The 71821-nt window shown below is 50.5% G+C and overlaps 1 long non-coding RNA gene across 1 annotated transcript; it reads right to left on the reverse strand.

Annotated features, from left to right (window-relative positions):
* Positions 1-2911: 2911 nt before the first annotated feature.
* Positions 2912-11243, reverse strand: LOC309834149. Its single transcript, XR_014297840.1, has 4 exons — positions 11223-11243; positions 9211-9336; positions 7982-8056; positions 2912-3149 (listed from the first exon to the last, which is right to left on the reverse strand). It is a non-coding gene; the product is annotated as an uncharacterized lncRNA (long non-coding RNA).
* Positions 11244-71821: the final 60578 nt, after the last annotated feature.

The raw sequence follows: 71821 nt of genomic DNA on the forward strand, positions 1-71821 counted from the left end.
ACCTTAGGTGACCCTTTAATGACTGTCCAAGCCAGGACATTTGAGAGAGCAAGGGGATACCGTTATGAATCACACCCAGACAACAGGCATAAACTGGGACTGTCCCAGGCCAAGTGGGATTTGTGGCTGCCCTACCCTTATCACAGACTCTGATGCCTCTGCTCCCTCCCTCTCATCTCCGTGGGGAAGGGCAGGGTGGGGATGTGGATAGGAAGGCCCCATGCCCATCCGCAGAGCACAAGCTGCGTCCTGGCCCTGGTGGGTGAGTCCCTGTGAAACGGGAGGGAAGGGGGCAGGGCACAACCTCTAAAAGAATGACATAGCCCGAGGACATGACATAAACTGATTAGAACCAAATGGGTCCAAGATGGCGGACAAGTCAACTTCCACTCACTGTGACACATCAGGAGGCTAAATGACACACCCACAGGCACCATGACAGTTCCAAGGCCGACCACAGGATCAAAAAGTGGGCGGTGGCCCAATTCCTGGAAATCCCCGCCCCTTTCTGAAATAGCTGGAATACTCCTCCCACTCATTAGCCTATGAAATCACCCACCCCTATAAAAACTGACAACCCCATACCCTGGTGCCTTTCTCACCTTCTGAGATGGCCCACACTCTGTCTGTGTTTCTCTCTAAATAAATCCACTTTAAAAAATTATTTATTTATTTATTTATTTATTTATTTTGTGGCCGCACTGGGTCTTCGTTGCCGCACACGGGCTTTCTCCAGTTGCAGTGAGCAGGTGCTACTCTTTGTTGCGGTGCACAGGCTTCTCATTGTGGTGGCTTCTCTCATTGTGGAGCACAGGTTCTAGGCACACAGGCTTCAGTAGTTGTGGTATGTGGGCTCAGTAGTTGTGGCTTGTGGGCTCTAGAGCGCAGGCTCAGTAGTTGTGGTGCACGGGCCTGGTTGCTCCACGGCTCGTGGGATCTTCCCGGACTAGGGCTCAAACCTGTGTCCATTGGCAGACTCTTAACCACTGTGCCACCAGGGAAGTCCCAATAAATCCACTTCTTACCTATTGCTTTGCCTCTCACTGAATTCTTTCTGCGATGAGACATCAAGAACCTGAGCTTCATTAAGTCCTGAAACCAGGTGTGTGATCTCAGTTGGAAGACTCAGGGTTTTGGTGGGTTTGAGTCCCGGCCACGTGGGTTCAAGTCCCAATCTGAGGTGGACGGTTTCACGTGGGGTGGGCAGGGGCTGTGGAAACCAGCCAGGACTCAGATTCTGACAGACCATGCAACCTTGCCTTCTGCCTCTCCAGGTAAGTGTGCACTCAGGGACGGAACATGGGCATACACCTGCTGGACCCCAGCCTTCCACCCCTCCACCATGAGCTGATCCTGAAAGCTGCTGTTCTTGGCCCTTTGCAACAGAAGTAAAAATGCCCTTGGGAGAGGTCTGTGCCCCCCAGGGCTCCACCTGCAGACCCTCCTGCCCCCTCACGGTGCACAGCAGCTGACTACTCCAGGCCTCTGCAGAGAAGGGACCCGACTTCCCTGGATGAACTGGGCTGACTGTGGGCAGCCCTTGGTCAGACCTGGCTCAGATCATGGCTCTGCCACTGTGTGACTTAGAGCAGGTCACCCCACCTCCCTGAGCCTCTGTTCCCTCATCTGCAGAGTGAGTATAATTGCACCTTTCTCCCAGGACTGTTAGGAAAACCTAGTGGGTCCCTTGAAATCAGAATCTCATTTCTGCCCCCACAAGGTCAATCCCACCAGCCTCTGAGCAAACACATATGCACGCACATGTGCACACACACCAGGCATGTATGTATGCAGCCACAGAATGCATCTAGAATGCATTCCCCCCTTTGGTTCCCCAATCCTCCCCATCCTCCAGGAGCCCAGCTCAGATCCTCCTTCTTCAGGGTGTCTCAAGACTAGCTAGAGCACTGGCTTTTCTGGAGGATCCTACTCACAGCCCACCCTCTCCCCATTCTGCACTCTCAAACCTTGAATGGGCCTCCACGATCCATGTGTCACCTTATCCCTTCATTAGTTATACTTATATACATAATTTATCCAGTCATACAAGAAACATGTAATAAGACCCTACAGTGTGCCAGCACTGTACTAAGTCATGGGGATCCAACACGAATGAGATTTGATTCCTGCCCTTAGGAGCTCTTGGTGTAGAAGGAGAGACATCTGTTTCACCTTGACCTCTAACCCTCAACCGCCGAGCAAAGATCAATCTAGAAGGGCCTTTTGGTGGTGGATTCTGGGCTGTCACAGGAAGATGATCCCACAGCACCTGGGGGCCTCCCCTCCTTTGCACTGGTTCCAGCAACTTCCAGGCTGGTGTCTTAGGGAACTGGCGGAGGCACGGCCACCTCTCTCTCTCCCTGGGAGCGCTAATCACAACTCATCTGCTGCTCTGGGGCATGATTACCTGTCAAGGTTCATTTGAGTCTGTGGTCTCCCAGAGACTCTCCCATCCCCCACCAGGCGGTCCGAGGAGCTGCTCCGGATGTTAAGGGAGTGAAATTACTTCTCTCCCACCTCCTTGTTTGATGTAGCAGGGGGGCACTGGGACACCTCAGTCCTGTCAGATCTGACAGTGGAACTGCCACGGTCAGACCAGCCGTGGGAGGTGAACAGTGAGGAGTCCAGGAAATCATGGAGATTGTCTGCCACGCAGCCCTTCTCAAATCAGACTGGCTCAGTGAGTGATTTCAGACTCTGCAAATTGCATCTTGAGCTCTTCTTGCCCTGACTCGCAGCAGGCCTGTCACTGTGCTTCTCTCAGACTTCAGCTCCTACAGCTCTCTCCAAGACCATCACCACTAGAGACTGGTCTGGGCTTGAATATCCAGGTGGTAACTGGTGTGCCACTGCCAGCAGGTTAATGGTGGTGCAGGAAAATGGGAATAATAATTGTTTTAATTGGGTCCATTCCATTTCTGTTACAAGAAACACACATCCAAACTGGTTTAAACTTAAAGTTCAAAAAAAAAAAAAAAGGAATTTATAAGCTCATGCAACTGAGCAGTTTAAGGGAATTCAGGTATAGCTGGATCAAGGTGCTCAGCTAAGGTTGTCAGGCATCCATTACATCCAATCTTTTGGCTCTGCTTTCCTCTGAGTAGGCTTCATTCCCAGATAGCCCCTCTCCTCCTGGAGGTTCCCAGCAGCTTCAGGAGAAAAGAGCACTCTGCTTACTCAGTATTCCCACAGAGTCCCCGGATGGAGTCTCATTAGTCAAAGCTGAGTCATGTGTCTACCCTTGAACCAATTACTGTGGCCTGGTTCCCATGTTGACCATGACTCTGCACTCTGCACATTTGCACGTGCTGTTGCTGTCACCTGGAGTGCCCTTCTCCTTCATCTTCCCATCTGCATCTCCTAATCACCAAAACCAAGGTCAGCCCCCCTCCTCATGGATGCTTGCCCCACCCCATCCCCCAATCTGCTTCGGGCTCCCCTGCTCTGAGTCCCTGTTGCGTTCTCTCTTGGCATGTATCATGTGATCATTATGGATTTATGTGCTGATTCTCATTTCACTGTAAATGTGATGAAATCGAAGGTAGGAGCTCAGTGTTGCCCACCACTGGCCCTCAGCACAGGCTCAGGTACACAGTAGGTGCTCAATAAATGTTTGCTGAAGGAGGAAATGGTTAGTGGGGTGTGCAGAGGTTCTGGCACATGTTCAGAAGGCAGAGGATTAGGGCTTGAACTGGTTAGTGGCTGGGGGGAGGGAGACTGAAACAAGACACATCCAGCGAGAAAGGTGAGGTCATCCCAGCCACTCCCTCCCTCTGCGAGCTCAGGCTCTGCTCCAGGAATCTGAGGACTGACTGACCGGTGAGGTGGCCCCACCTTGCTCAGCCTTGAACTCTCAGTCACCCACCTGCTATCCACACTTGAGTAGTCCATGAGATGTCAGCCTCAAAACTGGGTTACAATTCTCTTTTGCATCTGGAAGGGGAAAACAGAGCCACTCCTCACAGTGAAGAGAACTCTGGCAAGGACAAAATCTCTCCTGGGCACTTGGAGGAGGCCATGGTTTTGCTGAGCAGCCCTGGAGGGAGGGCGGCCAGAGCCCGGCTTCCTCAGCCTGCTCTTCCGCTTACGGCCGTGTGATCTTAGGCGAGGCATTGCCCTGTCTGTGGCTCAGTTTTCCCTTCTGACAAGTGGGGGTGACAACCTGCTGTATTAGTTTCCTAGCGTTGCTGTAACAAAGTGCCACAAACTGGGTGACTAAAAGCAACAGAAACTTATTGTCTCACAGTTCTGGAGGCTAGAGGTCCAAAATCAAGGTGTCAGCAAAGCCATGCTCCCCCCGAAGCCTCTGGGGAGCAGCCATCCTTGCCTCTTCCAGCTTCTGTAGCCTGGGCGTTCCTCAGCTTGTAGATGCCTCACTCCAGTCTATGCCTCCATCTTTACACGGCATTCACCCTGGGCATCTCTGTGTCCAAATTTCCCTCTTCTTACAAGGACATCAGTCCTGTTGGATTAAGCCTACCCTAATGACCTCATCTTAATCTGATTACGTCTGTAAAGACCCTATTTCCAAATAAGTCTCATTCATAGGTACTGGGCTTAGGGCTTCCCTCTACCTTTTTGAGGGACACAAACCCATAATACCACTTATCTGGATTTTTGAGATAATTAGGAAATGAATGTGAGAGCATAGCACAATTGTGGGCCACTGATAAGATGAGGAGCCTGGACTGGCGACTGTTCTGGGGTCCCTGCCGGGCCCATGACTCTGTGCCCTTTGATTTCCTGCTTCCTGCAGCCTCCTGAGAAGGGGGCCCTGGTCACTCAGAAACGTTAGCACTGCTCAGGTGAGGAGATGTGATACATTGGCCGTGTCTCCTGATTCTCCTGCTGTCACGCTTAATGCATGCTCCAAGCCTGGCCACTCAGTCACTGTCATGGAACATTCCAGAGCTAGCACCTGGGTCCTTCCCGCTAATGAGGCTCTTCTCGGAGACTCAGTCCTCACCCCAATCTTGTTTCTCTTTGCCCTTTCTGTCACATCCAGGAAAAAGGTGGTGTTCGTCTGTCAGCCAGAGGAAAACTGGTGCCTTGCTGAGGTGACATTCTCTAGGGGCTGTCTTTCTGGTGTGGCTCTTTCTGAGGGAATCATAACCGTGGTCATCGTGTGGTGCCTTCCCCATCCATGTGGCTGTGTGTGGCATGAGCTGCAGCAGCTTCTTGATTCATAGATTTAGGAAATGCATTGAATTCCTTGAGAAAGATGAAGTCAAGTCAGCCTCTGAGATGAAAACTATAGGTGATTGATCATATGGGTAATTCAGTGTAATAAGCTTTGAAAAATAATGGAGCTTGTGCTCAAGATAGGAGACTCTAAGTATTCCTGTATTTCCCAGGATCCTCTGCAGTTAGGTTGTCACCATGTGACAAGTTCTGGCCAATGGACTGAGAGCAGAAGTAATATACTTGTTCCCGGATTGAGGTAGTTAAGAGTGGGTGTGATGCCTACATTCCTCTCTTCCTTTGCAGTGGTGACCACAGGGTCCCAGATGGGAGAGACAGACCTTGTCTACATTGTCCATTTCTGGTCCCAGTACATAGAAAAGTAGGAGGTACATAGAAGGTATTCAATAAATCCAGGATGCATGAGCAGATGAAGGAATGCATGAAATACTGAAGTTTCTACATAAATTTCCAATTTCTCTTCATTAAGCAATTGAAAGAAAAACCTTCATCCAGGTGTGGCTTGAAAACATCTTCTGCCTTTCTCTGTCTTGCCTGGTCCAAGTTCCATGGACACTTTCCTGGAGAGTCCTGCTCCCCTGCTCCCACTCTTATGTCTCCTGAGTTTGTTTCCTTGAATCCTCCTCACGTGGGCTTTCACAAAAGCAAAGTTTTTAAATTCCAGTGAGGTTCAACTTAATCAATGTTTTCTTTTGATGGTTCACACTTTTGGTGTCAAGTCTAAGAATTCTTTGCCTAGCCTTAGATCATGAAGACTTTCTCCTAAAAGTTCTTCTAAAAGTTTTATGTCTTACTTTTATGTATATGATCCATTTTGAGTTCTGTATGAAATGTATCAAGGTTAATTTTGTTGTTTATAGATGTGCAATTGCTGCAGGTCTGCTTGTTGAGTGGGCTATCCTTCCTCCATGGAATTGCTTTTGTACTTTTGTCAAAAATCAATTGAGCACATTTGGGTGGGTCTATTTCTGGGTTCTCTTTTCTGTTCCATTGATCTATGTGTCTATCCCTCTACCACAACCTAAGTGCCTTGATTAATGTAGCTGTGTAGTACACCTTAATGTTACGTAGAGTGATTCCTCCCATTTTCTTCCTTGTCAAGATTGTTTTAGCTGTTCTAGGGTCTGTGTTTTTCTATATAAATTTTAGAATAAGCTTTCTATGTTTACAAAAAGCCTTGCTAGGATTTTGATAACAACTGTGGTAAACCTGTGTATCAGTTTGGTGAGAACTGATATCTTTACTATGTTGAGTATTCAAATCCATGAGCACAGTCCGTTTCTCCATTTATGTATTTAGGTCTTCTAAAATTTCTTTTATCAGTAATTTATAATTTTCAGGATACAGATTCAGGACACGTTTTGTTAAGTGCATAGCTAAATGTTTCACTTTCTTTGATACAACGGTAAATAGTATTGTATTTTTAATTTTTGTGTCTGCGTGTTTTGTTAGCTCATAGAAATATAATTGGTTTTTGTGCATTGATTTTGTATCCCAAGACCTTGCTGAACACACTTAGTTCTGGGAGGTATTTTGCAGATTCCTTCGAATTTTCTACACAGGAAACTTGTCATATGCAAATAGAGATAGTTTTATTTCTTCTTCTCCAAACTGTATGTCTTTTATTTCTTTTTCTTACCTTATTGCAGTGGATATAAATTTCAGTACTTTGTTAAATAGGAGAGAGAAGAGCAGACATCCTTGCCTTGTTCCTAATCTTGGTCAGAAAGCATTCAGTGTTTCACCATTAAGTAAGTTAGATGTAGGTGTTGCACAGATATTCTTTATTTTCTTAAAGAGACTGCATATCCCTGATGTGGTGGTAAAATTAACTCAGCATTATTTACTGAACACCTCCTATGTGCTGGGCACTGTGCTGGGGCTGGACTTAGTGATAAAGACATGTGTCATGGTTCCTGCCTTTGGGGAGTGGAAGTTCTAGAAACAGAGTTCTCAGCTGCTTTGTCAGTGGCGTCTTAAGCTCTCAGCCCTTCTGATAATAATGCTGGGGCTTTAGGGGGCCTCATAGAGGCATCTGCTGCCCTGATTCTAAAGCCACCAGAGGATCCAGGGCATGGTGGATGGAGAAGTGGTCTCCCCTTTATCACTGATAAAGCTGCTGCTGGAGGATGGGGCTCATACCTGCGAGCCTGTGGACCCCTACTGCAAGCTCCAGGATTACACGGTGTTCACCCCACACCATCAGAGGCACCACTGGACCCCCAAAGGCTTCCTCAAGGTCCAGGTTTTGGGGCCCATTGCTATAAAACCTCCGGCAGTGGGAAAGCAGGGCAGATGGCAAACTCCCCGAAGACAGCCAGGCTCCCAAAGAGACAGCAAGAAGGGTTGGGCCCTGTGAATTGGTCCTGCTCCTCCTCAGACTCCCCAGCTCTGTGGGAAGGGGAGGCCAGAGCGTCTGTGGGACACCCCTCCCGGAGGACACTAGGAGTGGGAGGAAGCCTCCTCCCAGCTCTAAATAATGAAATAATAGGAGGACCACTCATGGAACATCGCTCTGTGCTAAGCAGGGTGGTCATCATCTTACAGAGGAAGAAATAGGAGAACAGAGGTTTAGAAAAATCAACTCACTTCCCAGGGGTTTGGAGGTGAGAATTGGAAAGTGGACCCAGGTATGACCCTCAGTCCTCGATCTTCACTGCCCCCCACAGTGACCACACCAGGTTCCGGACCCTGCTGGCCTCTCTCCCAGCCTCCTGGGGCTCATTTGATGCTGACCAGCTCTGAGAGCAGAAAGTGCTTCTTCCTTTTGAATTCCTACCTGACTCCTGGAAGATTCTGTCAGTTGGTCCTTGTTTTGCCTTCCAGAGCCTCACAGTGAGTTTAATCTCAGTAACTGCAGAATACATTTAATAAACTCCATTAAAGTGTGTAATCTCATAGACAGGATGCAGAATTTCTGTGCTTCAGACTTTTTTTTTTCATAATTACTAGCACCATGTAAATTGCGGGGATTACAGACTCCACTGGAGACAGAGATGAACTGTGTCACCAAGAAAGTACAAATGAACTGTAACTCCCGCACAATAAGGTGGGCTTCAATTTGCATTGAATTAGGAGGCAGGTTCGTGCCCATTAACTCATGGGGACCAACAGTGACCTTTGAGGGTTTGTTTAGGAAATGGGGAAGGTGGGGAGGTGGAGGGGGTGGGGTGGTGATTTGGTGGCAGCTCATTCAAAAAAATGATCTGTTAAATCTGAAAGGAACAATGGAGAGCTAGGCTAATCCCAGTTTCCAGGTGGGACAACATTCCTCTACCACAGTCACCCTTCCCCCCACCTCCCACCCCCAGGGAGGAGGGGACCTGCCCTACAACCGTAGCTGGTCCACGGGAGACCTAGGACTAGGACACGGGCCTCCAGTACGCCGCCCAGTGGCCCCAACACACCAAGGAATCCTGGTTCCCCTCAACTTTGGTGATAAAAATGGCCACCAGATGGTCATCAGGTGATCAAGAAACACCCGTGTTGGCCAAAGAAGAGCCTGTCTTCAGTTTGGATCCTATCATCTTCAGTTTGGATCCTATCATTAAACATCTGCCCTGTGCTATGTGCTGGGTCAGGGGTTTTCTCATGTGATCCCCTCAACAGCCCTATGGGATACCGATCTCCATTTTACAGATGGGAAAACTGAGGCTCAGAGTGATAAAGATGCTTGTCCAAGGCCACCCTGTTAGTCATTCATAAGACTGGAATTCAAACTCAGGACTCTCTGACTCCACTACCAACATTTTATGTAGCTGGAGTTTCTCGTGCTGGTCAGGCAAACAGGTTCATCTCACAAAACAATGCCAGTTGGTTGGTTGTATCTGCTTGATATGTTGCCTTGGAAAGGAGTTTGGGGCTGAATTCAAGGTCAGAAAGAAAGAGTGCTGGGATGGATGCCACGGCAGTACAGAGGTAGGACGTGAGTGCCTGCATTTGCCATTCATGCTGAAACCTCACACATGCCAAAACCTACTGGGTCACATGTCAGGTGGGACAGGGTACCTGTGAGTGCTGCCTGCTCTTGCCTGTGATGGCCGTGCAGTCCTCTTCTACTCTCAGGCTCTGGGTCCCCCCGTTCTCTGCTCCATGGGGACACCGCCTTGCCATGTCCCTGGGTTAGCACTGGGACTGAAAGAGATCAGGGGTGAGAAAGCACTTCATATCTAGATGAAAATGATGGAGGAGTGTCACAACTCCCCTCTCTCTAAACAGATGGAAGACAGCACGTAAAGAAACACAGGGAGGGGAGGGTTTGTTTTCATTATTGTTTCCACCAGTCATCAGCCACAACTCCATCCATAAACTGAAGCATTTCTGCCAGGTATTGTGAAATCTAGACCCGAGCAAATGAGGAAACTGAGAACCCACATAAACTTCCTCAAACCAGTTTCCTTAACGTTCAATATCCCAGACGTGAATGGCTTATCCCAAAACCCTTTGCTTGAAGTTCTGACACCCAGAAAGACCCCCCAGCGAAGTGGCGAGCACCTCCAAGGGGAGTCATCCCACCTTGGGGGGCAAGTAAGCTGGGTATGTATCCTCCAACCCGTCGTGGCTGAAGGCTGCTCCCAGCTCATGAATGCCCTGGCACTCCCAGCCGGCCCTCGTGTGGAGGCTACCACCCATGCTCACAGCCACGCCCACCAGCATGCTCTGCAGTGTGAGAGCCAAGGGGATGTGGGCGAGGCACCAACCACATCTGCACAAAGTGGGATGATGGAGGGGGAGGGGGCCTCTCTCTCCTTCCCAGTCCAGACTCATCTCTCTCACCCCCTTCCTAGCCATCCACGCCCCACAGTAGAGGACACATTGCTAATCGGGTTCATTGTCAGCTCTGAGTGGGCATGGGCGCTGGCGTCAAGGTCACACATCCCCTCCCTCACAGCCTTCTCTTCCACTTCCTGTCCCTGCCTGTGATGCATCATGAGCAGAGCAGGGCCACCGTCCGGGCAGGAGGGGGTCCCTCAAGTCAAGACACAGAGCAACCCAGACACAGAGATAACAAGGCTGTGTGACAACAGAGGCACAGATTGGAGTGATGCAGCGACAGCCAAGAAATGCCGAGGATCAACAGACACCACCAGAAGTCAGCAGGACTCAAGGATCAACAGACACCACCAGAAGTCAGCAAGAGTCAAGGACCAAGGATCAACAGACACCACCAGAAGTCAGCAGGAGTCGAGGATCAACAGACACCACCAGAAGTCAGCAGGAGTCAAGGATCAACAGACACCACCAGAAGTCAGCAAGAGTCAAGGACCAAGGATCAACAGACACCACCAGAAGTCAGCAGAAGTCAAGGATCAACAGACACCACCAGAAGTCAGCAAGAGCCAAGGAAGGGTTCTTCCTGAAATCTCAGAGGGAGCGTGGTCCTGCTAACACCTTGATCTTGGACTTCCGGGCTCCAGAACTGTGAGACAATAAATTTCTATTGTTTTAAGTTAAAAAAAAAGAAAAAGAAAAAACACAGAGCAGAGGGTAACACGCTTACAAGAGACTGGTCTCTTTGGTGGACGTGGCAAAACATGGTGGCACTGTCAATGATGTCACCAGCATAGCCCTGGCGTGGGGAAGACTTGGTGGCCTTTGAGGCTCTGGATACTTTCAAGTGGACTCTTGTAAATTCCACAGTGACGCAAGCCCCAGCGCATGAAGAAGCAGCGCTCGGAGCCCGTGACCTTGGCAGGTGGGCAGCCGCCCCTTCACTGCGGAGCTCATGGCTGCACGGCCGTCCCACCCAGCTGGAGGGCCTGGGGGTCCTCAGGGCGAGGTGACCCTGCGCGTGCCCCTCCCTACACTGGGCGCCCCCCAACACCACGCCCTCGTTTCCTCTCCACCCGCAGGTCAGGTCGGGGCTCTGGGTCCGCGGCCGTCAGCGCAAACCTGGAGGAGCCTCGGGGAGGGAACTGCGGCCGCGCCTTTCTTCCTCTTCCTTCTGCCGCCTCAGCCACCTTGTCCCCGGCCACACATCAGGCGAGCTCTCCGGGCTCAAAATTTCAAAGGCCTTTTACCTTTTCTAGGTCAGGATTTTCTTGCTTTTAGCCAAAGGCCACTGCAGAATTTACAGAACGAGGAGCCAGCGCAACACGGTCTTCGGAGGACGGAGCTCGCGGGGCTGACGGGCGGCTCCCCCCCGCCCCGGTCTCTGCCCGCTCCTCCCGCAGCGGCGCCCCCGGCGGCGGACACAGCCGCATCGGGCGGGGCTGTGATTCCTCTCTCCCGCGCGGGCTGAGCCCGGGGCACCGTCACCGCGCAGGGGCTGCTGGGGGCCGCGGGCGGAGCCGGAGGTGCTGGACGGAGGGCAGCGCCGCGGGCGGGGGCTCGGGGTCCACCGCCTGCTCTGTCCCCTGAGTGGCCGCGTGCCTTGTGGCCGGGAGGCACACCGCTCCGGGCCTCACGTCCCAGCCAGGACAGGGGGCAGAAGCACACCCCGTGCGGCTGTGGCCAGGGTTCAGTGAGGCGATGCAGATGAGGTCCGTGTGCCTGGCTTCCAGAACTTTCCATGAGACCCCAATCGCCTGGTGACGGAAAGTTAGGAAGCCGATAGTAATTTTGTCTCTCTCTCACTGAACCGCGAACCTGGACCCTGAGGTGAGGTCCGGGAACTGTACCGGGAGAAAGGAGAGCCGCGGCTCCGCCCTGACTGACCGGGGCTCCCGCGGGTCGGCGGGGCTCCCGTGGCCGGATCGAGGCCCGGCCTGGCCAGCGGGGGCTGCGGCCGCCGCAGCGGAGCACTGCTGGGTCGGCTGAGTCACAAACGCCCGAGCGCTTCCCGATTTCTTCCTGGGGCCGCAGGACTCTGAAGCTGAGGCCGGGGCCCCTCAGTCCTCCTGGGGGGCCGGTGTGAGCGAGTCAGCAGGGCCCTCCCCACCCAGGAAGCTGCCCCTATCAGGGTCCTCAGCCCAAGGATGGGGTCCAGGGGGAGGAGCGGGGCGGGGGTGGAGCCGGGGGCAGAGACTGGACGAGTCATTCCTCCCTGAGCCTCGCCTGACACCCCGGAGAAGGGCGGTGGTGGTTTGGGCCGCAGGGCTGCTGGGGGGCGGCCTGAGTCACGTGGGCAGAGGTCAGCGGGGGGCTGGCACCACCGGGAGAGCCTGGGCGTGGTGGGAAAGGGGTGCGCTAACTGGGACAGCCGTTCCCAGAGGTTGGAGCGCGCAGACTCACCCCCGGAGGTGTTTAAATACAGACTCCCTGACCCCACCCCATCCCAGAGGTCCTGGTGCCTGGGTCTGGGGAGGGTCCGGGGAATCTGCATGTTCACAAGCCCCTCCTCCATTCGGGAGGCTACCGAACACACTTTGGGGACTCTGAGGTGTCTTCTCGGGGCTTGGGCAGGAACTGGAGGACACTGAGTGGGCCAGGCGTCCGGCAGGTGACGGATGAAGGTGGCAGGGGGCAGGGGTGACCCAGGGCAAATCACTGCCCCTCTGAATCTCGGTTTCCTGATTTAAGAAATCAGAGGGGGGCTTCCCTGGTGGCGCAGTGGTTGAGAGTCCGCCTGCCGATGCAGGGGACACGGGTTTGTGCCCCGGTCCGGGAGGATCCCACATGCCGCAGAGCGGCTGGGCCCGTGAGCCATGGCCGCTGAGCCTGCGCATCCGGAGCCTGTGCTCCACAACGGGAGAGGCCACAACAGTGAAAGGCCCGCGTACAGCAAAAAAAAAAAAAAAAAAAGAAATCAGAGGTAATGCTAACCGTCCCTCAGGGGATGGCGTGAGGATTGCACTTAGACCCACCCCTGAGTCTGTGCTCAGTAAACGTCTCTGTTGCCGCTCTCTGTAAATGCCCTCCCTGTCAGCTGGGCACAGGCCGCCTGCCCAGAGGTCAGCCCCAGGGACAACATGGCCATTGCCTAGGTCTGGCACCCTCTGAGACCCCCAGGATGGGAATAAGTAGGCCCAAGTGCCAGCCAACCCTCCTGGAAAATAAACCCCATTTCCTGGTGACCCAGATGAAAAACATATTGCTTGGAAAGTGCTGTTCAAACAGAATCACCCAAACCATTCATCATCAGAGCCGGCATCTCACGGCGGACATCTGGCGAAGGTGTCAATTGTCATAATTAGTTAGACCTTCCCCAGATTCCTGGCACTGCAGTCTGTCAGCAGGAGCCACCTGCCTTGTCTGCAAGGATGGGGGATGGGAAGGATAGACCCCGTACCTGGGTGCATCCCCTACCCATGGGTGCTCAGGGTGCTCTGTGGCTCCCGGCAGCCCCTGTGTGTGTGTGTGTGGGGGGGCAGCTTCATCCAGGGGAAGCAGTGTTCACCCCACACCCCTCGTTGGTGGCTTCTGAGACCTCAGAACAGGCCGTGTCTTCAAACAATAATAACCAAAGTATAACAGTAACAGTGATCACGATCTCATGGCTCTTGTGTGCTGAGCGCCTACTGTATGCCAGGCCCAGGAGATTGTTTAACCCTATTGACCAAGACTACCGCATGATTTATTATCCCAATGGGACACTTCCCAGGGTGAAAGGGTGCCTGGACAGGGAGGCTCCTCCACTTCAGGTCTCAGCTGGGATGTTGCCTCCCCTGACCCCCTCCTGATCACTGTCTGAAGTCCAGGCCCCACCTTCAATCCCACACCCCTGCGCCTCCACGCTGTTCTGGGTCCCCGTCCTGTCCACCGGTCTCCTTTCCTGTCATGACCACCCACCCGTCATGAAGTGGGTCAGTCGGTATGTCTGTCACCTCTCCCCATGACCATGTGGGCCTGTGAGGGAGGGACTGGGTGTCTTTTGCCCACTGCTGCACCCCAGTGCCAAGCCCATAGTAGCTGCTCATTAAATGCCAGTGGGATGGGAGGACAGGTGGATGGGTGAGTGAGTCAATTAATGAAAAATTGTGACATAAAAGGATTGGACTGTGAGTTCACGTGTCTTCTTTGAGGGCTTTGCCAGGCTCTCCTGGGGGAATTTTCTGCAGTCTCGCAGGCCTCTGGGAGAGGGTGCAGCTGGAGCCTGGGGAGTCAGAGGAGTCCCCTGATGTGACAAAGTCTGCAGAGAATGCGATTGTCTTCGCAGAATGACACCCTGGCCCCTGCGTTGAAGGCATCGTGCCCACTGGCTCTGAGGAGCTGGGAGTAACAAGTGCTTTAGATGCCCTAGTGACACGTGCCAGACAAACTAGATTCGGGGGCCCACCACCTCAGTGTCTGCCAGTTTGGAGCGGAAACCAGAGCACGAGAAGGTTCTGCAGCACGTCCAGCCTGCAGTGCAGGCTGCTCTGCTGTGAGGGGCTGTGACCCAGCAGATCTAATGGCATTTGAAGTGTCTGTGGCCAAGAGGGGGCAGTACAGAGCCTCTGGGGGTATGGGCAGGGAAATCACCACACAGATTTTTGTTGGATTTTGGAGCTGGTCTCTGCCTTCTGCTACAGATGACTGCACTCCTTTTGAAAAATGGCTCCTGGCTTGCTACAGTGCCTTGGTAGAAACTAAACATTTAACCAGGGGACATCAGATGACTGTATAGCCTGAGCTTTCCATCACGACCTTGGTATTTTCTAGCCCTAAGGTTGGGAGTATGTAATCTATCAAATGGAAGAGCCATGGAAGATGAGCTCAAGCAGGTCTGGAAGGCGCCAGCAAGTCGTGTGGGCAGGCAGCTCGGACTCCTTCAAAACCAGCTGCTGCCACATCACGTCCTCCCCTCGGTCCCTACGTATGGCCTCCTGGGGCTTCACTATGACCAGCCGACTGAAGAAGAGAGGACTTGAGCCTGGTTTACAGATGTGTCTGCACAGTAGGCTGGTATCTCCTGAAAGTAGACAGCTGCTCCACAACGGCACCCATGCAGGGGTGACCCTGAAGGACAGTGGTGGACAGAAATCCTCCTAGGGGGCAGAATTTCGAGTGGCACGTTTAGAAGTCCACCATGTCTAGAGTAAGAGAAAGCGGTAGGTTCACATGCATGGCCAGTGGTTTGGCAGATGATCAGGGAGGTGGAAGGAACAGGACTGAAGGCCAGTGATGAGAAGGTCTGGGGAAGAGGTTTGTGGCTGGATCTCTCACATGGCTACACAAAGGGAATCCACTGTGGATGAGACCCCAAATAATCAGGTGGAGAAAATGACACTTTCCACACAGCCTCTTTTCCCATGGCCCCCCAGTGCTTGTTCCATGGGCATGTGAACAAAGTAGCCATTGTGACAGAGTGGAGGCTATGCATGGGCTCATCAGCCGGGGCTGTCCCTCATCAAGGCAGACCTGGCTAAGGCTACTGATAAGAACCTGATCTACCAACAGCAGAGACCAACGCCGAGGCCCCGACATAGTACCCCTTCCCAGCGGGAGCTGCCAGCCACCTGGTGGAAGTTGATTACATTGGACCTCTTCATCATGAAGGGGGCAGAGATTCACCGTCATTGGAATAGACACATATTCTGGATCTGGGTTTGCCTTTCCTGCCCGTAATTCCTCTTCCAGCGTCATCACCCATGAACTCCAGAATGCCTTATCTGCCATCACGGCATTCCTCACAGCACGGCTTCTGATCAGGGAACTCATGTCACAGCAAGGGAAGCACAGCCATCGGCTCGTGTCCGTGGAATTAATTGGTCTTACCACACACCCGGGAGTGGCTGGTCTAATTGAAAGGTGGAATGGCTACAGAAGGCTCAGTTGTGGAGCCAATCAGGAGACAATGCCCTGAAAAGATGGGGTTTTCTCTCATAGGATGCAGAGTATGTTTTGAATCTAAGACCATTATCGGGTGCTGGCTCCCCTGCAGCCAGGACACCTGGGTTCAGGAGACCAGGGGTGGAGGTGGGAGTGGCTCCCATCACTATTACGCCTAATGACTCAGAGTTTGGTCCCATCCTGGCAACTTCGTATGCTGCTGCTTTGGAGGGCTTCTTTCCTAAGGGAATAAGGCTTCCACCGGGGGACGCAGCAACGGTTCCACTGAATTGGAAGATAAGACTGCCACCTGGCCATTTTGGACTTGAACCAGCAGTCAAGAAAGAGGCTACTCGATTATCTGGAATGATTGATCTCAATTGCCAAAGGAAACTGGAGTGCTGCTACATGTGAGGGGAGAGGGAAGGAGAATCTGGGTCAGGAGATTCTGCAAGGCGCCTCTTAGTGCCTTCATGTTCCATAGTGAAGGTTAAAGGGAAAGTACAGACTACCCCACACCCCCAGGTAAAGGCAAGATGACTGAGGACTCAAGACTCTTTAACAATGAAGGTTTGGTCACTCCATCAGGTAAAGAGCCCTGATCATCTGAGCATTTGGCTGAGGAAAGGGGTGAGTAGGGAGCCATGGAGTGAGCCCTGGAAGAAGGAAGCCATAGCTGCCAATTATGGCCTCGTGATCAGCTGGGAAAATCACTATGGTAAGTAGCTTTGCATATTTTCAGTTTGCTTACTACATGTCTGTGGTTACCTACGGATGCTAGCCACTTTCTTCCCTCTCTTTTTTCTCATTTTTATTTTATATACAAGGGGTTGCAAGTTAATTTAGAAATTTAGTCTTCGGTGACAGAACAGTCAGCGAAGCGTGTCTTAAACAAAGGAGTAAGTTATAGCTACCAATGGACACAGTGCGTCTGGGGACTGTGGGTCTCCTTGTTTTAGAGAAAAAGCTCGTTCACTTATAAGATACATCGCTGCCTCTTGTTGGGTGGAGATATAGAGAGTTCTTTTGCTGTTGAATGGAAATTAAAAGATGTGTACACGTGTGCTTATGGAAGATGAGTAGCTGAGGCACCATGCGGGTTTCAGAGTTACTGCATCTCAGCTCCAATTCACTCTTTTTTTTTTAAAAAATCTTTGTTGGAGTATATAATTGCTTTACAGTGTTGTGTTAGTTTCTGTTGTACAACAAAGGGAATCAGCTATAAGTATACATATGTCCCCATCTCCCCTCCCATACTCCCTATCCCACCCCTCTAGGTCGTTTGCTGCTTGATTTGTGGGAATGGAAATGGGCATCACTCTGAAGATTTTCCCTTTTCCAGTTGGCGTGGTGTTAAACTTTGTCAGTAGGGGGCAGTGGAGACACATCCATTCCAGTTCTGGCGCACACCCTGGCTCAGCAGCCTATTTCAGGGCAGTGGCCTGCCCAGCACCCAGGTCCTACAGGGCACATGGGTGTTTTAGCAGCAAGCAGCCCCGGGGCACACGTGGCTTCCCCAGCGCTCACTCGCTGCAGCACAAGCGTCCCCAGCACCCTGCTCCTGCAGCGCAGGTGGCTTCCCCGGGGCCTGACCCTGTAGTGGACGGTGGTCGGCAGCACCCAGTGGCCGGAGGTTTCTCCCAGCAACCTCTGAAGGTGATTTCATAGCAGGTGCGCCCAGCGAGTCACCTCCCTAGAAACAGCTTTTCTTGGCATCCTAAAGAGTAGATTTCTGGCAAGCTCTGGAGGGCAAATTCCAGCATGTTCCACCTATGTGGCATCATCACAGGGACTTCCCTGCCACTTCCCAACAACTCTGCCCTCTCCAACAGGGTCTGGGCTCTTCCTTGGGTGCCCTCTCTCAGTCCTTGAGGTAGTAGCTGTCCTTATACTTGCATTTCTGGATTCCATAGACTGATAGCATTCTCTTCACTTCTTACTAGCTAAGCCCTTGTTACTCTGATCCACTGTTGCAATTAAAATTCTTTGTGTTAAACTTTCCCTGTTCACATTCCTGTGTGGTGTCTGTCTCCTGGAGGGTCCCTCACTGATGTCCCCGGGCTGGGGGGCAGGCAGAGTGTCCTGTCGGGTGGCCAGAGGGCAGGACATGCTCAGGGACTTTGAAAGCCAGAGCCTGGTATTCAACCACCCACAGAGCTGGGAAGGAGGAGGAAAGATGCCAGTGAATCAGAGGAGGGGCCGTTGGCCCCAGGTCCACCACCAATAGCTGTGTGACCCTTGGCCTTTCACCTCCCGACAGGGCCTCTTTTTCAGGAGTAAACCGTGTGCTCCAGCTCCAGGGCTGCTTTGAAGATGAAGGGAGGAGAGGGGAGGGATGTGGGGCTGCTTTGAACTGGTGCTCAGGTTCGGGAGGGGGAAGGGGCTGGCTTTGACTCTCCCCAGAGTGCACGGCCACGCCTCCGTCAGCAGCCCGCTCTCCCCGGTGCGGGGCTTAATCATGGGGCTCAGCCAACCAGGCAGGCCAGGAATCCCACCCCGAGACTCGGGCTGTTAACTCCTTCTGAGTCAGCCTGTCTCGGCAGCGCTAGGCGTGGGTACATGGGGCATGGCAGGCGGTGCCAACAGGAGCCAGGAGTCGGGGTCTGCCCGCTGCTGGGGGTCAGGGTGGGGGCACAATTCCTCTGGGAGACTTGGTTTTCCTAGGTTCTCACTTTACCGTTCTCTCACACATCTCTGTTGAGCCCCTCTTACATGCTGGGCACCTGCTGGGGTATTGTGGGGAGTGAAACAGACACGGAAGGCCCTGGACATCCTGGAGGTCAGAGGTGAGCAGGGAGGGCAGACGTGGATAAATAACCACCCACAGCATAGAAAACCCACTGGGGACCGAGCAGGGGTGGTGAGAGGGGCCGCCATGGGAGTGAAACCTCAGTTTCCTTGTCTGTAAAATGGGGCCAGCCATGCATCCACCCCAAGGGGAGGGTGTGAGGGTGAAATGCAGTCTCACCTGTAAAGCGCTCAGCACTGTTTATTATTATGGTTGTTATTGTATTTTAAGTTTCCTCATCAGAAGCACACACATCGGTGGGGACTAATCATCACTAATTTGCTGTGTGACCTGGGAAAGCTGCTTTCTTCTCTGTCCTCGGTTTTCCCATCTGAGCACAGAGGGATATGGGAGCTCCCTGCTCAGACATGGGGTCAGGCTCCAAGTCCATGTCAGGTCCCAGAGCTCCTTCCCAGCCCAGGGCTCCCAGAGGAGGGTGAGGTCACAGCAGCCACTGACCAGAGGTCACTGGGCTGAGCAGGAGGGGTGGGGTAGGAAGCATGTCTCGTCTTTTCTGGAAACTCTCATTGTCCTAGGGGTGAAACAGGCTCAGGAGCCATGTCCCCCCTCCTTGTCCCTCTGGACACTTTGCAGTCTGCAGCCTCTTCTCAACCCTCTGCCCAGGCTCTGGCTCTGCCAGCTGCACCCTCAGCCTGGCCTCAGGGACTAATTCTAGTTGAAAGGCTCGGGGCTGGCTGGAGACGCCCTTGGACCATCCAGGTGAGGCCCCATTTCACAGAGGAGGAAACTGAGGACCCGGGTCTGGCTCTGCTCACCATGGTGTCCTAACCTCCTCCACAAAGCATGGCACACAGTAGGTGCCTAATAAAAATCTGTAGGGTATACTGGTGAATTAATGAATGACTGAAGGGGGACCTGTCTGCAGCTGAGAGACAGAGGAGAGACAGAGCCAGGCCTGGGACTGGGACTCTCCCCTCCCACCCCTCAGGTATCACCAGTACTCTGACATGGGCAGGGCATTGCACTCGATTGTTTGCAAATCCTTTGGGGTCATCTTGTGGTTTTTAGTCTTCATTTTATCTCAACTCTCAGAACAAGCATCACCGAGCCCATCTTACAGATGAGGAAAGGGAAGCTCTGAGAGGGGAAGGGACTGACCCACTCATGGGGCGGTGGGCTGGGAAGGAGCCTCTGAGAGGGACACCCTCAAGCCTGGGAGGGACATCTGGGCCAGTTGCTTGCCCAGCCCTCACCCACCAGGTAGGGAGGGGGAGGGGGAAATTCCTGCAGGAGCCCCTGCAGCTTTCCTGGCTGCTGCACAGACGCTGACTCTGAAGCCTGCAGGAGGCCTCCATTAATTCCCAGCTCTAGCTTTTCCTCCTGCTGCCTGCGGGGCCTGCCCTGGGCGTGTGTGTGTGTGTGTGTGTGTGTGTGTGTGTGTGTGTGTGTGTGTGTGTGCATATGTATCTAGAGAGATGCAGCAGCAGGCATCTGGCCTCATGAGCTGCCAACTAGAGGGAAGCAATTCTGGGAGGTGTGTGTGGGTGCATTTAGTGGGGGTCCCAAGGGTCTGCTTACAGGGACTGAGACATATTCCTTGGAACAGGGTTGAGTCCCTCAAGCCTCCTGTCAGGGCAGAGAGAGAGTGAGGGGAGGCAATGGGAAGAGCGGGAACTTGGAGGGAGGGAGAACAAGATGACGAGGACACACACACACATGCAGTCACAGGAGTAAGCTGCAGGGAGCTCTGACTGGCTGCCTCGTCCAGGAAGCCTCCCCTGACCTTGCCTTGGCCTGGGCTCCTGGAGCCTTCACTCCACCTCCCTTCTGACACTGCCTGGACTTCCGGAGCTCCCATCCAGTTGACTGGCTGTGCCTGGACTTGCCCCCAACCTGGATGGGAGGCACCATGGCATGTCCACCTCCCTCATGGTGGATGGGACTTTGAACACCAATGAAGGGGTTGTCTGTTCACAGAGTGGATGGTGGAGGCTCAGAGAGTCTGAGTGACCTGCCCAAGGTCACACAGGGCCAAGAGCAGAATCAGGATTCAACCCAGGTTAGACTGACCCTGAGGTATGGGCTCTGACCTACTCATAGTAACACTCCCTGAACTGAACCACTAAATTAATCACGTGCAAAAGGGAAAGGGCTTCCTCTCAGGGTGGCTGGGAAGGGTCCATCCAGAAACAGGTGGGCTTCTTAGAACCCCAGCAAATCAACCCTGTCTTCAATGCCAGCAAACTCCTATTCATCCCTCAGAGTCCGGCTAGCATGTCTACTTCATCACTCTAGTTCCAGGGCCCAGCCTCAGCCTGGCACACAGTGGGCACATGAAGAGTTTGTTATTCCTTCACTCATTCACTCACTCATTCATTCATTCCAAAGTCTACACTGAGCACCCACTACTTTTGGGCCATGTTCTAAGGGCTGCAGCATCAAGCCAGTCAGATAATGTTCCTCCCCGGATAATTCTATTAAACAAACCCACAAATTAGTGTGTAATTATAACTTGTGTTAAGTGCTCTAAATGAGAGGAAATAGATTTGAGAGAGAATCTTAGGAGGAAGAAACTAATTTAGAATGGGGGATGGTAATCAGAGAAAGTTCCCTGAGGAGGGAGGTTTAGACAAAAAAACTTGTCGCAGGAGGAGTCAACCCAGCCAGGAAGGGGGTCAGAGGGCCTTTAGAAGCTGTGTCCCCCTAGTCCTCACAGCTGTGAAGGGCGGGGACCTGATCTGAGATCAGAGGGAAGCACTGAAGTGTTTCCAGCCAGGAAACGATGGGGCAGTATTTTGAGCCGATACCTCTGCAGATGGATGGGCGTGGAAGTGGGGAGACCAGTGGGACATGGGGAGGCCCTGGGGGTCACCCGGGAGGGAGGACCGGGTTGAGGCTGGGGGCGGTGGATGGAGAAGAGGGGAGACACGTCAAATGCAACTGTTGGTTGGATTGACAGGAGTCACCCACCCTCATCCCTCATGCCCGCAGGAGCCCAGGCTTGCAAAATGCCAAACCTCGGGATACTCCCCACATCTCTTCCTCTCTTGGCCATGGAACGCCTCCCTGCCTGAGTCCTCGAGGGGCTGGAGGCGGGTCAGGAAGGAGCTAGGTGGGGGGATGAGTGGCTGGTGTCCCTGACTCTGCCCTGATGTGGAGGGTGACTTTGGGCAAGACTCTCCTCCCAGACACGCCCCCTCCACAGGAGAACGGATGCAAGAGGACAAAGGGGACTGGGTCAGGTGACCCCAGCGAGGCCCCCCAGAGACCCCGCCCTCCCAGTAAGGCCTCAACTGGGACAAAGGGGTAATGCCTGAGATGCTCTGACAGTGCTGCTGGGGCCTGTCTGCCCCTTCTCTCCTGTGATTAATTCGGTTTGGTAAGGCGGTATTTATGCTGGAAATTTAATCGTCATTTCTGATGGTAAAGGAATTGAAAAATAAATTGAAAGTGTCAGAAGATGCATTAGGGTGGGTGATGGAGTGAAGCGGGGGCTGCCCACCTGCCTTCCCCACTGGGCGATTTACGGGCTCAAGAAATTAGCTGAGTTTCTGTTTCCATAATTGCAGGATCAGGAACCAGGGGTGATGGGGGGAGAGGGTTGGGGGCAAGGGCACGGGGAGGTGAGAGAGGGGAGAGTCCAGCCTGGAGGCGGATGCACTATTAGTGTCACCCGGCCCGGCCCAGAGAGGGGCAGGGGCACGTCCGCGATGACGCAGGATTCTGGGGGCACAGTGAGGCTGGGGTCCAGGCTCCCTCCTTGCACCACCAGACCAGAGGAGGATAATGATGGGGTCTGGCCTCTCAGGAGAGGGATGCCCTTGGCAGCTCTGACCCAGGGTCCACTTATCTGGGGAGGCTAGCCTCCACCTCCCCCCAGCTGCCCCTCTGCCTCAGGGAGGGGGGAACCCACCTATGAGAGGGGCCACCTCACCAATGGTCTCTGTCGGGACAGTGTGAGCTCATGTCTCAGTGAGTTTGCAGGGACCAGGTGTCCTCAGCAGTTCCCGGTTTCTCCCAGAGGGCTCCTGACCAGGGAGGATAGGTTCCCCCAGCTGCCGGCGGGCTTCTAAAGGCAGGGCTATCTCCTCCAGAGAGCTAACGTCTCCTTAGAACAAGCCCAGATGCCTCCACGAAAACTGGGGACTCCTTGGGGCAGCTTGTGGACAAGCCTCCCCCCTTGGACATTGCTCTCCAGCCCTCCCACCAGGTTGGTTGGGACCCAGGGTGGGCAGAGTCTGTGGAGGTCCCAGTGGTCAGGACAGCTGTGTCCAGGCTTGGGAGACCTCCAGGCCAGGTAAGAATGATGCGTGGGAAGTCCATGCCAGGAGGACCAGGACCCAAGGGGTTCCAGGAAGACAGGCCCCACAGTGTCCTCCCGCTTGGGAGGGACAAGGTAGGCACAGGACAAGCCCCTGACCCTGAGCCCCCTCCTTCTGCAACAACCTGGAACAGGGAGAGCACAGTGCTGGAGGCAGGAGCTCTGGGCTCGGGTCCAGCTCATTCATTCATTCCGCAAGTGTCTCCTGAACACCTACTATGTGCCTGGCACTATGCGGAGCACTGGGGATGCAGCAGGGCGCAAAACAGACAAGGGCCCTGCCCCATGGAGCTTGCATACCTGTGGGGAAGACTGTTAATAAACATACCAATAAACAAATAAGCAAGAACGTTTCCTAAAGTATTAAATGCCATGATGGATGATGTGGTGCAGAATGCCTGGGGTAGGGTTCTTTCTCCAGGGCTTCTAGGAAGATTTTTAAGACCTTAGGCTGGGATCTGTGGATGAGAAGGGCGTCCCAGGCATCATGAGGGTGAATACAATGACCTTGGCACCATCCAGGAGTCATCCGAAGGCCAGCGTGGCTGTGCCATGGTACATGAGAGGGTGTGGGGCAGGATGAGGCTATGGGAGTGGCTGGAGACAGCTGTCATTTCACACACAACCTCCGAAGCTTATTCCAGGAGCAGCAGAAGCCCCTGGAGGGTTTCAAGCAGGAAAGTGACACAGCCGTGTGTGCTTTTATAAGGCTGCACTTGCTGCAGTGGAGTGGAGTAGTGGAGTGTGGGTAGTGGGTAGTGGAGTGTGGGGGGGCACGAAGGAGCAGATGACCTGGCAGGAGCCACTGCAGGTGTCCAGGGGGTGCTGGGGGCCTGGACCAGGCGGACAGAAGCCCATGGAACTCAGACACATCCACAGCTCCCAGCCACCTTCACAGTACAGTCCAAACTCCTCATTCTCACATTTAGGACCTACAAGTTAGAGTTACCACTTCCCTTCCCCATCCTCTTGAATAGCAGGAAACATCAGCTTGTCCTCCCTTAAACAGACCTTTCCATCTCCCCACTCAGGCGGTCTAAAGAGCCCAGCTCTGCCACTGATTTGCGGTGTGAGGTGAGGGAGGCCCTTGCCCTCTTCAGGCCTCAGTTTTTGCAATGAATGAGATGGGGTGTGGGCTTGGCCATCTGAACGCTTCCTTCTGATGCAAACCCCCTGCATTCTGGGAGCTGGGCTGCTGCCCCACTTCCAGCCCGGCCTCGCTGGCTGCCTGTCTGCCTCCTCCCCACCCTCTCCTGCGACCTCTGCCCTGAGGAGGAGCAGCCAGCCCAGGTGGGGAAGAAGCTGCCTTGCAGCTGCTGGACTGGTGGACGGACGCAGGGTGGCTGCAGGGGCAGGTGAGAGCTAATGAGCGCTGGGGCTGGAAACGAGCTCAAAGTTGCCCCTTGTTTTGAGAATTTAGGGTGTGGGGCTAAGGAGGGGAGGGCAGGGCTCTGAACCCTGGGCGGAGGGATGTAGGGTCAGTGGGCAGCGCCCAGGCCTGGGGAGAGCTGGCATGGGGTGGGCAGGGAGTAACCAGCACAGCAGCCCTCCCTGAGCTTGTCTCGAATAAGCGCACACACGCTACACCTCGTGTCCAGTAACATGTAAGTGCAAGTGTCCTTATCAGGTTTACTTTCCATCAGAACCCCATCATCGTAATAAACCAGGACCATTCATTCTTGACCAGGCCCTAGTCCGTGTCTGCTAACAATGACCTTCATCACACCTCAGCATTGAGAGAGCTTCATCGCAATCCTCCTGTTGGAGAGATGAGGACATGGGGAAGGGAAGCAACCGGCTCCAGGTCATGCAGGGGTTGCTGAGGGCAGAATCTGAACCCAGTGCCCTGTGTGTAGCCACGGAGCTGCACTGTCTCCTTGTGGATGCCCCTGCCTCCTAGAGTGGGGGGTCCTTGTCCTTGTTTGACAGGTGAGGAGACGGAGGCTAAGAGGAGGGGAGGGACCCCTCCAAGGTCACACTGGAAAGTCCTGCGGTGGAATCTGCACCCTGATGGGGAGGGGTGCCTGCCCTCCTCGTGTTCTCTCCACCACCCTGACATTTAGAGAGAGGGGGGCTCACGGGCTCACCCCAGGACCCCCCAAGTGAGTGGTCAGTGGAGGGACTGTGGGAGAGAAGTGGGCCCTGTTCCCCGACAGACCCAGGCTCATGCCACTCGGGCTTATGGCCCTGGGCCAGTCACTCAGCTGCTGGGAGCCTCAGTTTCCTCCTCTGTAAAATGGGGCAGCGGCAGTTTGTTGGGAGGCTGGGAACTGAGGCAGGCACAGGTGTTTAGCACACAGTAGGTGCTCAGGAATGGCTGTGCCTTCCCATCCCCCTTGGGGCTGAGGCTCCTGCAGGCTGGGCTCTAGCACTGGGGCCTGATGGTCCCCTCTGTGGGGTCCTAAGCTCCCTCTGGGGGGCGCTGGGCGCGGGAGAAGAGGCTGGATTGAGTCTCCCTGCAGCCTCGGGGAAGCTCCACCACGGCCCACCCATCACACAAGAGGGAGGCCCCAAGGCCTGCTTAGGACTATTCAGGTGCCTGGGGTCCAAGCAGCCTTGTGAACCCTCCACAGTGAATTCTCACCCCACAGGGTCCCAAGATGGTACCACTGGGGCAGCCTGGTGCCACCCCTGGAGGATGGGCGGGTCTCTGTGGAGGGCCTAGTACCAGAGGCCCAACAGTGGGGCCTGCTGCCTGGAGCTCAGGACCTGAGTCCTCATCCCCCACGGTCCTGCCTTGTCACCCATGTGGTCACCATACGGTCCGCCATCCTGCTGCCCTGGGGTGGACGGATACTAACTAACCCTCCCTGAGCACTCACCCTGCGCTGCCCTAAGTACGCAGCCCATCACTCAATTCTCACAGCTAACCATCTTATGCCGGAGGAATAGTCACTGTGTGTAATTTGCTAGTGAAAAAAAAAGGCTCCCAGAAGGGAAATAAACAACCAGGAAGCAGGGACTTGCTGGGCCTCCAGGGCCCCTGCCATTATTCTCAGGGGCAGATCTGTACCTGTAGCCCATCACTCACTCCCCAGCACCCTCACTCCACCATCTGTCACCCCTCCCCACCTCCTGTGCCCTGCCCCTGATGCGGTCCTGCCTGCCTCCTGTCCCCTCTCTCCAACCGCTGCACATGCACACACGCCATTGTGCACACACAAACTCATGCAGCCTCATGTGCACACATGCACGCACGTGTGCCCCTCACCCCCAGGCATGTGTCTGCAGCCACATTTGCCCCACAGCCTCCTTTCTGTAAGAACGTCCCTGTTAGTAACTCTTGTTTCCAGGCGTGCTGTGAAATTCACCATCAGTTTTTTTGTGTGTGTGTGGTACACGGGCCTCTCACTGTCGTGGCCTCTCCTGTCGCGGGGCACAGGCTCCGGACGCGCAGGCTCAGCGGCCATAGCTCACAGGCCCAGCCGCTCCGCGGTATGTGGGATCTTCCTGGACCAGGGCACGAATCCTTGTCCCCTGCATCGGCAGGCGGACTCTCAACCACTGTGCCACCAGGGAAGCCCTCACCATCAGTTTTAAAGCTGAGAGAAGACATGGGCAAGCAGAAGCCAAATCTCATTTTAATTATCTGTGGCGGGTCCCAATTCTTCAGGTGATAATTATAATAATTAAAAATTCTGTTATCAGCTCTGGTGGGGGAAGTCACTGCCCGTGCAGCCGGCTTCGGGGCCATGAGAAGGCAGAGTGTTCTGATAACGAGACTCAGCTCCCAACCTCCCTGCTTCAACTCTGTTCCAAGGTGATTCTGCTGGATAAAGATTCTGGATCTGGAGGGGGATGACAGTGACCTCAGAAAGAGGAAGCCAAGGGCTACTCATCCGGGGGGATGCACATGACCAGCTGGCCTTCAGCTGTATAGCCTGTGAGCCCTTGGGTGGGCCTGAGGAGACAAGGGGACCCAGGAGGGCTCAGCCTCCCCCATGAGCTGAGGCTTGCCCTGGGAACTAACATCCTTGCACTAGGGGGTAACTTCACATGTGGGTCTGGAAATCCACGTGGTGGGTCCCCTTACAGGGGTGTGTCACGTGCCTGCTCTGTGGCCAGCCTGGCCTGGGCTCTGCTGATGACCCAGCCGTGACTTTGGGTGTGTCGCCCACGCACTCTGATTGCCGCGGCTCTTGGCCACCTGCAAACACCTTCCCCGCCAGCTCCTTGCTGCAGCCGCCCAGCAGCCCACCACGATGGAAGCACCGAGAGAGCGGAGGCCTCTCCACTGTCCATCTCCGTGTCCTCAGTGTCCAGACCAGGGCCTGGCACACAGGAAGCTCCCAAGAAATGTTTGTCTAAGGACGACGAGAGCGTGTAAATAATCAGGACACAACCATGAGGTAGGCATTCTCATCCGCATTTACCAGGGGAGGCGCCTGAGGCTCAGAGAGGTGAAGCGCTTGCCCCAAATCACACGGCTGGGGGAGGGGGCAGGGATTAGGAAGGGGAGGGTCAGTGGTAGGGCTGGGAGAGCAGCATGGATCTTGGGGAGAGGCGGCCAGAGAGGTCCTGCATTTAGACAGCAAATCACATGTTTTACAAGGCTCCAGACATTCCTGGGGAAACTCAAGCCAGCATGTGTGAGGCCCAGTGATGGTGACCTTGGGGGAGAACGGGAAGGAGGGAGGGAGGGAGCAGACTCATTGCAGAAAGGCCCCACCTCCTCCAATCAGCTGAGCCCTCAGGGGCGGGGACACCAGGGCCAGTCCAATCAGCAGGAGGCTGGGAGCAAAGGCAGGTGGAGCAGAGCCAGGCCCTGCGCTGGGCGGTCAGGTTGGACCTTCCTGACTGGCTTTTCCCTCCTTGACCTCCTTGAGTTCTCCCAACAGCCCAGCATCCAGGGCAGGAGCAATCACCTTCATTTTGCAAATGAGGCAACTGAGGCCCAGAGAGGTCAAGAGACTTGCCCAAGGTCACACAGCCAGTCAGCAGCAGCAGAACTGACCCAGGTCCTGACTCCCCAGCCCAGGGTGCTGAGTCCTGCCCCTCTGGGTCCTCCTGGCTGCCCTGGCCGAGGCCCGGCTGGGCACCCCAACCCTGGGCCTGTTCTCTGTGACCATCAGAGCCTTCTTCCCCACCAAACACACCCACCCAGAGCTCAGCTCAGAGCTGCTGCCCACTCCCAACCCTGCTCTCCATTCTCCATCCCTGAGCCCCAGACTCTTTGCTGCAGCTGCCCTCAGATACCCAGACACGAGGGTCAAGTACTCACAGAATGTTTGGCTGGCAGGGGCCCCAGGGAGGGTCTGAACCAGCCCTGGGGGCTCAGGTGGGAGCCGTGGTCCCTCAACACCATGCTGTGCCCATCCCCTCCATGAAGCTCCCCAGGGCCTGAATTGGGGCACTGCTCTTCTCCCATCATCCCTCCCCCTGCTTCCTGACTCAATTACCCCCAGCAGATTCTGCAAATCCAGGTCGAAGGTTTGATTTACAAACTTCCTGTGGAAGGAGGGCAGCGTCTGCACCTGCCTGGTGATTTATTCTGCTGGGAAATGCTTGCTTCTCCAGAGGGATCCTCTCTGCCCCTCCTGGTTGAAGACTGAGATTTACTGAAGCTTCCTTTTCTCAGGGAGACTCCTGGTGGCTTTGGGAGGACAACAGAGGTGAAGGAGCCACCAGGACCCCCATGCGGTGAAGAGCAAATCTAGAAGGTGTGTTTGGGAGGAAGAAGATGGACTTAGGGGTCACCAGGGACCTGGGTTTGAATCCCTGCCCCACCACGGCCAAGCTGTGTGACCTTTAGTTGGTCTCAATTTCCTCATCTGCAAAAGGAATGGGGTTGGTAACAACATCTGCCTCCAAAGATGATGAGGCTTAGGTGAGGGGTTGTGTATAAATGCCTCGCACACAGGTGCTCAGGAAAGTTGAATTCTCCCCTGCAGCCCATCTGAGGTCTCCCTTTCCCTGCCAGATCACCTCCTCCAGGCCTCCCCCCTAGCTTTCCTCTAAGTGCCTTCCTGCACCCGTCTCTGTCCTCGGGGAGAGCAGACCCTGTCAGTCTCTCAGGTTCCAGGTCCCTGTGGCTCAGGAAAGAGAAGGACGAGGTCCCACTGGCAGGGCAGGCCCAGCTGTGTGCCAGGACGCCGGGCACAGATGGTTCACACGCCCAGGGATTGTTAGCAGTGCAGCTGCTTCCCTGCTGATGAGTTAACACATCTTGTCTATAAATGGCCCTTGGAAGAGTAAGGGGCCTCTGGTGTCCAAAGTTGTGCTGTGATCCAAGGGGTCAGCAGAACTCTTTAATCTGTTTGATTTCTAATAAAGCGAGGAGGGACTGGTGACGGCACTGGCCTAGTTAGCTCAGGTGACCCTGGTCTGACTGGTCTGGGGCCTGACCACCAGGGGGAGTGAGTGGGAGGTATTATGTCTTGGCCCAGGGACTCCGGCCAACTCCAGTCTCTTCTGAAGGCATCTTCAGAATCCCCAAATCTGGTCAGAAACCAAGGAAAAAAATAACAAAAAACCTATTCCATTCTCAAAGTATAATTCAGGGAGGAGGGGGCTCTGTAGCGACACCTGTCAGCCCCCAGAGGACCACTGAGGCCTGTGGCTGGCCCTTGAGAAGTCCTGGCAACCCCTCTGTTTCCTGAGCCTCAGTCTTCTCACTTGTGAGGTGGGAGTGGCTCCAGGAGCGGTAGAGTTGGGTCAGGTGTGGACTGGGGAGCCTGACTACTGAATTCATTACCCACCTGGCCAGTACCAGGATTGAGGAAGTGACCTAATCATTCCATGCCTCAGTTTTCTCATCTGTGAAATGGGGTAATAATAGTAGGGGGATAGTAGGGAAGCCTCATAGGGTCATTGTGAGGATTAAATGAGATAATCCAGGTAAATCACTAAACTCAGTGCCCAGCACACAGTAGGTGCTCAAGAGATGGTGGCTGCTGTTATTATATCACTGCCCCTACTTCTACAATTAGATCCCAAAGACAGAGGACATGCAACATGGACCAAGGCTATCAGGAACGTAGAAATGCTTCTCAATAACTTTCCCTGTCACTATAATCACAGTAGCACACGTATAATACAACGGAGCTGTGTTATATGCCAGGCTGATTATTCCTTCTACAGACAGTGCTTGCTACCCAGGTAAGTTCAGGGGCCTCTTGTGATAAGCATCCCCAGGAGTTCTGGAGGCCCAGGGTAGGAACATTGGCCATGGCTCTAGCCAAAGCCAATGGCGATTCCTGCCTTTCACAGTTATGGTGGAAGCACAGCAACAGCCCAGCCTTGCCTCTGCCCTCCTGTCCCAGCCAGAGCCAGAGCCGGAGCCAGGGCAGCCTGGGACCTTCCCCAAATGGGGTCCTCCCCCCCATCCCCAACCCCAGGCACTCAGATTTGCAGTTTTCTTTCTTCCCAATGAAAACAGAATCGCCTCCCAGGATGGGCCGAAATGACTGTTGTAATAAAAGCGGTTCATTACATCCCTCTGCAAGGAGCTGTTTAATGAGCATGCGCTGGTGCTCTGTGGCCCTTTTGAGCCAAATGCAAATGAAACACATTCCACGGTAGCATTTAATTAGTTTAGAAGTGTACAGAGAGCTGGAAAGAGGGGTGACATGGGATAGAGGCAGAGAAAGAGGAAAGGATGAGGGAGATGGTTTAGCAGCGGAGCAGAGAGGTTGCAGGAGGGGAGGGAAGGAAGGGAGAGGGGGAGGGAAGGACAGTGGGAGTGAACAAGGAGGGAAGGAAGAGGAGAGATGGGGCCATTTTTTTTTGTATCTGACTCTCCCAAACCCCCTTGAAGGGAGGGAAGGATTGGGCAGCCTTATTCTTTTCATTGAAAAAGTGAGGACACCCAATCCCGCTCTGTGTATCGTGATGGGTGCTGGGGATACCACAATGGAGGAGGCATCCTGCCTGTGTGGGTTTGCAGTAGGAGTGCAGTAGGCAGGCCTTGAGCAATGATTCAACTCAAATGTGCGCATGTGAGTGTTTCTGTGTTTGCACGTGTGACTTTGCATATGTATAAGTGTGTGTGTGTGCCTGAGTGTGTGTGGATTGAGATGTGAGACTATTTACAGGAGTGCATGTATGTGCAGGTATGTGAATGTGTATTATGAGCATATCTGTTTGTGTGGGAGCATGTATGTGTGTACACACGTGTGCATTTGCTATGTGTGAGCACATGTGCATGTGTGTATCAGCACATGAAAATATTTATGGGAGGGCATGCATATGCAGCTATATGTGTGTGAATGCATGGATGAGTGTTTGTGAACGAGTATATGAGAATTTTTATTTGAGCACCTGTGTGTGCAGGTGTGTGAGTGAATATGTGTATGGTCGTGTGTGTTTCTGTGAGTGCATACAAATGTGTATTTGAGTTTGTGTGTGAGTGCCTGTGTACATGCAACACTGTGCAACTGTGTGAATGTGCAAGTGAAGGCATGTACAAGTGTGTGTATGTGAGTGTTTATGTGAATGTGTGAGTGCATTTACAAGCATGTGTTTGTGTGTGTGTTTATACAAGTGTACACAGGCATGTGTGTATAAAGTCATGATGACCCATGCGACTATGTCTTAAAAAAGGGTAGGATAGTGGTTTAGAGAAAAGCGCGGGTTGAAATGTGACTACTGGACTGGAAAACCTGCTCTGTTACATCCTGGCTGTGTGCCCTTGGGCAAGTTACTTAACCTCTCTGGACCTCAATTTCCTCATCTATAAAATTGAGCTGAAAAAATACCCACCTTCTAGGGATATTAGAAGGATTACATTCATTAACATATCTAAAGCACTTAGTATATATTTAGACTTAGTACATGTTTAGTTCTGCATTTTAGCTGTGAGACTAATAAGGGCCAAAAAGCAAAGGAAAAGGATTGATGGGTCCTGACGTATCAGGGGTCAAGGGAGTCTTCTCTGAAGAAGTGCCACTTGTACTGAGACCAAGAAAGAGTCAAGAGGAATGGGTAGCGGGCTTCTACCCACTCTCCACCCTGCCTGCATCCCTCTCCTTCTGGTAAGACCACCCCAGTTTCCCTTTGAAAACAACTCCCTGACCAATCCCAGCCCATTCAGGTGGGCTGACCCATCCTGGCTCCTGCCACCCAGGCCTGGCCACTCAGTGCACTTTACCCCCTGATTACAGTGATTGTTTCAGGAGTGGGCAGGTGACTAAATGCAGGCCAATGGGAATCATAGCAGAGACTGTGCTAAACTATCGGGAATGTGGAGTGTGATGCCAGTGTGACAGAAGCCTGACGCTACCAGCATTTCTTCCCCACCTAGAGGGAAGAGAGTGACTGTGAATGATGCCGATACAGAGGAGATGAGAAGACTGTGTTCCAAAATGATAACATTTGAATTCCTGGATCCAGCTGTACCTGAAGCTATTGACTCCTGGATTTTTCAGGTGAACGAACCGACTAATCCCCCTTTTTATTTCTTTTATTTAAACGGGTTTCAGTTGTTTTTGTCACTCCATTTGGAAGACTCTGAATGATATTGCACACTCCTGGAGAAGGGCACAGAATGTGGGAAGGCTCTGAGGAGGGAAAGTCAAGAAGTTCCAACAATGCCAGAGCAGCTGAAGCAACGGGAAAGTGTGGTGAGTTCCTGTGTGTCAGAGATCAGAGGGACCAAAAGCCTCAGCATACTGGGAAAGTGGGGGGTGCCTAGTGTAAGAGCTGGAAGGCTTGACATGCTTTAGAGTGGGGTCCTCTCCCAGCCTGCCCCCAATGTCATCCTCACTTATTTAACCCTCATGCCTGACTCACTCCATCTGAAGTCCTGAATCCAAGACCCAGAAAAGATAGGGTTTATAGGGACCATAAATGCCACCTAGTCCAATATCTTTTTTATTTTATTATTTTATTTTATTTTTTAGTTTATTTTATCAAATGATATATGAATATATTCTTTTGGTAAAAAGATACGATCCAGTAATGTGGGAAAAGCAAATAGCTTCATTTTACAGAATAGGAACAGTGGCCAGGTAGGTTATATAGCTCACCTAAAGTCATATAACAAGTTTGTCAGACATCTGGGGTCATGGAAACCTTCGGAATCCTTTCCATCTTATGTAAGAAAAAGATAACTTCTTAGCATTTACCATGTCCAGCCACTATGTTAAGCTCCTTACTTGCCTTGTTTTGATTCGGTCTTTACCACAACACTGTGAGGCAGCTACCATTATTTTCCTCATTTGATAGACAAGGCAGCTATGGCACAGAGGTTAAGTAAGTTGTTGACTTCCCCAGGGTCACTCTGCTGTGTCGTGCAGCCAAGACTTGAATTCAGGCAGTCTGGTTCCAGCGCCCATGCCCTCACTTCTGGCAATAATGTATAGTTCGCAAGAGTAAATTTCCTTTAATAACCAGATCATTCTACCGAGAAGACAGAGGGAACTGAGTGGTCCCAGGACTCTGAAGAGGAAGGACCTCTAGCTGTATCAGAACTCTCCAGCATGCTGAAAAGCAATCATTTGCTTCACTAGCTGACACAGGATGTTACTATTCTCCAGTCCATTTCTCAGCCTGAGTTCCGAGCCCAGCTCACAACTTAGTCCATCGATAATCTCACCTCCATCCGACCTGAGCAAAACCTGACTGAGGCTGCAAGTTGTGAAACTACTACAACTCCCCATCCATACACGCACGCACACACACACACACACACACACACACACACATATCTTGTAACAACCTCTGTCTTTATAGAATCTTGGTTCTCTTTAGGAAAGGGTTAGTTAGACTAGAATACAAGGAAGCCTTACTTAGGCCAAGAGTACCTTTTGTAATCATCAGACCTAATCCTTGTATCTTTGTTTATCATATCGATATAACTTGCAATATGACAAAATATACAAATCTTAAGTGTATATTTGGTGGATTGTAAAAATCACCACAAATTCTTTCCCTTTCTATATCTACACTCATGATGTGGCATTTCAGATTCTCCCATCAAGAATGAACGTCTGTTTCTTCATCTCTTCAATCTTCATTGTCCAATAGACCTGCTTTGACCAATGAAAACACTAGCAAGAAGTAAGCAAATAGATGCTTCAAAGTGCTTGGTGATATGGGCTTTCCTTCTCTTGCTGCACTTGGAGACATGGGAATGAACCTGAGCTAACGTGCTGGAGGGTGAGAGCCCAGATGGAGGAGAATGGAGGTGCCTCAGCTAATAGCTTGCCACCTACCAGATGTGTGAGTGAAGCCACCCTAGATCATTCGGCTGCAATCTGCACTTCTAGCCAACCACAGACCCATGAGAATCAGCATCAGAGAGACGCTGAGCTAGCCTCGACCTGATCAATTGCACAGACAGCCAATAGAATTGTGAGACGCTGAGCTAGCCTCGACCCGATCAATTGCACAGACAGCCAATAGAATTGTGAGACGCTGAGCTAGCCTCGACCTGATCAATTGCACAGACAGCCAATAGAATTGTGAGACACTGAGCTAGCCTCGACCTGATCAATTGCACAGACAGCCAATAGAATTGTGAGACACTGAGCTAGCCTCGACCCGATCAATTGCACAGACAGCCAATAGAATTGTGAGACACTGAGCTAGCCTCGACCCGATCAATTGCACAGACAGCCAATAGAATTGTGAGCTAAATAACTGACTGTTATTTACCACCAAATCTGAAGTTTGCTACATAGCAAAAGCTGATGCAATATCTCTGTGAATTTCTACAAATGTGCACACCTATGAAACCACCACCCAGATCAAGATGTTGCACACTTCTAGTACCCCAGAAAGTTCCTTTGTTCCCCTCTCTGGTTAATGTCCCAGCCCTGAAAGATAACTCTTATTCTAACTTCTATGCTATAGGTTAGTCCCTATTAATAGAATCATAAAGCATTTTTTTGGTCTGATTTTTTTGTTTGTTTGTTTTTTGCTGACCATGTCTGTGATATTTATACATGTTTTGTGCATATTAATACTTCGTTCATGTTTTAAAAGTGTTGTGTAGTTCCACTTTTTTAATCTACCACAATTTATCATTCTCTCATAGATGAACATTTGGGTTGTTTTCTTTTATGACTACTAAAAGTAAAAATTTTATGAACACTTACAGGTACGTGATTTGTGGATACATGCACTAAATTCTCTTGGATACGTACTGCTATGGACTGAATTGTGTCCCCACCATCTCCAAATTTATATGTGGACCCCCCTAACCCCCAGTACCTCAGAATGTGATTGTATTGAAGGTAGAATCTTTAAAGAGATGATTAAGTTAAAAAGAGGTCACATGGGTGGGCCCTAATCCAATATGACTTGTGTCTTTATATGAAGAGGAGATTAGGACAGACACGCACGCAGAGGGAAGACCATGTGAAGACAGCAGGAGAAGATGGCCACTTACAAGCCAAGGAGAGAGGCCTCAGAAGAAATCAACTCTGTTGAATCTTGACCTCCGACTTCTAGCCTCCAGAACTGTGAGAAAATACATGTCTGTTTGTTGTTTAAGCCACCCAGTCTGATATGTTGTTCCGGCAGCCCTAGCAAAAGAATATGGCCCATAATGTATGCTACAACCAACCAAGTGCTAGGTGCTAGGCTAAGAGCTTTACACATTTCACTGGATTTTCACGAAACCCTGGGAGAAAGATGCCATTAGGATCTCCATTGACAGATGACAAAACCGAGGCTCCAAGAGGTTGAACAAGTGGCCGGGGTTGTATAGTTAGTATTATTAGACTTCTTCATGATTAACTTATTACAACTCAACACTAACTACATGATCCCTTCCGTGATTATTTGTTCAAAGTTGGTTTCTTTAGTAGATGGTGAGTCCCATGAGGGTGGGGAGGGCATCCATCTCGTTCACTGCTGTACCCCGGTGCCCACCACAGCACATACCACGACAGCAGACTTGAACTCTTGGGATCTCAACTCCTCCTACCACCTCCTGTGATTCCAGGGCTCTGTGATGGAAGAAGGGGAGGGGGGCTGCCAGGCAGGTCGCTTGCCTCTCTGCAGACAATTTAGGGAAGATGGTTTCCAGAAAGAGCAGCTGTGATTAACTCAAATGAACTGTAAAATTGTTTTTGGTTTAAAGGCTTTGCTTACTGAGGTGTCGAGTGGTGGGAGGGGAGTGCACAAGAGGGAGGGGCCCAGCGGCCTGGAGGGGCTGCCACTGCCCATTCTTTGGGCGTCAGTCTCTGGCCAAGTGTCCACCTAGTCCTACCCTAGGCTCTGGGCATTAGAAACAGCTCAGACCCAGGGTGGCCATGGGGAGCTCACAGCCCAGACCTGATGAGGGGATGGGGAAACTGACAATTTCAGAACAATCAGACAAATGCTTGTGTAGGGGGAGCACAAGAGTACAGAGGAGTGGACCCTAGTCTGGGAGACGATGGGTGGGATGGGGAGAGTTGACATCATGCAAATGACCTGGGTTCAAATCCCAGCTCCACCACTTCCCAGCCTAGTGACCTTGGCCAGGTGCTTCGTGTCTCTGAACTTCAGTTTCCTCTTCTGTAAAATGGGAATAATAATGATCCCCACAGAGGAGTTAAATTAAATGAGATAATTATGCCCATAGCCCGGAGCATACACACCAGTTCAACACACCCGCTGTTAGCGTTGCCCACTGAGCGAAGCTGTAAGAAAGCTGGTGTCGGGCAGGGCCTGGGAAAGGGTGTTCTGGGAAGACGTACCAGCATGTACCAAGGCCTGCACACAGCCGGGTGTGTGGGGTCAGAGTGGGAGGCGGGGGTGGTGAGAGATGGGGCTGAGGAGGTCTGCGTGCAATCCGTGTGAATGGCTGGGATTTTAGTCCTCAGAGCAGCGGGAGCCATGGAAGGTCTTTGAGAGGGGGCGTGGCACGTTCATTTAAGCTGTAGACTGTGCACTGGAGTTGGAGAAGGGGGCCGGGCCCAGGACAGTGGGGCAGCTGTACAGCATCTGGGGAGAGAAGATGGTGCCCTGGACGAGGTCGGGACAGTGCGGACAGGGGACAGAGGAGGGGAGAGACAGCAAGGTGGGCAGGGCAGGGCGTCCCCCTGGATGGGGCTCCAGGGAGGCAGCAGCCCAGGACGGCCCAGCTTTATGACTCTGCAAACAGATGGGGAGGCGGGTGCTCGGGCCAGGACCCAGGGATGGAGCAGTGTCTGGGGCCAGGGGCTCTCTGCCTCAGGCCCCTGTAGGTGGCAGTGCCCGGCCTGGGCCGTGGGGGGACAGGAATGACCAGACCCTTCAGCCACCCTCTGCCCAGCATGGCCGGTCCTGCCACCCTCAGAACCGCCCAGACCCCGTTCTTCCAGCCGGGAGCTCCTGAGCCCCGCAGCTGGCGTGGTCCAGCCTGGCCCTGCAGGCCGCCCTCTGCGGCGCTCAGCTGCTGCGGAAGGTGACCTTGGGCCAGTCCTGCTGTGCTTCTGTCCTCCTCGCCACACCTCTTGGTAATGCAGGGAAAGCCCTGGGTCATCTCCTGGCAGAGAGAAAGGGTGCAGGAGGGTGAACCCCAGCATGGTCAGAACAGACCCGGGACCGCTGAAGCCCAGACCAGGAGACAGCTGGGAACAGGGGCAGCCAGAGACACAGAGGGACTCAGTGACAGAGCAAGTGACAAGGAGAGAGAAGCAGAGAGAGGGGCGCCCAGGAAGAGGCCTTGGACCCAGCCCCACGCACGGTCCTTCCTCACCAGGCCAGACTTGTCGGGGGGCAGGGAGTCACCGGCCTCCAACGGCCCCCCTTCTCTGTAGTTCATATTCTCAGAGAAGAGAAATCAGTTTCCGTCCAATTAATCTAATTAGACGCAATCAAGTTGTGGAGATCTGTGCAGCAGGGCGAGCGATTAGGAAAAATTACCTCCCCACAGAGTTTAGACCTAATTTTTGTTTCATAATCTAAAGACCAAATAGAAACAACTGAGTTCCTCGCTGCCCCTGGCCAAGAACTGGAAATTCTCTGGAGGGGGAAGGGCATCAGCCCAGAGACAGCGTCCAGCTTCAGCCAGGATAAGCTCAGGGGACCTGCTGAGACAGGCACCCACACAGGGGACAGCCACTGTCCACCTCAGGTCCCTGTCACACATCAGGTCACACTCATACATGCCCACACCCTGGGACAAATGTGACTTTCACATGTGCACCCTGAGACTGTTAAACACACAACTTAAGACCATCATATACACTCAGAGGCAGATGTGCACGTGCATGCGTGCACACACACAGGCACACACACACACACACACACACACACACACGCACACACCATTTCACACAGGCGCACTGACAGTCAGGAACCCTGGCTAGTCCGGGTTAGTCCCAGCTCCGCTGCTAACTGGCTCTGTGAACACTGGGCTCAGTTTCCCACATGTAACAAGTGACTTAGGCTTCATTTCTTAAGCCTCTTGCAATTGGGACAGCTTGGGATTTGACATCCTCTCTCTCAGCCTCTCCCTCCTTCTTTCAAATCCAGGCTGGCTGAGAACATAAAGTCTGGGAGGGGGCACCCAGGGGAGTTTATAAGGTGACGCTCCTCAGCAGGAAGTCCTCCATCAGCAAAGCAGGGACTCACCCCAGCCTCCCCCACGTGGCCCCACAGCTGAGTCCAGTGCTGGGAGGGCACTAGGGCTTCACTGTCCCCGTGAGCAGACACGTCTGTGATGCACAGAGGCCGCCCCCCTCTCACGCTGGGCCGCGTCATTAGCAGCTCCAAGGGTGGGAGTTCCCAGCCAGCGCCAGTCCTGGGCCAGGCCTCACCCTCGCGGCCCGGCACCGCGGCACCACCTGCTCCTTGAATATTTCTCTGAGAATCGAGCTGGAGAGGGACCAGCACCCGGGAGGCAAGGGGAAAGAGCATCTGGAGGCCGAAGGCTGAAGATGGATTAATTTATGCCCTGAGGCTTCTCAGCTGGAGTGACGCCCTGGGGACATTTGGGGGAAGGGGGTGGACAGAGTCCCCAGGTGCAGGCACAGCCTGGAGTCAACAGAGGTGGGGAGCACGTCACTGAGGGTGACAGGGCCCTGGGTGTCCCTGAGGGGTGACATAAGAGTCCTGCCTTGCTGCCCCTGTCCCTCCCCCTCTCTGTACAGCTATGGCCGCCTGAGCCCCACTTGTGAGATCAGAAGGCTCCAGGGTCCAGGACCAATCCTGCTCCAGCTGAGGGGGTTTAAGGAGTTCCGGGGGCAGGTAAGGGGGCGGGGTTGGATCTGGAGTCTGGCCTGGTTTTGAGTCCCAGCCCCTGACTCACCACCGGACCGCAGCGGCACCTCCCACCCATCTCTGGGCCTCGGGTTCCTCATCCTCCAACAGGGTGAGGGGCCTGCAGGGACCCCACTTGGGCTCCCACCAGTCACGAGTGTGGGGGGATCTGCAGGAGCTCAGTGGACGTTTGTTCCCGTCCCCTCTGTGACCCCGCAGTGCCGGACTCCAAGTCAGCGCACAGTGAATATCAATTAACCTGGTGAGATGATGAAATGGGTTAATGTTTGTGTCTGGGCCTCACGGCACCAAAATCTAAAATGATGCTGGGAAACTGAACAACCAGGGAGCCAGCTGGGTGGAAGCATCGGGGGTTTGGCTGTCAGTCTTCAAGGAGAACTTCCTGGAAGAGGCAGGCCTTGGGCTGGGTAGGACTTGGATAGAGGAGGGAAGGCGTGCTAGGAGGGAGGACTGCACGTGCAAAAGCAGGGAGGTGGGAAGGGGAGGGTCAGGGTGAGCCCTCTCTCTCCTGTGTGCTCCTGCCAGTGGTGTGATGGGTAAGAGTTTGGGTTTGGAATCAGACAGACCTGGATACAACTCGCTTTTGGTGTGACCTTGGACAAGGTCCCTTTACCACTCGGGGCCTCAGCGCTGTCAGCTGTGAAGTGGGGGTAATGACACCCTGTCCTCACAGGGTTGCTGTGAGGCTGGTGCCGTGTATTGTGTGTGTGTGTGTGTGTGTGTGTGTGTGTGTGTAGGGCGGGGTGTGGTCCTGGCACAGTGCTGGGCTCCTGAGTGATTCTGGGTAACAGGGGCTCTCTCCTCTCTGTTAGCTCATCCAGGCCACCTGCTGTCCCCAGGGGTGGCCTCCCCACCTGGTCACATGTGACATGTGGTCCCAGCAGGGAGCAGGGACCTGGGTGGGGGCGTGCACATGTCACCCTTCTTAGGGAACCAGGCTCTACTTGCCATGAAACAGACCCTAGAACCTCAGAGCTGGCAGGCCCCTCCAGCCCCTCTGCCCTGTAGGAGCCTGACACAGAGAGGTTAAGGGAGTGGCCCAAAGTCACCCAGCTCCCAGTGAGGGCCTTCCAGTGCTCTGCTCTGTAACTGGCCCGGGGGAGGGTCCTCTGTCTACAAACCCCTGAACTGAGTCACTCAGGGGCCAAGGCTTCCTCTTCTCCCTTCGTCCTCCCTCTGCCCTCTCATCCACCTGCTCCCTGGGCTGAGAAGAGCTGGAAATGGAACCCAAGGGTTCCCTGGGAGTCAAGGCCAGTGATCTGTAGACCCAAGTGGCCAAGGCCTGGGTCTGTGCTGGGAAGGGGAGGGTTAAGCTTTGAGCAGCCCTTCCTGGTTGGTGCTTAAGTTGCAATTTCTAAAGACCATCAGGAGCCCCACAGAGCAAATATTTTATCTCTTAATGATACTGTAGACGATTAAAGAAGGGCCCATCTCCCAGACAGCATTAAAGAGAGGCCATCCATTACCCAGCATGGTCTGGCCTGGCAGCTGGAATAACTTTCCCAAAGACATGCCCGGGTGAGGGAGGAATTCTTTCAGCTCTGTTATCAGCAAACTTGGCCAGGGCTCTCGGGGGAGAGGGTGGATACTCGGATACCAGGCTGAGAGGACATTGACACAGGCTGGGGTTTAGTCAACATGAGAAAGATCTCCCAGTCCCAGTGGACCACAAGCTGACAGCCATTCACTTCTATAGGTTATATTATTCTTAAAATTAGTTCAGTCAGGACCAGTGTCTCCTTTGGATTCACAGCAAGGCAGTCTTCTGGAGACTCAGCAACAACAACCCCACGTGGAGACTAATCAAAATCTTCCCTTGTCAGTTTGGGCATGTGGTTCAAAGGCAGGTGGTATCCGGAACGAGCACTCGACTTGTGGTTAGAAGATGTGGGTTCAATTTTGCCTCTGTGACCTTGACAAGTGACTTTGCTAACAGTGACCACAAATATCATTGCTTGAGCATTTATTGCCCAGCTTGTACCAGACACTTTCCATCTGCCCTTTCATTTCATCCTCTCTTGTAAGGCAGGTATTTCTACCCTCATTTTATGTACAAAAGGACTGAGGCTCAAGAGACAGGTCAAGCTCACCCAGCAGCAGAGCTGGGATTCAAACCCACGTGTGTCTGCTCGTGTTCCTTTCACTGCATGTACACATGCCCTCTGAGCCTCTTGTCTTCATCTGTAAAATGGGAGCGACAGTCCACACCCTGTATAGCTCACAAGGTAGTTGGTTAGTACCAGTGACGTGGAGGATGGGAAATGTGCCATGCACACAAGGAAGGTGCTGGACACATATGTGTACACACGTGCTCACACACACACAACTGTCCACCAGGGGACACCCGTCAGTTACTATCCGGGGATGAGAAGTTACAGAAGCTTTTCTGTAATGAGCTTATTTTGTTGTCCACTGAGCTGTGATTAATTTAGCATCTAAAAGGCCCTATACCCATCTTCTGAATGGATAAATTTCACAGTATGTATAAAAAAAATCCAAAACGCCCATATCTTTGAGGCAGCAATTCTACCATCAGGAAACATAATCAGGGCTGAGCACTCAGGCTTACATATAATGATGCTCACTATAGAGTTACTGATAGCAGCCAATGTCTGGAAACAGACCGTCCAATAGAGGAACAGTTACATGATATAGTGTGTGTCCATGTGATGGAATATTATGCAGCCAGCAAAAGTCATGGTGTGGAGCACAGTGCATGATCTGGGAATGAGAGAGCAGAGCCAACCACTGCATGGGCCATGTGACCCCCAAGGAGGCATGTCTCTTAGTAAGATGATGGGTGATTTCTATTTCTGCTGCTTACTTTTCTGCATGGAATCAATCTATTTTTAAAATAGTTGAATAAAATGTACTGCACATCTCCCTAGCTCTAGAATGGGGACTGTGGAGGATAATTTCAGCTTTGCTGTGTACCCTGAGTCATCACCACCTCCCCTACATGTCCTAACCCTAGGGTGTCCCCCAAGACCCCTCACCCTACACTCAGGGCCCAGCCTGCTCTCACCTGAAGTTCTGTCATCGACTTTCCAGTGTTTTCCAGTCTCCTGGGTGCCCCATGTTTCTTCTTGCTGGTGTCAGTGTTTCTGACCCTCTAATGCCCCCAAAGTCCTATCTCTAACCTGTCATGGGTGGGGAACAAGATCACCAGGCATGTTAGAACCATGTCTGCATTAGTCCCTGGTCTCTAAGTGAGGACATGAAGGGGGCATCTCTGTTTAAAAGTACAAAAAACTTGTGCTTTCAGACATGGCTCGTGTAACCTGCATTTTGGCAATTCTAGGGCTTTCTGAGTTTTCCTGCTGCATTCCAGATAGCTGAAGCTTGCCAGATGCTTGATTCCTGGGTAAGTGAGGGGTGGCTGAGTATGAATATACAGCTGTAGTTCATTCTTATATATTTGCTCATTCAATCAGCTAATATTTATTTGGAGCCCTACTCTGTGCCAGGAACAATTCTAGATCCTGGAGATATAACAGTGGAAAAGATAGACCTTGGGGGAAGACAAAAAAATAAGTAAATAGATGAAATTATGTGTTTCAGATAGTGATGATAACTATAAAGGAGCTAAGGCAGAGTCATGCAGCAGAGAAGGGCCAGTGTGAGTTGGGGGCAGTCAGGCTCCAGAAAGGCAGTCTATTATTGCACGGGTATTATTATTCCGCTCTGTGACAGGCTCCCTGTCGGGCAGGCAGCTGGGTGACGTTGCACTGACACAGGCTCTGGGCACAGACACAGCTGGGTCTACTCCCTATCTGTGCAGCCACCCCAGTGGACAGAAAGCCTCTCCTTCCCTGGTGTCCGGCAAAACTCCCAGAGCTGACGCTCGTTCACTCTGATTGGCCCATTGTAGGTCACATGACCCCTTCTAAACTAATCACTGGCCCGTGGCTGCAGCCCTGCTATTGGCGAGGCTTGGTCAGGTTGCCCATGCTGGTAGCCAGGCAATGAGGCAGCCTCATCCGGACCATTTTGACCGATGGTAGGGGACGGTGGCTCCCAATAGAAAACTGGTGCCACATCTTCTTTATCTGTTCCTCTGTTGATTGACGTTTAGGTTGTTTCCATGTCGTGGTTATTGTAAATAGTGCTGCAATGAACTTTGGGGTGCATGTGTCTGTTTGAATTATAGTTTTCTCTGGGTATATGCCCAGTAGTGGCTTTGCTGGGTCACATGGTAGTTCTATTTTTAGTTTTTTAAGGAACCTCTATTGGAATTGACATATGTACACTATTGATACTACGTATAAAATAGATAACTAATGAGAACCTACTGTATAGCACAGGGAACTCTACTCAATGCTTTGTGGTGACCTAAATGGGAAGGAAATCCACAAAAGAGGGGGTATATGTATACGTATAGCTGATTCACTTTGCTGTACAGTAGAAACTAACACAACATTGTAAAGCAACTATACTCCAATAAAAATTAAAAAAAAAAAAAAAAAGAAAATTGGTGCCTGTGACAGAATAGGGCAGAAGACCTCCTCGGGAACACAGCTGCACCATTTCTCTCTTTCTTCCTCATCATCAAATGCTCCCTTCTTCATCCAATCATTCCCATTAGCATACAGAGTGCAAACATTTCTCCCACTTAAAAGAGAAATAAACTTCCCCTTGACCCTTTGCTCTCCTCCTCTCTCGAACCTGACTGAGTTGTGTCCATACCCATTCACTTAAGCAGCTCTTGTCATGGCTCCAAGTGACCTCCTTGTTGGATCCAGTGGACAAGTCTCAGTCCTCATCTTGAGCATATAATTGTAATAGGGAAGAACAAATCTGACCCCATACTGGATCTGTTTCTTTTACTTTAACCTTTGTATTCTGTTGCTTTTGCTCCAAGAATGTTGCCTATAGCCTGACATATACAGGACAGCCCATTCTCAAGGCTCTGACCTTTTCCATTCATACAGAGACAAAAAGTGGCAGAACATGTAAGTATAGCTGAATCACTTTGCTGTACACCTGAGACTAACACAGCATTGTAAATTAACTAGACTTCAATTAAAAAATGGTAAAAAAAGAAAAGAAAAAGTTGCAGAACAGAGAATAACATTCGTCTTGTTGGAGGTTTATAGGAACATTGTGACTGGACCTACGTGGACAGCTGAAGGAACAAAGGATTCCAGCACCAAGAAGTTTGCAACAACCAACCACACCCCCTTCCCTTTTAGTATAAAAGAAGCCTGAATTCTAACTTGGGTAAGATGGTTCCTTGGAACACTAGTCCACTCTCTTCTCGATCTGCTGGCTTTCCAAGTCAAGTTGCTCTTCGTTGCCCCAACACCTCGTCTCTTGATTTGTTGTCCTTTCGTGTGGTGAGCAGTATGACCTCGGACTCGGTGACATAATCACTCCTGCCTCCTTTCCTTCCAGGACACCACTCCCTTTCAGTTTTCCTCCCGCCTTACTGGCCTCAACGTCTGTCTCTTCTGCTGATTTCTCCTCTTCTTCCACTCCCTAAATGTTGGGAGACGGGGTGAGGGTGGGTTTTTAAATGATCTGCGAAGTTCTAAGCAGTCTGAATGCTCATAACCCTTTTCTCCTGCTCTCAGCTTAATGCCTCCGCTCTGGCCACACTGTGCTCTCACTGCTCCTCCAACAGCCAGAAACGCTCTCACCTCAGGGCCTTTGCGCGTGCTGTTCCCTCGTCCCCAAATATCTGTGCGGTTCGCTCTTTTCAGCATTTGTTCACAATGTCACCTTTCCTGACCTTACTATTTAAAAAGTGCAGACTCCTCCTTACACAAAATATTTTTAAGGTTTTCTTCAGGTCCTCCTGAGCTTTCCAGCTGACAGCATGGACTGCTATAGTCAGCAACATGATGACTGGCAATCTTTTCTCTCATGGCAACTTTATCCTATTGTTACATATTTTATTAAACATTTTGTCAGGAAGTCCATTTCTATACTCTTTTTGTACTATATTTAATGGTTTTTAAAGATAATATATTTATAGAAATAAAATAAAGATAAAAAGAGACATCCTTAAGAAAACCCTGCAGTATCCTCATTCCTGTACTCCATTTACACCATTGTACGTACTATGTATTTGACCTACTGGTCTAGTGCCTGCCCCCTCCACTGAATATAATAAGAGAAGAGATATTCTCTTTTGGCTCACTGCTGACTCCCCAGCACATAGGACAGAGTTCAGAACATAGTAGGTACTCTATAGTATTGGTTCAGAGAATGTATGAATGCCCCAAATATATATCTTCCTTTATAAAGAGCTAGACATATACAGCTAAGGAGGTTGCAGACCTACAAGCAGGCTTTATTCCTAAAGAGGTTACCTGGGGATAGGATAGGCTGGGTGTAAAGACCAGAAGCCAGTAAAAGCCAGACATTGCGGGCAGAGGCTGGCAGGAGAAAGGTGGGAGCAGCATTGCATTCCTGGTTCAGGGGTTGGTCTGTGGGCAGTAGTGCATGGGTATCTCTACTGAGGGAGAAGAGAAGGGACTCCCATTTGGTGAGCACCTATCGTGTCGCGCATTCCTTAGCCTTCACCACAACCCTAGAAGGTGGGAATTATTAGCCCTTCTACAGCTGAGTAAAGAAAGGCTCAGAGAGACAAAGCAAGAAGATGGTCAGACAACCTCTTGGTTATACAATCACACTGATTTGCTTTTATGTTGTCTTGATTCAGGTGGGTTTAAGGTGGCTGTCAAAGTTATATATTAAGCTTATGAATGTTGACCCTGGAAGAGTAGCTTGTATTGGGCCAATGATAAACTCTAGATAAAATGTTTATAAAAATGAAAGGACTACTATTTGAAGGGAATAAAGAGCAACCAAAATTTGGCAGAGACTGGAGAGGCTATGATCCTTACTAGCAGCGAAGCGTGCTGGGTGAGATCCATGGTTAGATTTTTTTCCCCCCTGAGGGTACTCCACTGTCCATGAAAGAAAGCTGAGTGGGAGAAGATATTTGCAAATAATATGTCTGACAAAGGGTTATTATCCAAAATATATAAAGAATTCATACAATGCAAAAACAAACAAACAACCTGATTAAAAAAAAAGAGGGAGGGGATATATGTATACATATAGCTGACTTACGTCATTGTACAGCAGAAACTAATGCAACATTTTAAAGCAATTATACTCCAATTAAAAAAAATAGAAACTTCAAAAAAAAAGTGGGAAGAGGATCTGAATAGACATTTTTCCAAAGAAAATAGACAGATGGCCAATAGGTACACGAAGAGCTGTTCAAAGTCAGGCAAATGCAAATCAAAACCACAATGAGATACCACTACACACCTGCTAGAATGGCCATCATCAAAAAGATAAGAAATACCAAATGTTAGAGAGGATGTGGAGAAAAGGCAACCCTCATTCACTGTTGGTGGCACTGTAAACTGGTGCAGCCACTATGGAATTTTTTGAGATTCCTCAAAAAATTAATAATAAAACTACCATATGACCCAGAAATTCCCCTTTGGGGTATTTATCTGAAGAATATGAAAACACTAATTCAAAATGATATATGCACCCATATGTTCATTGCAGTATTATTTACAATAGCCAAAATATGGAAACAACCCAAGTGTCCATTAATGGATGAATGTATAAAAATGATGTGGTATATACACAATGGAGTACTACTCAGCAATACAAAAGAATGGAATCCTGCCATCTGTGAAAACATGGATGGACCTTGAAGGTGTTATGCTAAGTGAAATAAGTCAGATGGAGAAAAACAAATACCATATGATTTCACTCATATGTGGAGTCTAAAAGACAAAACAAATGCACAAACAAAATAAAATAAAAGCAAACTCAGAGATCAGATTAGTGGTTATCAGAGGGAAAGGGGGTTGGGGGTGGGCAAAATGAGTGAAGGGGGTCAACTGTATGGTGATGGATGATAACTAGACTTGTGGTGGAGATCACTTTGTAGTGTATACAGATGTCAAATTACAATGCTGTGCACTTGAAACTTATATAATAAAAAGGATTGAATTAATTAATAAATTGTGGAAAAGATGCAAATCTCTTGGACAGAAGAATTCCCATACTTTATGTAGATCTCTTCGACCTCAAGAAGTGGAGCATAACTCCCCACTCAAGTGTGGGCTGCACACAGTGACTTCCTTCCAAAGAGTATAGTGTGGAAAGGGTGGGGGGAATAACTTTATAGTAGAGAAACCTGACAAACACTACATCAGCCAGGAGATAACGGCTAACTTCAACAGTCATAAATCACGTTGATACTTGTACCCTTGATATGATATGAGTGGTCCCTTACCCCTGTGCTCTTTCTCCTGCAAATCCATTACCCCCACCCCACCCTGGCTAACCGTTAGAAAAACATCAGACAAATTCTAATAGAAGGCCATCCAACAATATACTTGATCAGTACTCCTCAAAATTTTCAAGGTCATCAAAAACAAGGAAAGTCTGAGAAACTGTCACAGCCAAGAGGAGTCTAAGGAGACATGACAGATAAATGTAGTGTGGCATCCTGGATGGGATCATGAAACAGAAAAGAACATTAGGTAAAAACTAATAAAATCTGAATAAACTATGGACTTCAGTTAATAATTATGCATCAATATTAGTCCATTAGTTAAAACAAGTTTACAAGACTAATGTAAGATGTTAACAGGGAAAGCTGTGTATGTGTAAAAAATATTGAAAATAAACAGACCCTCAGCAAACTGTGAGATGAATGAAAGAATGGAAGAAAAAAGCAAACACTTGAGAAAATATTAGAAAAATAATTTCAAAAGTTGATAAAAGTAACTCTTGAGATTGGGAATCTCCATAAATCCCAAGCAGGGTAATTATAAAGAAAGTCATAGCTAGACCCATCGCAGCCAAACTGCTGCAATCCCCAGATTAAGAAAAGATTGTAAGGATAGTTAAGGGCAGGAAACATATTAATACTGGGGAACAAGAATAATAACAAAAGCTGATTTTATTTCAGATAAATGGAGGCCTCAAGACAACGTAACATTTTTAAAGTTCTGGAAGGAAAAAAACCCCAAAAACTTTTAACCTAGGATTTTTTTTTTTATCCAGCAAAAATTCAAAAAACAGAAGGTGAATTCAAAACATTTTCAGATAAATGAAAGATGATAATATTTATTGTTAGCAGACCCACACTACAAAATATCCTAAATGAAGTTCTTCAGTCTAAAGGGAAATAATATCAGATGAAATTTCAGATCTACCCCAAATAGGGAAAAGCACTGGAAATGGTAAATATAAATACGTTTTTCTCTTCAATTCTTTCAGTTAGTAAATGGTCTAGAGAATCAATAATAACAATGTATTGTGGAGTTTATAACGCAGGGAGAAATAAAATATATGACAATAATAGCTAGTGAATGAGAGTGAGTATAAATGGAATTGCATTGTTATAAGGTTCTTATATAAACAAAGTAGTATAGTGTTAAGTTAGACTGAGAGAAGTTAAGGATGCATACCGATCAGTGAATTGACATGCGCAAGTGAGCCCAAGGGGAAAACAATATATTGTAATCATTAAAGCAAATACTAAGAATTACATGAAGAAGCATAATTAAAACACCATTAAAGGAAATAGATTAGAATTCTAAAACATACTCAGTTAACTCAAAAGGAGGCAGGAAAGGAGAAACAGAGAATCCAAGAACAAATAAGTCCAATAGAAAACAAACAAACAAAAACAGGTGATACAGCCAGCATAGACACAATACTTAAGATAAACGTCAGAGATTCTCAGATTACTTAAAAAAGCAAGACCCAACTTTATGATGAATACAAAACATACACGTTAAATATAAAGGCACAGACAGGCTGATAGCAAAGAAGATGGAAAAGGATATGCTAAGCATGAGAAAGCGTATATGAATAAATAATAACGTCAGAGAAAGTAGACTTCAAGACAAAGAGCATGTAAGAGACAAAGAGGATCATATCCAAAGATTTCAATTTATCAAGAAGAAATGTGCTGTGGACTGAACTGCGTTCTCCCCCAAATATAAGCCCTGTTGAATCCCTAACCCCCAATGTGACTGCATTGGAGATAGGGCCTATAGGGAGGTAATTAGGGTTAAATGAGGTCAAAAGGGTGGGGCCTTGATTCAATAGGATTAGTGTCTTATGAGAAGAGGTACCAGAGAGCTCATTCTCTCTCTCCACCATGGGAGGACACAGTAAGAAGGTAGCCATCTGCAAGCAATGAAGAGAGCCCTCACCAGGAAGTGAATTGGCTGGCACCGTGATCTAGGACTCCCCAACCTCTGTTGTCTAAGTCACCCACTCTATATTTTGTTATAGCAACCTGAACTAAGACAATATGAGAAAAATGAAGGGAAATATAAATTACTAGTATCAGGAATGGTAGAGGAGAGATCACTACAGATTATATGAACATTAAAATGGTAATAGGGAATAGTATGAACAGCTTTATGCCAACAAATTCAAGAACTTAGACAAACTCAAAAAATTTCTTGAGATGTAAAACTTACCAAAACTAACAGAAGAAGAAATAGAAGCTCTGAATAGCCCTATATCTAATATTTAAATTGAATTCATAATTTAAAGTCTTTTCCACAAAAACTTATGGCCCAACTGTCAATTCTATCCAACTTTTAAGACATGAATAATATTAATTTTCCACCAATTCTTTCAGATAATAGAAGAGGAGGGGACATTTCACAATTCATTTTGAGGCCAGTGTAACCCCATCATCAAACTCCAATGAGGGCATTAAAAGAAAGAAAATTAACTCAAGCACATGAATGCAAAATGACTAAAAATATCAACACATAAAATCTAGAAGTACATAAAAAGGATAGTACATTATGGCCAAGTAGAATTTATTACAAGAATGTAAGACTGGTTCAACATCAGAAGATTAGAGTAATTCACCACATTAGTATGACAAAGGAGAAAAGCATATGATCATCTCAGTAAATGCCAAGAAACTATCTGAAAAAATCAACTCTCATTCATAACAAAAACTGTCAGCAAACTAGAAATACCAGGAAATTTCCAGTCTTACAAAGGGCCTCTATATAAGATCTACAGCTGACATATAGTGAGGGATAGTGGTGAAAGGCTGAACACATTCCCCCATCAGGAACAAGTCATGATGTATATTATCATCACTTCTATGCAACATTGTATTGGAGGTTCTAGTTAGTTCAATAAGGCAAGAAAAAGAAATAAAAGGCTTGAAGTTTGGAAAGGATAAGTTAAAACTCTTATTACTTATAGGTGACCCACACGTTTTATAGAAAATCCTAAGGATCTACAAAAACTGCTAGTGATCTTAACAAATAACAGGATGCAACTATAAGGAAAACCATAGAACTATAAGTGAATTTAACAAGCTGCAGGTATGAAAGTATCAGACTCAATTGTTTTCTCCATGTCAGAGGTTGGCAAACTATGGCCTGTGAGCCAAATCTGGCCTGCCACCTGTTTTTTGTGTTTTTAATTCTTGAGCCTGTGAGCCAAGAATGCTTTAAAGTTTTTTAAATAGTTGAAAACCATCCAAAACAATAAAAATATTTGTGACATGTAAAATTATACAAAAATAAAATTTCAGTGTCTATAAGTAAAATTTTGTTTGGAACACAGCCAAAGCTCATTTGCTTATGTATTGTCTACGGCTACTAACATGCTACAATGGCAGAGTTAAGTAGCTGTGACAGAAAGTGTATGATCTGCAAAGCCTAAAATACTTACGCTCTGGCCTTTTACAGAAAGAGTTTGCTGAATCCTGCTCCTTACTAAAACCAAACAATTGTTTAAAAAGTTAAGGGGCTTCCCTGGTGGCGCAGTAGTTGAGCGTCTGTCTGTCGATGCAGGGGACATGGGTTCGTGCCCCGGTCCGGGAGGATCCCACATGCCGCAGAGCGGCTGGGCCCGTGAGCCATGGCCGCTGAGTCTGTGCGTCCGGAGCCTGTGCTCCGCAATGGGAGAGGCCACAGCAGTGAGAGGCCCGCGTACCGCAAAAAAAAAAAAAAAAAGTTAAAATACAGTACTGTTTGATTCAATAGCATCAAACACACAATATTTAAGGATTTTTTAATGTGCAAGACCTTTATACTGAAGTCTATAAATTATTTCACAAGAAAATTAAAGACAAATAAACAGAAAGACATATACTGTTAATGAATTAGAAAATAATACTGTTAAGATGTTAATTACCCTCAAATTGAAACTTTGATTTAACACACACACACACACACACACACACACACACACACACGCAAATTTGTTGTGGTTTTTTTTTTGGTAGAAATCAACAAGATGTTTCTAAAATCATGCACAGGTGCAATAAAACTAGACTAGCCAAAATAACCTTTAAAAAGAATTTGACGGACATATAATATCTGATTTAAAAACCATGAAGTTAATAAATCAAGAAAAAGCAAGAATAGAAACGGATCAATGAAGTAGAATAGAAAGACCCAAAGTAAACCCACACACATATATGTTGTCTAAGACTGAGAGATATTTCAGTAGGAGAAGGACCAACTTTTCAACAAATGGTGCTGTAATAACTGTTTCTATACATAAAAAACGATTAAGCTAGACCCTTAACTTACACCTTATATAGAAATGAATTTGAGATGAAATATAGATGTAAACTTAGAGTAAAAAAAAAACAAGATAAGAGAAATCTTAGGCAAATATCTTTGTGATCTTGGGTGTAGACCAAGATTTCTTAAGACACAGACAAAAAAGCATTATCCATAATAGCCATAAAAATGGTAAATTGTAGTTCATCAGCATAAGAACCTCTGGCCTTCAAAATACATCATTAAGAATAAAATAAAAAAGCAAGTCACAGATTGGGAAAAATAATCACAATACCTATATCTGACAAAGGACTTCTACCCAGAATATGTAAAGAAGTTTCACAAATCAATCATGAAAAGAAAAACTCCATAAAAATCGTCAAAAACTTAAACACACACTTCACATTAGAAGAGAAACCAATGGCCAAAACACACAAGGAAAATGCTTGAAATTACTAGTTATCAGGGTTCTGCATTATGGGTAAAATTAAAAAGACTGACAATATCAAGTGTGGGTGAGGAATATGGAGTAAATGGAAATGGTACACATTTCTGGAGGGAATGCAAAATAATACTGTCACTAGAATGAAAACAGCTTGTCAGTTTGTTATAATGTAAAATATATACCCGCTCTATGTCCTAGAAATTCCACTTTTAAGGACCCTTTTAAGTAATGAAAACTTTGGTCTATAAATAGACTATATAAGTATTTGAACAGCAACTTTATTCACAATAGCCCCAGACTGGAGTGAACTCAGTCGTTCGTCAACAGGTTAATGGATAAACAAATTGTGGTATATCCACATAATGGACTAACAATGAGCAATAATCAAGAATAACCTGTTGGTCAACACAAACGTAGATTAATCTCAAAAACATTACGTTGAGCAAAAGACCCTAGATACCTTCCATGGGATTCCATTCATATGAAATTGTAGAGCATGCAAAATTAATCTCCTTGGCAGAAAGGGGCTGGGGTAGAGATTGACTGTAATTGAGCACAAGCGATATTATTGAGGTAGTGGAAATGAGATATCTTCATAGGATGTTGGTTAGATGGATGTATACAAAATTTCTGTACACATACAAATTAGGGAAAGGGGCACCATTTACTTGCTGACCTATCCGTCCTCCTTTGCTCATCACAGCCCTGCTCTCCCCGAATCTCTCTCAAATCTTCCACTCTATCCATCCCACTGCTGCTGCTCTTGAGTAATCAGTGCTGAGTTTGGGTTCCTCCAAAACAGCAGCTGGTTTATGTGGGAGGTGATCCCAGGAGGCACAGTGAGGAGGGGACAGGGGAGGGAGGGAGGAAAGCCCTAAAGGCTGAATCAGAGAGCAGGTCATACTGTGGGCTCAGCCCTGCTGGGCACCCTCTGAGGAAGTAAGTGCCTCAGACTTGTCCCTCAGAGGGAAGCTGGGTATTTGCCTACTCACTTCCATCTCTCCCTGGTTGATAGTTTCCCCTGGGGTATTAATCCTCTGGCACTTCCAGGCTGCCCTTGCCATGGTTGGTCAAACCCCCAGAACACTGGAGAACCCCCAGGTGGAGAAGTAGAGGGAAGCAGGGCCTGACGGGGGAGCGGTCATTGCACTGGAAACCGCCCACTACAGGTGCAGGTGAGCCCAGAGCTGGCCCAGGGGACACGGGGCAGGATATCCAGACCTTCTGCCACAGCCATCATCCCTCACCTGGGGGACTACCTTAGCCTCCCCCCATTTCTCGGCTATCAGTCGTGTCCCTCCCATCCATCCCCTAAGGCAGTTGGAGGGCCTCCCAACAGGCAACTCCTGCCTAAATCCCTTCAACTGCTCCTCTTGGCTTTTGGGAAAAGAACCCAAATCCTTACTCCTGCTTCAGGGATTGGATCTGGTGTGACTCATGTCCCAAGCGCACCTGCAAAGCAGCCAACAGGGAGACTTTTAACTCCACAGACACCCCAGGAATTGAATCCTGGTGTATCCAGTAAGCCAGACAGTCACTGCCCTCCTCCCTCTCTCCCTCCCTCCCTCCCTCCCTCCCTCTCCTAGTCCCCTGGGACTGCTGGCTGGAGCATCGGTGCAATTTCAGAGCTCCAGGGCACTGAGGCTCCCACTTGGGAATAACACCATCCTAAGGACAGACCTGTTGCTGCTCACCCAGCTGTGCTGTTATCACTGGCTCCTCTCGGTTAACTGTTAACCGCCAAACTCTATCTCAGCTCCAACCAGCAAAGCAACCCCAACTTCATGCTGAATGCATAATTTGCTGCAAATTAAACTTAATGGGACTAGAATAATTATGTTGACTTTTTAAAGTACTTAAAGATAAACAAACACATCATTAGATATTTTTGAATATAAACTTTTCCCGTTATTTTCCGAGGGAGACAGAGAGAGGAAGCTGAGGCAGGAGAATCAGAGATACAATGTTGAAGAAGGGGGGCAGGAGTCTTCAGAAACCCATCTGAGGATATGTTAGACCCCTTGTAGGGAGTGGAATCCAGGCCAGCTTTCCATGAAGGCAACTTCATAATATGTATCCAAAGCCTTAAAAAAATCCATACCCTCTGACCTGGTGAGACCATAAATCTGTCATAACGAAATAATCAGAGATGGAGACAAAGATCTATCTGCAGGACTAGTCATCCCAGCATCATTTATAACAGCCAAATTTAGCTGGAAACCATCTAACTGCCTCCCAATGGGGAATTAACTACGTCAGTTACAGAATAGCCCATGTACTGGACTGGACTGGACTGGCCGTTAAAAATGAGACCTTCAAAAAATAGCTCATGCTGGGAAAATGCTTATAAAAATAAATGCAGGAAATAAAAGCTGCATATAAAACTGGACATAATGTAAATTTCTAATTTTGCTAATATAAGCAAAGGAAAAATAATACCCAGAAGGACATATGCAAAAATACCAACAGATGTTATCTCTGCACGGGGGATTATAAAAGATTTTGATTTTCTTAATTTTTATATGTTTGAAGAATTTCGGCCATGAGCCTCTATTGCTAAAATATAACTTTTAATTTGTTTTAGAATGGAGGTAGTCATACAAGGATCTTTACAGCTCCCTTTCCCACAAGGAGACTTCCTGGATTCAGCTCTGGGGCTAGGGTTCTAATCTCTGCATCTCTAGGTCCTTATTTAAATCTTCTAGTTGCGGGGCGGGACCCAGGTTTTTAGGTTGTCACTCAGAATCCTGTTTCCTCTTCTTTAGTAACAGAATACCAGTGCTGCTGGGAATGGATAGGTCTCCTGCTTAAAAGCTGTATTTACTAGGTCCCACCCCTCCCCTTTCATTGGGGTGGCCAGTGGAATATGAATAGAAGTGTTAAGTGTGATTTCTAGAAAAGCTGTTTGATGGGAGCTTAGCAGTTGGAGAAACACTTTTGGCTCCTTTGTCCTCTCCCTTCCTTTGTCTTCCTATCTGGAATGCTGCAATAATTTCTGGAGCTTCAGCAGCCATCATATAGCCAATAGGCAATATTTAGATATGAGGTCATGCACTGGTAAAGGAAAGACAAAGAAGACAAAGAAGGAGACAGGGACACTGACAAATTATGCGGAGCTAACAAAGCATACTGGGAGTTCCTATGCCCCAAACTCTCTTAAACAAGAGCAAAGTAATAATTTTCAATTTGTTTAAGCAACTGTTGTTCAGATCCTCGTTACTGGTAGCTGAATTCCCAAAAAATACACTGGGGACAGTCAAGGATGGCAGAGATATGGCAAAACTCTAGCTAATCCATAGAGATCTCAATGAAATTGTTAAGGAAACAGCAGCTTCTCTTGGAACAAGGCACAATAAGCCTGGGCTAAGATGAACTGAGCAGTGAAATCTGTAAATAGAAATACTACTTATGAAATAATACTTAGTGGGATCAAGCTGGTCTTGGTTACTGGACTATGTACCTGCAAATGGTCATCAGCCTCACGTAGCAAGAAGGGGTTTTGTTGTTAGGACAATGGGGCCAGGAGGGTTGGTGTTGATTACTTATGAGAACATTGGGCAAATAGATAAATTATGGTGAAGTTGAGAGTGAAACTGGAAGTCAGGAGACCTGGACTTTTCCTGGAACCTTAAGAAAGTCATCCTCCCTTTCTGGGCTGTTTCTCATCTGTTAATGGGAAAGCGTGGTCAGACCAGAGCATCTAAGGTTTTTCATGACTCCAAAGATCTCTGACCATAACCTGGGCTGGATGATTATAATGTGGATGAGTAGGAAATGTCAGCAGAGGAGAGAGTCTTTGCCCCTCCCCATATACACCCCACCCCCACTTACCTTCAGCCTCGTCTCTGGTTCCCAGAGCTGCCCAGAATGTGGGGGGCACAAGGTCAAGCACAGATTGGGTCAGGGCTTCCTGGCTCAGAATCTGAGCCTGTTGCTCTTTCTACTGCTCCTTCTGGGCTAATAAATTCCCGGGAAGGAAGTCAGTAGAGAGTGTGATGATGTCAACAGACAGACGTTGCCCTGCCTGACAGTCATAGCCACCTTATAGGGCTTTTTCTCATCACATTTTAGAATTGGAAGATACCTTAGTGGTCTCTAGTCCATACCCTTCCTTGATGCTTAAATTCCTTTTGCAACAACCATCACCAACTTGCACAATATTACCATCGTCATTGATAACATCTTCATCATCTTTATCACCAAAACAATAGGCATCACCAGACCCATCATCACTGTCACCATCATTACCACTATCTCATCATCGCTATCTCATCATCATCACTATCGTCGTCATCATCACCATCATCATTATCACTGACATTTATTGAGTACCTTTTTTGTGCCAGGCAAGATACTGGGTGCTTTATGTACTTGATTGCACCAAATTTTCATGATAATCCAATTAGGTAGGAATTTAGAGATGAAGAAATCAAGCTCAGAAAGGTGAAGTGCCCAAGACAACGCAGATAATAAGCAGAGGAGAGAGGATTTGGATCCAGGTCTATCCGATCACAAAGGCTAATCTCTGTCCCCTGTACCTTGCAGCCCTGAGAGCTGGCCTCTGCTATGTACCTCCAGTGGTAAAGAGATCACTGTCCCCACCAGGAAGGATGCTCCATCTTGAGTCAGCATCCCTTATCAGAGGGAAATCGGCTTTCCCGTGACCTTACCCATTAGTCCTGGTTCTGCCCTTCTGAGCTATGCAGAAAGGGGCTGACCTCTGATTCATGTGATAGCCCTTCCGATGTTTGAGGACAGCTTTCGTCTTTACTTTCACCTCTTCTTTTTAAGAATAAGCACCTGATTCCTTCAATAGCTCCTCAGTAAGGGCACCCTTTACACACTTCTCTGGCTCCCTGGTCCACCTGAGCTTGTACAAGCCCCTCCTCCGTGGTCTTCCTGCTTCCACTCTTACTCCCTATTCCTCTTCTCCACCCAGAAGCCAAGTGATCTTTTAGGATAATCAGATCATGTCACTTTCATATTTAAAACTCTGCAATTAATTCCCTCTACATTAAAAATAAAATCCAAAGTCTCCTGTGGTCTATAGACCCTAAATGATCTTCCTCCTGCTGACTCCTCACACCTCATCTCCTACCCACTGCTGCTCTGTTCCAGCCACACTGGCCTCTCTACTCTTCCTTGAGCACATAATGCTCATTCCTGCTTCAGGAGAGCATTCTTTTGACTGTTACCAGCAAGCTTCACTCCTTCAATTTATTCAAGTCTTTGCTCAACTGCCACCTCCTCCAAGAAGACTTCCCTGATCACCCTCTCTAATACAGCCTTCTCATCCCTAGTCCCTTTTCATTCACTATTTTTCTTCATACAATGTATCACTGCTTGATACATTACTTATTTAATATCTGTCTTCCCTACTGGAATACAAATTCCATGAAAGCAAGGATATTGTCAATTTTCTTCACCCCTCTATCTCCAGGGTCTAGAAGAGGGAGAACGTAATAGGATCCTTATTAAACTATTAAATGAATGAATGAATCCATGTGATCTGGTTCCCCTGCCTTTTTCAGACCGGAGGCCCTTCTTTTAGACGAAGTTCAGCTTATCCATGACCTTCTACATTTGTTCCTCAGAATGGCAGAAGAGTCTGAGCCTCCCAGCTGAACAGGACTCTCACCCCCTTTTTGCTAGACTCCATACCTCTATTAACATGGTCTAAAAGACAGAAGATGTGCACAGAAGAGTGTTTGCTTTGGAATCAGAAAGATTGAAGTTCCAATCTCAGCTCTGCCATTTAGTTCTGTATTATTTAGCTTTTCTAAGCTTCCATTTCTTCTTGTGTAAAATGGCACCAATCATACCAACCCTGCAAGCTTCTTGTGAAGATACAGATTATGTGAGTACACAGTGCAGAGTAAGCATTCAGTAAATGTTCAGAAGCAAAGATCATTTTATCTCTTGATAAAGTTATTTTCATTGTTACCAATATTATTATTGTTGCTCTTATTAAGCTAGCCAGGTTTGGGGACCCTCCATCTCATCAGAAGAGCCTTGGTTGGGACCAGACTGGACTGGGGGTGGGGGAGGAGTGAAGGGACCGCTGACATAAGAGACACATCATCTCGTGGGTTCACACTGAGCTCCCTGTCAGCTCCCATCAAAGCCTGTCTCTTTCTTCTGTACCTGAACCATTGATTTGTTTTTCTCATCTCAGCTCAGAGCTTCGCACTGCATGCTAAACCCACATTTACATATGGAATCCCTCCCTGAGTCTCCCTCAGTGGCTCTAGCCTGTGGGGATTTTCTTCCTTCCCTGGTTCTGCCATCCAAAGTGCTTTCTCTTCCTCCAAGACCCTGTCATCTGAAATCTGGAGCAAAGCTCACACTTATCATGCAGAGGGTCCCCCCCTGCCCTGCACCCGCCTCGACTACAGTTTCCCCTAGTGGCAGGAGCTGTAGCTGACATTCAGTAGACCCTCTCCCAGGGCTGAAGAAAGCCCAACACAGAGGACTCACCAGGGTCGTGGGCTGGTGGGAAGTGGTGGTGTCAACAGGAGGACCTGGGGGGTTGACAGAGCAGGGAGTGGCCGGGCTGGCTGAGGATGAACCCCCATCATCCCAGCCTACGTAACCCGGACCTGGGTCAAATCCCAGCTCTGCTGTTTGCAGCCAGCTGTTGACTTACGGGGAGTCTCCTCTCCTCTCTGAGACTCTATGAGATGATAGCTCCCACCCCAGATGATGCTGCGGGCAATACAGGAGACCGTGCCTGTGGATGTGCTGTGGAGGGGCTGGCACACTCACCATCTGCAAGGCAGGTGATGTCACAGGTGATATCACAGGTGAGGTCCGGGTGGCCTTGAGGTCACGCTGCTATGTGGAGCAGTGGGTAAGAGTAGACTTGGGTTTGAATCCTGGCTCTGCTACCTCCAGCTCTGTGACAGAGGCAAACTTCTCACCCTCTCTGAGCCTCTGTTTCCTCCTCTGTGTCAGCATCTCCCTGCCAGAGGGTGGCTGGGAGGAAGCATCACTTTGTGACTTCAGCTTGCCAGCCCTGCTGGAGGCTCCATCACTGTCAGCTGCCCCCTCCCGCCCTCCTCCCAGTGAGGGTCCCACCTGGGAACACGTCCCTGATGGGGCAGCCTGGGCGAGGAGGCCAGAGAGCAGAGGAGGCAGCAGGGACATGCCCAGGTGCACACGTGTGCACGGAGCCCCAGGGGTGTCCACCTTCCTAACCGAGAGGTGGTGGCTCTGGGGCCCGGCCGGTGCTGACTAGCAGACAGGCACCCCCAGGCCTGGTCCCAGACATTGAACTCATTGAACTCTGTGGAGCAGGGACAGGCACTTGCTTCCTGAGCAGGAAGGGCACCTTGACTCAGGGGAACAAGTTCTGGGCAGCCCTCCCCCTCTTTCCAGTTTCCGGCAGCTTCTCTGCAGAGGTCATGGCTCCTATCACCCTGCCCAACCCACCCAGGACATGGGCCCAGGACTCACTCAGCACTGCCAGGATGACCTGCACACTCCGTGGTTTCCTATATGGGGACAGATCTGACCAGACCCTCTGCACTCTTGCCTGGCCCATGTCTGTGATGCGTGCGTGAGCCTTAGAGGTCAGCTGGATGGGGGAGGAGTAGCCTGTGGCCTGGCCTGTGGGTTCAGACAGTTGAATAAATTCTTAATTCAGGTTAAGTGATGTAGGCTCATGAGGTACTTTAGAACGTGTCGTAACCTCTGGCCAAAGGAAACACGAGGCAGGGAGTCAGCCAGTGTGAATAGAATCAGAACATCACAGAACCGGAAGAGCCTCACCAAACCAATTTCAGATGTGGAAACTGACTCTCAGAAGCAGGAAATGTCTTACCCAGGGCCACACAGCAAGTCTGTGACAGAGCCAGGAGTCCCTGCCAGCCAACCACTCCGCCTCTGGCTCCACCCCCTGAGGAAGACTGTGTCGAGAAGGGAGGTGAGGCCTTTCTGCCTTGTGTTTGTAAACAGAGCTCTTTCAGCACACCTGGCACCACACAGGCACTTAATCACCACCTCATGTGATCCTAACATAATCGTCCCCATTTTACAGATGGCAAATGAGAGGGCAGCTGACTTGCCCAGGGTCTCTCAGCTGGTGGGGACCTGTCTGTCTGACACCAAAGCCTGAACCTCCCATGCTGCCCCCCAAAGAGCTCAACCGAGATCCAGGTCCCCAGGGGCTGAAGGTCTCAGGATAAAGCCCCCTGCCAGAGTATGTGCATCTGGGAAGGCCTGGGGACTCTGCTGGTTGTCCTCCCTGGCTTGAGCTGTGGGCTGATCTGTCCCCCAGTATCATCAGAGCAGTGCTCCATCTTAGGTATTACCCTTGGCTGGAGCTGGGGTCTGGGTGGTGGAGTTCAGGCAGGGCTGTCTCCAGGATCAGGCCCAGTAGAGTCTGGGATAGGATGAGTGATTCAGGATTTTGCCTGGTGAGGCCAGAATGAAGAGAGGGCCCTGGGACTTGAGACCTGATGCCTGGAGCCAGAGGAGCTTGTCTTGGGGTGAATGAACTTGAGCTTGCCCAGGACCTGGCCCCAACCTGACCATGGTCTGAGGGCTGAGAGGTCATTCAGAAGCTCCTCCCCCTGCCCCCAGCCCAGGAGGCCCTACCTCCTTTACTCTGTTGCAAGCAGAGCGGGGGTTGGCCTGGCTCTTTGCAGGTGCAGGTGGAGGAACAAAGTGGTCCCTCAAAGATGAAGAACTCCAACTGCTATATGCCAGGGGGTTCCTGACACGAGCTGGAGGTGGGGGGAGGGAGGAGCATTGCCAGGCGCCAAAGAGAAAGGAGCGGAGGCACTGCAGAGATGAAAGGGGCCCGAAATTCAGCCAGGTGGCGGGGGCTGTGTGTGTGTGAGAGAGAGAGGAGAGAGAGAGATGAGAGAGGGAGGGAGGGAGGGAGAGAGACAGGGAGGATGTATGAGTGTGTGGGAGTGGGCTTGGGGGTGCATTCTCACCTGGGGGCATCTGGGTCTGCTGAGGGAGTCGGGGGCCCTGGAGGGGTGGCATGGAGTGCTGGGAAAACCACTGGACTGCAACTTAGGAGATGTGTGACCTCCCTCCCAGCCTACCTGCAGCCTCAGTGTGCCCATCTGCAGACTGGGCTGCCGAAGAAGAGTCTCTCTGAGGGTCCTTTGAGTCTCTAAGCTGGGGAGAGTCATGTTGGGGATCCCTAACCCTCAGTGGGAATGGGCCAGCAGATGGAGAAGCCTCTGGGGCAGCCCTGTCCCTTCTTGGGGTCCTTGATACCTGATGCCAGCCATGTGGGTCCTGTTGGTACAGCAGCCAGGAGGCCCTGATTCTCAGACTGCACTGAACTCCTCAGCAAGGGGCCAGCTGGGGGCCGTTCTGAGTGATCAAGCCTGCAGGGAGCCGGTTGATTGCCTGGGAGGGGGAGCAGGTTCAGCGCCCCTCATTTGTCATAAAGCATGGTGTGGGGTCTCAGACATACCTGTCTTGGAGTTGGAAGGGCTGGAAAGATTCCTTCACTTACTCAAAAATATCGATTGGGTTGTTTCTAGGATTTTGTAATTACAAACGCAGCTGCCGTGAGCTCTCTTGTTCAAGTCCCCAGCGCACATGTACAGGAGATTCTCTGGGGCATGTTCTCTGGGTAGAACTGCTGAATTAGAAGGTCCGTGCATGTTCCACTTTACAAGACGGCGCCAAATTGATTTTCAGAGAGCCTGTATTGTTTCTGCTCCCAGCAGCGGTCTGGAGAGTTCCCATTACTCTCTATCTAGACAGCAACTTCAGTTCTGCCCGACTAGCAGGTGTGAGATGGGAATCCTCAATGTTCTACAATTGGCATTTCTCCGATTGCTAATGCGATGGCACATGTTTTCAAATGATTATTAGCTCTTCAGGTTGCTTCTTGAAATGCCTATTTATATTTTTTACCTAATTTTCTATTGGATTTTTAAAATTGCTTTCTTAGTCTTTTTAGGAAGTCTTTATATATTTAGGCTAGAATCATGGACTGCTTATGTGTTATAATGTCTGGTCCTGTGCTGTGGCTTATTTTTCCAGTTTATTGATAGTGACATTGGATGAACAGAAACTATTTAAATTGAATCCAATGTATCTTTCGTTTCCTTTATGCTTGGCACATTTCGTATTTTGGTAAATATCTCCTTTCCTACCCAAAGTCATAAAAATCATCTGTATTTTCTTCCAAAAGCATAGAAATGAAAAACAAAAATGCAGGACGGTGGTGACCTCTTACGGGGTGTGGGAGATGCAGAGTTGAGAGGATATAGGAACGGCCAAGCTCTTGGTAACGTTTTAAATCTCGAACTGTGGTTCGCTGGAGTTTACCATGCGCTGATGGTTCATAACATACATACATAGATGGACAGGTAGATAGAAAGATGTGTAATACAGATTTTGTTGTACATATAGAAAATTACATCACAAAAAAACAAGATTTAATGAAGTAATATATGAAAAGCTCCTGACACAGGGCCCAATACATACAAACGATGCCAGCTAGGCTTGCCCACACTCTTCCTGGGGTCAGGCTTGGCAGCAAGGGGTTTACATGCACAGTCTTATTGAGTTTTCACAGCAGCCCTATGATTTCTACCCCATTTTACAGATGAGAAAGCAGACACCCAGAGAGAGTAAGTGACTTGCCCCAGGTCATACAGCTAAGGGAATCTGAGAGGCAAGCCCAGGTTCGTGACTCCAGATCAGTCCCTCTCAGCCCCTGATCCCTTCCCTCCCTGTCACACAGCAGGCGGCTGCTCTGATGTCCTCTGTTCCTACAGCAGTACTCCTTTCTACTCCCAGCCCACCCTCAGCCTCTGGGCATCACCCTCACTGTGGCCAGGGCAGAGCCAAAAACCCCTCTGGGTGCAGGTGAGAAGCCTTCCTGGATGTGACCTTGACCATCAACATAAGAGAGAAGGTGGAGGAGGAAGGGAGGTGAGGAGGGAGAAGAGGCAAGAGGACTGACAGAGGAGGAGGAGAGTAAAGGGACAATGACAAGGGGAGAGAGAGAGGGAAGGAGACGGAGGGAGGGACAGGTCAGACACCAGCAACCACAGGGAAGACAGAGGACAGCCCGTCAAGCTGGCTGAACAATGGTGCCCAAGGAGGGCCTGTCACCATGGATATCGGCCTAGAAGGTCTGCAGGGGTGGACCCCAGGGCTCTGGTCCCACCCAGGCCTCCTGGTCCACTTGGAAGAAGAACCTGAAACACCAACCAACCAGCTCCACAGACACAGCCAGGAGGGACACCTCGCACTGAGGCCTCCAGCCCTTCTCAGGGTGAGATCAAGCAGATGCCACGTAACATGGACACTTGGAAAAGTTCTGCATTTAGGTTCAAAATTAGCTGCAAAGTAGAGAGGGAGGGCGAGCTGCCTTGTCAGCAGCTCCTGGAAAAGCCAAGCTGGAGACTCCACGTGAGTTGACGGGGGTGTGGTTGCTGGAAAAGCCAGTGTGACGGTGGGTGACTTCGATGCAAGAAGAGGGTCCAGGGAGGAGGTGAGAGACCACCATCCTCTGGGCTGGCCCAGGGCCACCTGAGCCTGCTGTGCAAGGAGGGGACAAGCACAGGTAAGGGAATGTTCTGAAAGGCTTGCAGGGTCAGCGATCAGAGGCAGGAAACAGCAGCATGGACAGACCGTGGAGTCCGACGGGGCCTGGGTTGTAACCCCAGCTCTGCCTGTCCTGTGGCCTCTGAGGAGTCCCTTAACCTCCCTGAGCCTCAGTTTCCTCATCAGTAAAATGGGGTGATCACAGTGCCTCTTCTCAGGGTTGTTGTGCGAATTCTGTGTGAAGAACTAAGCCCAGGGGAGGTGCCCAGGAAACGGTGGGTCTGAGGAGCTGGGGTCACCAGCTGGAGAAGGGCTGGTGGCACCCTGGGAGCGGCGTGCACCATGTGGAGAGCTGCCATCTGTCTGCCCCACACACACGCACACAGAGCTGTGGAACCAGAGTGGGACCCGGGTGAGGACCTTCCTGGACGCGGACTGCGGTCTGACGTCAGGAGGTCCTACCCAGCAGGAGTGGCTCAAGACACAAGGGGCTGCTTCGGGGGCGAGAGGACACAGAGGCTCAGGGAGGTCGAGTGACTTGCCTGGGGTGGCTCAGCAGAGCCAGGTCTGAACCTGAGACTCTGACCACAAAGTCAGCACTCCTGACCTCCACACAGGAGGACGACATCGTTCACGTGGGCAGAGCAGGTGGACCATCTGAATGGCCTCCACGCTGGCCCCTGGTCATTTCCAACAATCCCCCTTGGGTATCTTCCTTCCTTCAACATGGGGAAACCTTCCTCTCATAGTAACTTCATCTGTCAGTTACATTCAAATGCTGTGAAGAGAATGTATCTTGATCTGGGTAATCTGCACTCTCACAGCCACCCTGTGAGGTAAGCAGGAAGATCCCATTCTGCAGATAAGGAAACTGAGGCTCAGAGAGGTGGAGGGAAAGGTGTGAGGGAGTCAGGGACTGTCGAGGGTACCAGGGCAACATGCTTCCTTCCTGGGGGGTCACCTGGGCTCCCTCCCCCTGCCTATACACAAGGGCCGTCACCCCTGACCTGTGCCTGCACCAGGGGGCCCCGTGGACGATCTCAGCCCCTGCCGGTACTAGCTATGTGCTGTGAACAAGACCTCTCCAGGTCCCAGTTTCCCGAGGTGGAAGATAAAGGTAATTGCGGCCCCTCCAGGAGGCTCCAAGAGGGTCAAATGACTTGACGCTTGTGGAGTCCAGGCGTGATGCCGGGCCACAGAGGCCCTCAACAAATGGCCTTTGCCACGCCCCAGAGGGGTGATAAGACCCTCTAATGTCCCCTGGGATCACGGTGTGGGCGTGCCCAGGCTGGCACATACATGCTCACACATCTTACCCTCCCCTTCCCCGCACACACACAACTATCCTGAGCGACGTGCCTGTTGGGCTCCTGGGGCTCCTCCCACTTGAGGAAGATCACGTCCTCCAGCAAAATGAAGGTCAGGGACTGGGCCTCGATCCCGCCAGGCACTGCAAGGGAAAGGCGACCCAGGGCAAGGGAAACCGGCCTTTGGAGACAGATGCTTGGGTTCAAATTCCAGCCTTGCTATTTCCTAGCTGGGATGCTTGCACCACTCAGCCTCTCTGAACCTCAGCATCCTCATCTGTGAAATGGGGATGATATTAAGCCCTCCCTCACCAGGGGGTGGGAGCATCAAATGAGGGTGAGGTGTCCTCAGTGCCCAGCGTATAGCAGGTGCTGTGAGTTCCCAATTCAATTCCTCTCCAGCTAGAATGAGGCTGGAGAAGGGCTTTGGAGATGGGAGGAAGGATCATGCATGAAGGTGAGTCCATCCAGGGACAGGAGAGGAGGAGAGGCTGGCCCCTGCTCCTCCCCCACCATAAGCACAGTCAGAGCCATGGCAGAAAGGCGGACTCAGAGGGCATCTGTGCAGTCCCCCAAATTCTAGAAACCCTTAAAATGAGGAGCCAGAGAGGGGAAGTGGTTTTCCCAGGTCACCCAGCAAACAGGTGGCAGATCCAAGGCTAGAAGTCAGACTGAGCTGGGCCTTCATCTCACTGGCCTGCTCCTCGAGGCCAGAAACCTGTCTCCACCGCACCATCAACCCTGCCCTCAGCCTCACACTGACCCCACAGCTCTTGGGGTGAGGGGAGGGGGAGGTCAGCTTCTGCGGGGCCATGGATACACTCCTGTAAGGCTCGGACTTTTGCCCAGAGGTTCCGAAGTCCATCTCAGTGTGGAAGGAACAGGGTCTGAGGGTAAGAAAGATGGAGCTGTGTGACTTTGGGCAAGTACTTTGACCTCTCTGTGCCTCAGTTTCTTTGTCTGTAAAATGGGATAATAATGCTGCCTCCCTGGTAGGGTTGTAAGCATCTCGCCTGTACTGCAGGTAACAGCCTGGCACACAGGAGGAGCTCCATCCATGTGGGCTGCTGGTATTGGGGCCAGGTTTGCCACCTGCAGCTGTCTGACCTTGAGGAAGTCATTTCCCCTCCCAGTGTCTCCAGCCCAGCCTGAAATGGGGCCCATTGTAATAACAGCACAGAGACACAGGTGGTGAAGATCAAATGCGATTGTCAGTGATTTAAAAAAAGCCCAGGATGTCTGTGTACCGATCGGAATACACGGAACTCAGCAGAAGGTGCAGTGCAGATGGTTATTACTGCCCGGGCTCTGCTGCTTCCCCTCCCCACCCCGTCGGGTCTCTCCTCGGTGGTCTCCCAGCCCCTCCAGCTGCCTGCTAATGAGCCAGAGGCTTCAGTAATGAGGCTGCTTCACCATTTAATGCGTTGGAACAGCCTTGGAGGGAGAGGGGATGGAGTGGGGGGAGGAGGGAGGCAGACTAGCTCACCCACAGAATCCCCTCCAGTCCGCAGTGCTCAATAAGAGGAGGAGATGGGTCCCTGCTGCTCATCCTGCAGGAGCCCCCAGCAGAAAGGTGGCCATGGAAGCGGGAATCCCCTTCTGAGTGTGGAACAACGCACGTGCGGAATCAGCTAGCCTTGAAAAGTGGAGTCTGGTTCCTGAACTGACCGTGTGCCAGGCGTTTCCTGCGAAGTGCAGCTGGCCTGTGCCTGGGACAAGGAGTGCCAAGCCCTGGGCTCCTAGCAGTGTCTCTCTTCCCCCACCCTCTTCCCCCACTCTCTTCAAGCAGGCTCAGGGATTGGTAGAGATCCTGGGCATGGGGCAACATCCAGCTTCCAGCGGGTCTAGGCCAGTCCTGAGGGCAGAAGGATAAGATGGGACCCTACAGAAGGGGCTGGTCGGGGGCCAGGCAGGCACTGAGGCCTGGGATCAGGGGAGGGCGAGGAGGGCGTGGTGGAGGCAAGAGGGAGAGGAAGGAGGAACTGATCAGAGCCCAGTGTCAGGGAGAAGCCCTTGGGCCAAAGGCTGGGGGAGGCCTTCAGAAGCTAGAACTGATATTGTGTCCCCAGACTGGCCTGAGCTGTGCAGGGTTGAGGGCCTAGGGGGCCAAGCCTCAGGATCTTCCATGAAAGCAACGAACACGGGGGTGGGGGGTTGCATATGCCTGGGACTCAGCCATTTGAGGGTGTGGAGGGGAAGGAGGGGGATGTCCTGCCCCAGGAATCCTATGACACCGAGGAGAGTGTAAGATGCAGCTGGCATGAGAAATGGCACAGGAGATTGGACCGCAGGCACCGTGGGTCAGAACCAGGTGAGTGAGGGGTCTTGGTTGCTAGTGACAGAAACCCCACACAAACCAGCTTCAGCTCAAGAAGGGAGCTGATGGGATCTGGTAACTGCAGGTGCTGGTGGAGGGGGCTGGGCTCAGCGATATTGTCAGGCCTCCGTCTCTCTCCACTCTTGCTTCTGGTCTCCAGCACGACGGCCTCAGTCCCAGGCAGGTCCTCTCCTCGAGACGGCCCTACAACGCCACGCTGACACCCTGCCAACTCCAAACGTGAGGACATTCCCGTAATTCGGTCCCCTTGGCTCTGATTGGGTCTTCCATGAGTCCCTCACTGTGTGAGGAGCATTTGAGATTCTGATTGGCCAGACCTGTGACTCAGCCCACCCCTCTGTCTGGGAGTGGAGTGACTTCTGCAGGACCCCAGGACTGGCAAGGCCGATCAGCGCTTCCCCAAGGAAAATAAAGACGGCTGTTACCAAGGCCGAGTCCAGATGCTGGGCGAGCAGAGCCATCAGCTGTCTACCATGGGTGGAGCCAGAGATGGGAGTGGTGGGATTTTGGCCCTACCCAAATGCCCTTTGCTAGGTCAACACACCTGTCCCCCAGCTGCTATGGTGTTGTTGCTAACAGCTCACAGCAGGACTCTTTTCAGGGAATTGCCCTCTGCTGAAGGGAGCTGACCGCTGACTAGCTGGAAATGCTTAGAATGTTACCCTCCCACTGGGGGCAACCTGCAGCTAATGACCACCTGACACAGGTACAAAAGGCCCAGCTCATTGCTGGAGGGGCACCACGCTCCAGGGCTCCCTGTGGGCTCAGGCTGGGGCCAGACCTGAGCTGAGCCCTCAGCCTTGCCTGGCTCCTCTCCTTCCTCCCCTGTTTCCCTCGCCCCCCTCCTGAGAGCCCCCTCCACAAGCCACTTGCCCACAGGTCCCCATCCTACTCTGCTTCTAGGAACCCAGCCTACACTGGATCCCTGACGGGCACAGCCTCACCTACACGCCACCCTCCTGAGGAACACATTCTTCCCTGAGAGGGGATGAGTGTAAAAGGACCATCTTGTCAGACTCGGAGAAAGAGAGGGGCTGGCATCTTGAGGTCTTTTTAACCCAAACTCCTGCTGCGAACTCATCCCAATTCTCCCCACGTCTGCTCCAGGGCCTCATTCCATCCACCCTCTCCATGTAATTCCCACGTTCTCTCCGATCCAGGTTTGATCAACAGAACGTTATAAACAAGTCCCAGAAAAAAGGAAAATCAGCATCTCCTCAGGGCAGCCACTATCTGTTGGCAGATGGCAAACTGCTCTGCATCCAATATTTTTTGTTTTTATTTATGTATAGATAAACAGGACTAAATTAATTAAAATTTTTTCTTTCCATCCTCAGGTCTTGGATGAGTGAGAGTTTCTTGGTCCCACAGTGAATTGGTTACCAGGTTTCAATGAGGGATTTGTCTTTGCCATTACAGTTCATTACGGATTTACAAGGGAAGGAAGATGGGGAGGTCTATAGAGTCCCAGTAAGAAGATTGTTTAGCCTTTCTCCTCTTTAATTACATGATGCTCTGTGAAAAATGGGGAAAAAGAGACCCAATTGCCCCATCTGTTCCAGATATGAATACAGTTAATACGGGAGGAGGCGGGAGTTGCTCAAGGGCCTCCCACCGGCTGACATGCTTCACCCCCTTTCGTGGCCGAAAGGCTCGGCCGCAGGAGCCTGACTGGCATCAGGCATGTTGGCCTGGGGAGGGGCCGCTCTGTTCACGGGGATGCAGTCTCTGGGGGTTTGGGTCTGGGCAGCCACGGTCCTCTATTGAGCTACCGTTTCTTGGGCACCATGTGCTGGGGGCTTTACGTGTATTTTCTAACTTCACAGGTATTGTTTTACACACCCATTATATAGATAGAGGAACTAAGGCAGGCAGATGTGTGCAGGGACTGATGAGGTGCAGAGAGGGTGGGTGATGGACTTTTTATAAGTATTTAAGAAGATTCAGACTCAGGTAGGATTTGCCCAGAGTGCTCGAGTTGGAGCTGGAATTGGAAGCTAGGCCTGTTGGCTCTAAGTTTCTGCCATTTCTACTCCGTCTTTGCTGCCATCTAGTGAACTTGACTCAGTTTCCCCATCTGTGAAATGGGCTCTGGAGACTGGGTGAGATGAATTTGAAGGCTGTCTTGGACTGTTGTGTGCTGTGTTCTGAAGAAGGAAGGGGAGCCTGGAATGGCAGGCGTGGGGAGGGGCTCCAAGGACCAGGAAGGAGAGGCCTCCAGTTCCTGGCACTGGGAGGAGGGTGCAGGCCTGATCAGAGAGGGCTGTTTCCTGGGCAGACAGATCTTCAAATGAGTGGGGGCCCTGGAACCTGCATATCAAGGAGACCCTGCCTCTGCCCAGGCCTGGGTGGGAGACCTGCTGTAGCCCCCGGCACAGGGGATGCAGGGCGAGTCCCTCCCCTTCTCTGAGGCTCCCCATCCTCTGAGGGGGATTAGCACTTCCTGCTTCTTTGGCTGCTTCTACCAAAGGCTCGGTGAAATGCTGCCATGGAACGTGCTGTGACCTGTACTCAGCACACGGTAGGTACCTTGTCAGTGTGACCGTCCCCGAAACTCCAGCATCAGCACGTACCAAGAAACACAACAGGACCTAGAGTCTGTCATACAGAGTGAAGTAAGTCAGAAAGAGAAAAACAAATACCGTATGCTAACACATATATATGGAATCTAAGAAAAAAAAAATGTTCGTGAAGAACCTAGGGGTAAGACAGGAATAAAGACACAGACCTACCAGAGCGTGGACTTGAGGACATGGGGAGGGGGAAGGGTAAGCTGTGACAAAGTGAGAGAGTGGCATGGACATATATACACTACCAAACGTAAAATAGATAGCTAGTGGGAAGCAGGCACATAGCACAGGGAGATCAGCTCAGTGGTTTGTGACCACCTAGAGGGGTGGGATAGGGAGGGTGGGAGGGAGACGCAAGAGGGAGGAGATATGGGAACATATGTATATGTATAACTGATTCACTTTGTTATAAAGCAGAAACTAACACACCATTGTAAAGCAATTATACTCCAATAAAGATGTTAAAAAAAAGAAAAAAAAATGAAACACAACAATCGTGGTAGCTGACACACCAAGTGCTACCCATGCTAAGTGTTGCGTTCCTCACAACTTCGGGACACGGGCACCATTTTGGTCCATTTGACAGAATAGACCAGTGAGGATCAGAGAGCAGGAGGGACTTGCCGTGGAAGTGGAAGGGCTGGGCCACAAACACAGGCCTGTTTGTCCAGCACGGCCCACATGCCTTTTCCCTGTTAGGTGAAAACACGGTGTCCGCAGAGCTGCCTGTCTGTGTGGTTACTATGGCAGCCACCTTGGCCTTGGGAGGGGAAGTGGAAAATAGGCCAGAGCAGTAATGAGGCTGCACAGTTCTGATCTGTCCCCTGGTGGGATCTGACTTCACAAGGCTTCTTCTCACATCAGAGGCAGCCCAGTGTCTGGGCCCTGGATCAAAGGCCAGCTGTCTCTGAGCCCGGACATCGGGCCTGGCTCAGGCCTCAGGAGGTCCCCCCCTTGATCCTCCCACAGTGAGTCATGCTGTTGCTGGCATCAGCCCCCGCCTGTTTCCTGAGGGTGTCACTTGCTGCCTGGACCCGCGGTGAGCAGAGGTCCCAAGAAGGGCTCGTGCCTCAGCTTCCCGGGGGATGAGACCCCCTCCCCCCCTTGGAGCCTGTGTGGCTTCCTTTCAAGTGGCAGCTCATGTACGACAAGAGGCTTTTCATTTGGCAAACCCGGGTTTGGCTCTGTGGGTCCACGTGGGGCTCTGGTCTCCTGGCTCCTTTCCTTTGATGGCCAAGTAGGGATGAAAATATCCTTGTCTCAGTGTTGGTGCAAAGACCTGCGAGGTGATACCTGTGAGGGCTCAGAGCAGACACAAATCCTGCCTCCCTCTCAGGCTGTATGACCTCAGGCACATGTTCACCCTCTCTGAGCCTCCATTTCCTCACGAATGAAGAAACAAGAGGACAAGTCTTTGCTCAAACCTCGTCTTCTCAGGAGGTTTCTCCGGCCACTGAGCCCTGCCCCCTCTCCCACCCCCAACAATCTATATAGTTTCTTTATGCATTATGTTTACTGCTTATTGTCTGCATCACTGGAATGTCAGCCCCTCTAGCATGAGAGCAGGGATCTCTGTTTTGTTTTCCGATGTACCCCAAGTACTAGAACAGTGCCCTGCATGCAGTGGACAAATGCTTGTTGAGAGAATATACATGGTCCCTGGACAGGGCGGCTCCATCAGTGGCCACCACTGTTTTCTTTCTGGCTCTCTCTCCCTACTCTGTGCACACCTGGGCACACCTTCCCACCCAGCCGCAGATTTGGGGGAAGGAGGGCCTGTCTCAGCCACACCTCCTGCCCGCCCGGTACAGGGCACAGACCAGGCACAGCTGCCCATTTCCCACACAGGAACACATATGTTTACGTATCCATGATTACTGGTGTCCTTCCCTCCCTCTGCCCAACTGCTGCACCTTTATTTATTCAGCCAGCACTTTCGGAGTAGCTGCCACATATATCACATGACCCCACTCATGGTATCATGGTACCATCCCCCCTCAATGGTACCACTGAGGCAGGGGGGTTGATGAAATTCCACTGGAACTA

This window comes from Grampus griseus, assembly GCF_964374135.1.
Source record: "Grampus griseus genome assembly, chromosome: 1".
NCBI classification, from domain to species: Eukaryota; Metazoa; Chordata; class Mammalia; order Artiodactyla; family Delphinidae; genus Grampus; species Grampus griseus.